General features: G+C 53.6%; 3 protein-coding genes across 3 annotated transcripts; 2 read left to right on the forward strand and 1 right to left on the reverse strand.

The window, feature by feature from the left end:
- The first annotated feature begins 661 nt into the window (after positions 1-661).
- Positions 662-15,717, forward strand: Pla2g5 (phospholipase A2 group V). The gene is made up of 5 exons (XM_026413035.2): positions 662-732; positions 11,707-11,756; positions 12,916-13,060; positions 15,353-15,459; positions 15,590-15,717. The coding sequence occupies exons 2-5, from the start codon at positions 11,717-11,719 to the stop codon at positions 15,712-15,714; spliced, it is 417 nt and encodes a 138-aa protein (XP_026268820.1). The 5' UTR covers positions 662-732; positions 11,707-11,716; the 3' UTR covers positions 15,715-15,717.
- A 16,003-nt stretch (positions 15,718-31,720) lies between these two features.
- Positions 31,721-37,035, reverse strand: Pla2g2d (phospholipase A2 group IID). Its single transcript, XM_026413036.2, has 4 exons — positions 36,996-37,035; positions 33,919-34,063; positions 33,239-33,345; positions 31,721-31,866 (listed from the first exon to the last, which is right to left on the reverse strand). Exons 1-4 carry the CDS (start codon positions 37,033-37,035, stop codon positions 31,721-31,723), a joined length of 438 nt encoding a protein of 145 aa, XP_026268821.1.
- Positions 37,036-50,513: 13,478 nt separating this feature from the next.
- Positions 50,514-56,502, forward strand: Pla2g2f (phospholipase A2 group IIF). The gene is made up of 5 exons (XM_026413012.2): positions 50,514-50,629; positions 51,255-51,304; positions 54,608-54,752; positions 55,565-55,674; positions 56,294-56,502. Exons 1-5 carry the CDS (start codon positions 50,514-50,516, stop codon positions 56,500-56,502), a joined length of 630 nt encoding a protein of 209 aa, XP_026268797.1.
- The last annotated feature ends 4,446 nt before the right edge of the window (positions 56,503-60,948 follow it).

Genomic DNA, 60,948 nt, shown 5'->3' on the forward strand with positions numbered 1-60,948 from the left:
AAGGCAAGGACTTTAACTTATTCGTCACTGATCCCTGGCACACAGCTGGTACTTGGGAAATGGTCTTTGAATGCGTGACCCAGCACGTATCTGGCCAAGGGTCTCTACTCTCAGATCTCACTTCTGGAAGCACCTTTGCTTCCCGGTGGCTCCTGGAACTCCCCTCTGTTTTCCTGCCACCTGGGACATCCCGTCCCCGGGCTCCGTGTTCATGCTCCTGTCCTGGCCAAGACCCAGGAGCCCCAAGGTCCTCATAGTCAAGACATTTAGCAGGCTGTCGGGTCTTTAAGAAAGTTCTGAGCACAGGGCCAAGGAAGGGATTAGCAAGGCTTGTGATGTGGATAAGGCCGTGACCTGGATAATTCAGGGCTCCCCCTGCGTCCCGCCACCCCCCCCCCCACATGCGCTGGAATGCTCTGGGTAGCTGCCCAGGCCCCGTTGGCAGGGAAGCCAGCACACCGGGCTCTTTTTGCTGGACTTCCTGCATCTCTGAGGGCAGCTGGGGCTGAGCAGGGTGACACCCTCCCCAGGTCCGTCTTTAGCACCTGCTCCCCTTCACAGCTTTGGGAGTCTAGAAGCCAGGAGTCTGCCCTCCCAAGATCCCCGGCCTGTGGATCCCAATGTCCTGGCTGGAGGCTGCCAGCCTGAGGGGCCTGGGGGTCCCGGCTCTGCCAGATGAGGCTGCGCCTGGGGACAGGCCCCAGAAGCAGGATCTGAGACCAGGCCAAAGAGGTCAGTTATGGTGGAGGGGCTGTCCGAGCTGGAGGGTGGGGAGGGAGAGCCCTGAAAGGGGCCCCTGGAAGGGGTGGGCAGGCAGAGTCCCTGCCAGAGGATCTCTCTAGGGTGGCTGGGGTCCTTTACCATCATTTGTGAGACCCTGAGGGCTGGGGTAGTTCTTCAAGCCAGGCCACTCTTAAAGGGAAGGCAGAGGCTGCTCAGAAATCATTCCCTAAAGAGGGGCCATGCCAGGGCAGGGTCACAGACAGGGTGAGGGAGGACTGTGTTTATGTTAATCTGAGGCCTGGACTGAATCTCTCTCCAACCCAAACCACAAGAAAACATTCTCCTTTGGGAAAGGAATCGTCAGCGTCTATTTAAATCCCCTTAACTGCTGGGAGCACCCACTGTGTGGCAGCCACTTCCGCCCAAACAAAGGCACCCAGAGGTGGCGTAGTGCCCTCCTGGCCTTTCTTACCCTCCGTCCGGCCCTCCTCTCCCGCGGTTCCCTGACCCCTGTCTCTGGAAGGCTCTTAGTTTGGGGCTAAGTACACGCGGCCTTGGAGTCCAAGGGATCAGGCTCAGCTCAGGAGTCTGCCACTGCCCTGCTGGGTGATGCGGGGAGCCAGTCCTTCTCTGAACCTCTCTGATCCAATCTGCAAGGTGCGTATTATTAAAAGAGAAAATGACCCAAATCTCGTGTTGTCGATCTCGACCGGCATCCGTCGCTGCTGCTGTTGCTGTTTTGATGTTAGGGTGGGCCAGCAGTCCAGAGAGAAAACGGTTCAGAATGCCTCACCCTACTACGTGGGCAGGTTGCATTTACAGCCAGGGAAAAGGAAGGGACCTCAGAGGGGAGGTATCATGGTTTTTTCTTGATTCCGGCTTGGGTCTGGTTTATTTGGCGGAGACTCAGTGTTTATAGGAGTAGGTGACTATCCTTAGTAAGCACCGTCTGTTTGCGGATCAAGTTGGATTTCATCTCAGTACAGACAGAGAAATCTGTGGGCCAAACTGAAAAGTGGTTGGGCAAACTGTTCAATGTAACAATATGATAACAGTACGAATCTCAGGATCTTTTTAAGGATAGAATAAGAGAAGGCATTTAAAGACGTTAGCATTGTATCTGTGCTTAGTAAGCATTGGCTATTTCTATTAGTCATTCAACTTTTTTTCTAGGGCTCAGGCTGTGTCATACAGTGTACCAGGTCCTTCCAGGAATGTAGATGATTGGGACATCCTCAAGGGCTCACGGTCTAGTGCATTCAGACATTGATTAACTTAGGCATCAATAAATGTGTTTTATGCTCCATACTGGATCCTAGAGATATCAAAATAAAAGGCACAATCCCTGTTCTCAAGTTGCACCCAGTCTGTGGAGGACATTGCAGCACAAACTGAATGATGTTTTGATGCGGGAGAATGCAGGGTGCTGGGAGAGCCCAGCTTCCTCATTTCTCCAACTCACAGGCAGGCTCATACCCCAGGGTCTTTGCACTCGCTCTTCCCCTTACCTGGGAAATTCTTCCCTAGGCGATCCTCATAGCCAGCTCTTTCAACAACCTCATGGCTTTGTTTAAGTGTCACCTCCTCTGTAAGGCCTTTAGTGGCCACTGGTGGCTCCTTCCCCCAGCAAAAGCCTTCCCTCCAACTCACACACTCTCTCTCTCTCTCTCTCTCTCTCTCTCTCTCTCTCTTTTCCCCTTGCCCAGCTTTATTTTTCTCCATAGCATTAGCCACACTCTTGTGTATTTCTGTCTTTTCTTGCTAATGTGCAAGGTCTGCTTTGTTCACAGCTGTGTCCCCCCAGTGTCAGAAACACTTGGGCACATGCTGATCCATAATGGGGGTGGGTGATACGGAAGAATGGAGGACCTTTGGATTGGGCAGAGGGGAGGGAGGGGAGGGAAGGGTGTAGGGGTGGGAAAGATGGTGGAATGTATGATTACATGTGTAATTGCACGACCAGTGGAACTCTGCCCCTGTACAGCCAGAGGAATGAGAAGTTGTGCTCCATTTGTGAACAATGTGTCAAAATGCATTCTGCTGTCACTTATAACTAGTTAGAACAAGTAACAATAAAAGCAAAAAAAAAAAATACCCCATCTGGTAAGCATCTTAGGGGGGCCAGCACAGGCAGACCCAGAGTCAAAATGGAACCACCATTTGGAATGTTTGAGAACGGGGCCATCACCCCATCACCGACCTCAGACCCAGTGGGCACCTGTGGTCCATCCCATCCACCTGCCACTTGATAATGCTGCTGGCTCTTTGCAGCATCTCTGAACATGTCTCTGGTGTGAATAAAATGTTGGGAAGTTGGGGTGAGCCCAGAGGGCAGGAGCTCCCTCCAGTCCTTATAATAAATAGTAATTTTTCTTTTTAAATTTTTTTGTAATGTACTTTTTACCATTTTTATAGACCAGCACCCAGACTCCCTGATGGACATGGCTGGTTGCGTGCGATTTGATGTGTGGCTTGTGTTTCTGATTCCTGAATAAAGTTTCTTTCCCTGAGAACCAGAGTCGGGGTCTGCCCTGCCTGCTCAGGCCCCACCTGTCACACCAGTGCCGTCAGGGTACAGGCAACCCAGCGCCCGAGCCAGCTTACTATGTTCCAGGACACAGGAGGTTTGTTGCCTCGGGTCAAAATACTCTCCTTTGAGCACGTGTGCTGGTCTCGGCTCCGTGATCTGGAGCCTCGTGGAGGGACTCACTGTGTCATCATTGGTAAACAATTAGGACAGAGCCTGAGTTCTGTGACGGGCCACTAGAAACCCCTCCATGTAAAGAGCCACCATGATGCAGATTGGGCACAAGACACACAGGTGGTGAGGATTAAGGCGACACTGAACCCGCCTCTCGCATGGGCAAAGCTGCTTCTCGGGGGACCCGGGATGACGTCAGATTGCCAGGTCTTTTAAGGAGAAGCTGGAAATCTGGATTCCTGGCTCAGATCACTTAACCTTTATGTATTGGCAACTAATTATTTTTTTAGCGTGTATTGTGCGCTATAAATATTGATGTGGCTGTGTCCCTGGAGTATGCTGTTTTTAAGTCCTTTGGGTATAGACTGAGGGGTGGGATAGCTGGGTCAAATGGTGGTTCCATTCCCAGATTTCCAAGGATTCTCCATACTGCTTTCCATATTGGCTGCACCAACTTGCAGTCCCAACAGCCACGTATGAGTGTGCCTTTCCCCCACAATCTCGCCAACACTTATTGTTGTTTGTATTCTTGTTAGCTGCCATTCTGACTGGAGTGAGATGAAATTTTAGAGTAGTTTTGATTTGCATTTCTCTAATTGCTAGAGATGTTGATTTTTTTTTCATATATTTGTTGATGGATTGTATATCATCTTCTGAGAGTCTGTTCAGTTCCTCGGGGTGGGAGGGGAAGGGAGGGGGCATAGGAGTAACAGAAGATGGTGGAATGAGATGGACATCACTACCCTAAGTGCATGTATGAAGGCACGAATGGTGAGAATATACTTTGTGTACAACCAGAGATAAGAAAATGTGTGCTCTATATGTGTAATATGAATCGGAATATATTCTGTTGTCATATATAACAAATTAAAATAAAAAAAATTAAAAATAAAAAGCACTGCATAGGTCAAGCCGGGCCTTCCCTAGGAGTGTACAGAGTCCTGGGCAGAATCCAGATCCAGTCCCACTCATCCCGAACTTCCTGGGACCATGAGCTCATTGAACTAACTGGAACTCAGTTTTCACTTCTCCTTTCATCTGGAGGGAAACCACAGGCCCTTGGTCAGATGCCCTGTGATGGTGCCGACTTGGGTAACGGAAAGAAGGCGGACTGCGTGACAGATGGGTGAGGCTCAGTTTCCGAGTCTTTTTCCCATCCATGTGACCTCAGGGAAGCTACCTACCACCCACCCTTTGGATTCCTTACGGACAGCGTGGGAGTGTGTGCCTTGCTGGACTTTGTGAGGACTCAGGAACATGGCAGTGCTGACCTTGAATTTGCCCTTGCACTTGTGCCCTAGAGGATGCTCAATGAATACTGAGTTCTCCTCTCCCAAGCCATCAGCCTCAGAATCCCCTCCATCGGGAAAGGCCGGAGTGGACAGAGTGTGGGAGGAGATCCCCAGAGACAGGCCAGCGCCCTGTGGAAGGAGTCATGGGAAACCACCTGGAGGAGGAGGAGAGCTCCCAGGAGACTTTCCCACAGTGAGCCCTGGCCATCGTCCTGGGTGCCAGGGGCTGCACACCACCACACAGGGCCAGGGGTGTCTCCGCAGCTCAGGTTCTTGGGGCAAGAATGTCCAGCTCCTCGGGGGACTTCAGCCCCTGGATGAGCCAGTACCAGAGAATGAGCATGTGTGTCAGATGCTACTTTCATTCCACAAATTCTTCCTGAGGAGCTATCGTGGGTCAGACCTTCTCCTGCTGGGGTCAGAGACGATCAGAGCAGAATTCTACCCCACTCTGTTGGGACGGAAGTGGTAGAGGGTGTTTTTAATCACCTGGGAGAGCCTGGGCTGGGAGGGAGACAGTGAAGTTAGTTCTGAGGTCCCCAGGGGTCACTGAGCTGGAATATCAGGCAGCCGTATTGTGTTTCTGGGGAGATGAAGTTGGGAGTGTGTGTGGAAGCAGCGGGGTGAGCATGGAACTAGAGCCAGAGGAGCGATGCGTGCACTCAGTACACTTTTCCTGAGCACCTACTATGTGCCTTGTGCTGGGGCACAGAGGAGAAACAGACACAGTGCTTAATTCTTCTGGGGTTCTCAGTCACCTGGGAGGACAGTAACACAAAGGTGCCAGGCACCCTCTGCTGACTCATCTGGCTGGATTATCACAACTACTAACCGGAGCTGGCTCCAGGAATATTCTAGTTTACAACAAGAAAACTGAGACCAGAAGAGGCCAAACAGCTTGCTCAGGGGTCAGGAGGCCAGAGATGAGACAGAGGCTTGAACCCAGGTCAGTGTGCCTGGAAGCGTGGGGTCTTGACCTGGCATGGCATGGCACCTTGTCTTACACTCCTTTTATTAAATGTCACTTGTTGACTCCGAACTAGTGCCAAACACCACTCAGCCCACACCTCCCGGCCCTCACCTCCCAGAGATAAGAGTGAATCCCTGGCACCGATGGGCTCGCCCGGGCGGGGGGAGGAGAGCAAGCAGCCCCAAGGGGCAGCAGGTTGGGGCTGGGTGAGCCCGGGGAGGGCAGCTGGCACCATAGGCCTCGTGGAGACCAGAAGGAAGGCGGCGGAGAGGGAGGAGCTGGACCCGGAGGTGGAGGGGCAATGCCGGGCTTGGAGGTGCCTGCGAGTCCACGTGGCCAAATCCAAGACGCAGAGGGTCGGGAGTGGAGGAGAAGGGGCGGAGGCTTCCCTGGGCAGAGCTGTGGCCTTTAGAGGAAAAGGAAAGCTAGAAAGGGGTCATTCAGGGCAAAGGAATTTGGGGCTTTCTTCTTTTGTCTCAGTTTTTTCTGGTTTAGGATGACGAGATGAGTGTCCTTAAAGGTGGAGAAGGAGAAATGAAAATGCAGAACAGATTTCTCCCCATCGTCATCCCTGGACCCGGGATCTCTCCATTCCCTGCCTTTGCTCTCCGTTTCCCCACCAGAACGCAAGGTCCCTGCCTCATTCACGGCTGGATCCCTGGCAACGCCTGGCATGTAGTAGATGACACGTGTGTGTGTGTATGTAGTAGACGACACATGTATATAGTATGTACATGGCCTTGAATTGAATTCACAGGGCTCCCCAGGGAACGCAGTGGTCAGGTCCTAGGGAGAGAGGTGTTCAGGGGGCCCAGAGGAAGGGCTCCTTCCGATGCTGATGGGCGGGACAGGAGGCGGGCAAGGAGAGGCAACGCTCCCCCCCCAGACATCTCAGAAAAGCGTGCCGTGGGGGTGGGTGGTGCAGGGATTAACAGAAGCCCAGAGTGGCGAATAGTAGGAGCAGTCTGTGCCCTGTGCGACACTCTGGAAGGTTAGCCATCATCACTCATTGGCATTATTCTGTATCTGCCACTGCTCTGGGTGTTGTCCATGCATCAATCTATTGAACCTGACAATTCAACAGAGGCAGGTGAACTCCCACCAGCCCTGAGGCCAGGCAGCCAGGATTCAAATTCAGGATTTGTAGTCGGTGAGCTACTGGCTGAGTCAAGCCCTTCCCTCCCCGGCCTCCTTTTCTAGGTTTTACTTTGTGTTCCTTCTCCACCAGGAGCCTCTGGGGCTGGAGGCAACCACTGTTTTCAAATCTCACTTAAAGAAGCAGAGAAGTGCAGTGACTTGGCCAAGATCACTGTCATGAGCAAGCTATGACATTAACAGACATGTTGTGTCTTTCCACAGTGTCCGAACCTGCTGAATGACAAAATATTTACAGGCCACCGGTGGCAGTTACTTGTGGTAACTTGTGGGCCACCTAGTAGTCATGAGCAGGGAGATGACAGGTTCTTTTATTCCAATCTTAATTTCTTATATCTGTAACACTGAAGGTCCCACATCACACTTTACACAACTCTATATATACACATGTATGTTACAGAAAACCCCGCTCTAACATAGATATAGATATGGATATGGATATAGATATAAATATAGATATGGATATGGATATAGATGATATAGATATGGATATGGATATAGATGATATAGATATGGATATGGATATAAGTTACAGAAAGGCTAAGAAAGGGCTGAGGGTCCCAGAGGCTGGACTGAGAGCTAAGGAAGAGAATTTGAGAATGATCTGATAAGATTAGCAACTAATCCAAGAATTTGTTCGGGGCACAGAGCTGTCAAAGCACAGGGACTCACTGCAGGCCAAAGTCTGCACGAATGGCAGACTCACAGCATCAGCTTGGAGTGGACGCGTGTGGTCATCACGGGCAGGAGAAACCTCTCTACTGAAGCTCGAGATAGAGATCTGGAGGTTCATTGCAGTGGCGATTTTCCTGGGCAAGGCTCGTGATGAGTGACCAGGACATGGGGGTCACCACAGTGCCACCATGTCATCTCAGATTCCTCCTCCTTCAGGGGTCTGAAGTGAGGGGGTTGCATCACCTGGTGGGCTGGTGTGTTCGCTAAGCCACGGGCCTGGATTTTCCAGTTTGAGTCATACACCCATTTATGATCCCATGTATCCGTGTGTTTCTGATTAATTTGGTAAGTTCACACTTGGTCACTCTTGTCTACACGATTAATTTATTTATCGTTTGTGCCTTACGGCTGTGCCGGGCAGACGGTAGTTGTTTTTTCTTGTGTGAACGAGGTGTGGATGGTCCCACCTCAGCACTTCAATGCACAATGGAGCAGCTCATGGCGAACTCTGTTTCACAGAATGGAGACACTCAGGTTTAGGCACAGCCTGGAAGCTGCTGTTCTCTACATCACAGAGTCACCAAGAGCAGGGCCCAGTCTGCTCAGCACAGTCACACAGCTGCCCGGGGCTGAGCTGGGATGCAGCTGGCCTCTCTACCTAGAAGCCTTGTGCTTTCCAAAGGGACAAGATGCAGGAACTCAGTAGACTCAGGTGCCCAGAGGAGGTGACATTCTGTGGCATCTCCAGATTGGGGTATTTGCAGGCTCCAAAGAACGCTGGGGGTTGGCAGGTTGGGAATAACAGGAGTAGGACAGGGGTTGGGGCATGTGCATTTATGGCTTCCAGGGTTGTCCCTGGGTTGAGACAGAGTGCCAGGAGCCACCAGCCGGGCAAACGAGACAAAGGCTGACTGTGGTGGGAGGAAGCGAGATGCATCTGGGAGGGGACCCCAGAGCTCCAGTCCTGGGACCACGGGTGGCCTAAGCCAAATCCTCCTCAATGGGTCTCTTAAATCCAACAGGCTGGTGACGTGCTTCAGGAAATAACTGCTTCTGAATACAGAGAGGGGAAAAATCCCCAGGGGTCTTGAGAAGAGAAATAGGGCTTCTTATGTGAGTTACCGGGAATCTTGGAGCTGGCCCAGGCAGGAGTGTGGGAGGCGGGCAGACGGCCCTTAAAAGCAGGCGGCGGGCTGTCGCCTCTTCTCCAGGCCTGACAGCGAGGGGCTCACTGGTGAGAATCTCCATCTTGGGGCTGCCTTTTCCTGATGGGGGTGTGGGGAGCAGGACTCAGAGGGGGGCTGTGTGAGGAGAGCTCCCCCGGTGAGGGAGCAGGGCCCAGGGAGCGGCTGGCCGCTCTGCCTCCCCTACGGCTCCGGGCTCATCTGTACGAGGGGCCTGCCGCTCGGCCTCCCAGCTGGGAGATGTGAACAGGGGCTCCTGGGACACGGGGTTTCTGCATCTGGGCTTGGAGGGCCTGTCCCTCCAACAATCTGACCACTTCCTGGCCTCCAGTGCCTGCCCTCAGGCCTCCATCCACCTCTCATTACTGCAGCCCTGCAGCTGCGGCTCCACTCTGAAATTATCTGGTGTCTGTGCCCCGCTCTCTGTGGGTCATTGGATAAAAATAGGCAATGCCACATCCTCCCTCAAGGGCCTGCTCCGCGTTGGCTGCATGATCTCTGGCCAGTTCCTAGAGCTTTCTGAGCCTCGGTTTCCCACTGGCACATAGGGACAAGGAAACCTTCAGAGCTGTCACAAGCACCAAGTCCTCTTATTCAGAAGGTACAGAAGGACAGCTGTTTGGAGGCTGCTCTGAGCCTCTGCGAATGAACCTTGTCTGGCTCACACTTGCAGGGGCGCCTGCTGCCCCTCACCCCGGGAGCCTGCAGCCCGCCGAGCTCTAACCCTGCGCGGGTGTTGGTTTCATTCAGATGTGGAAGGCAATGCCATGCAAGAGTGTGTTCTGTACAGTGATCAGGAGGAGAGGGCCTGCAGGGTCACGCAGGGCCACGTGGAGCGGTGCCAGCGTGGGTCCAGATGCACCATTTCACCACGGTTCAGGCTTGTCTTGTTTGAATCATTTCCGCGGCTTCCCCAGCTGTCCAAGACCTGGCCTGGGGGGACATGGGGACATGTGAGCCTTAGGTAAGATAGGTGCTGGGTGCAGGATTTGGGTGGGTGGGTTTGCATGTGAAAGGTATCCCCACCGGGGAGGGGGTTGAGGCCTCTAGGAATTAGCTACCCCAGGAGGGACAGTCCCACCTGGTCAGCAGGGCTCCCAAGATGTCAAAGCGTCGTAAAAGGAGATACAATGCATCTTTAACACACAGGGCTTGCTCAGAGGCAGGGGAGTGGCCAGTCAAAGGAGGAGATGCTCTGTTTGGGCAATTCATTTCACCTGCCTGAGCGTCAGTTTCCAGAATCCATAAAACCAACCCCTGTTATTCATTCATTAAACTATAACTGTTTAAGGGGACGGATGGCCGGTTTAACAATGTCTACCTGCCAAGGCCACTGGTGGGTTCGAGGAGACAGTGGATGGTGCCTGCACATCAGAGGCATCCAGGGGTCCAGTGGTAACTGACCCTGTGCCCTTCCTCGGTTCCAAGAGCAGCAGAGAAGATTGATGGGAAAGGGAGGGTCTAGGGCCATTTCCCTCCGCTGTTTGGAGCCTCGGAGTGGAGGCTAAGGATGGACAGAATGTTCAGGAATGTTCTTGGAGCTCAGAGGAGCTGCTGGACAAATGCCAGCCTGGTAGCCAGGAGCCACCGGGACCTGGAGCTGAGTGTTTGGAGGCTGGGCCTTGGGAGGTGTCAGGGGCTTGGGCAGAACCCTGGCTCAAGGGACCCTTCAACTCGGGGACTTGGAGACAACATGGCAAGTAAGGGGAGTCCCGACCACAGGCCAGGCAAGCAGCTGTGGGTGAACAGGGATGTTGGGGTCCTGGGAGGGGCGAGAAGCAGGCAGCCGCTGTAGGAGATCTCTGTGAGAGGCCCAAGCAGAGGCACGCAGTGGCCGGAGAGGTGGAATTTCCTCCGCCTTTTGGCTGTGACTGCTTTTGGACTCCAGGCCAATGGCGGGTGTTTTTGCCAAAGACGGTTCTAAGGAAATCTTAGGAAGTGCTGGGATGTTGGAGCGTTTGCCCCCTGGAAGGGAGCCCTGCAGCTCAGGGAAGGGCACCGGGCCTGGGCTCGCTTCCTAGCCCCTGCTCCGTGCTGGCTGCATGATCTCTGGCCAGTTCCTAGAGTTTTCTGAGCCTCGGTGTCCCACTGGCACATAGGGACAAGGAAACCTTCAGAGCTGTCACAAGCACCAAGTCCTCTTATTCAGAGGGTAGACAGAGTGCCTGGGCCCAGGGGAAAGTTTTAACTTTAAATTCCTTTAAGATCAGGAGAATAATTAATAAAATAATAATGAACCCAACCTAGTGTATGTTTGTCCGTGAGTGCAGCCGGCAGATACAAATCCCGTGTGGTTGGTTTGTTTAGCTGGAGGAAGGGGCTTGCCTCCAAAAGGCCGGCAGAGTCTCTGTGGGCCACAAAACCACCAGGGGGCCTGGAAAGCCCCTGCGCCTCCTGGGTGCTGGGCTCCGTTCCTGAGCACGCATCCTGGGCCAGGCACTCTTCCCAGGGCTGAGCTACAAGGGTCACTCGTCACCTTCTGCCCTCGGAGAACCAGCAGGAAGAGCCCTGATAACAGGGGACAGAAGCCTGGGGAGATGCCAGGGAACAAGATGTGGACACCAGCTCCCCTGTGCCCTCGGCGCCCACCACTCTGTGTCCAGGGTTCTGTCCTCCTCCTCCATGGCTCTCCAGGTTAAACTAGTCCCTGCCCTTCAACTCGTGCCACCAAACCTCCACTTAAGAGTCCTACCCATTTCTCTGGGTTCTGTTGGACATCTCTGCCATGTGGGCAAGTATGTCCAGTGACTCGTGATGGGAGAGTTCTCTGCCACCTCTGATGGGGACAATGTCCCCACCAATCCTTCCATTAATGGCTCCTGTCTCCAGGACCAACTCCTAAAGTCTTGTCTCGTCCTTTCTGGCTGGAGTGGTCTGCTTATCTGTTTATTGTGCCCCCCAAGGTGGGAGCAGGGGAATGGGTACACCTGGTGGGAGCCAAGAGGGGTCTGCTGGGCCCCAGGGCATTGCCTGCTGCACATGTCGTGGGCTGTGTTTCTTTTCCAGAACCTCAGAGATGAAGGGGCTCCTCACACTGGCTTGGTTCCTGGCTTATGGTAAGTGCTGGCCCCATGTCCTCTGAGTGACTCCCTTGGAGTGAAAGGCCAGTCTTGAGCTTGTAGAGCCTGGCATTTGCATCCAGCTCTGCTTTACCGTGCTGATGTGGATGCAGCGAGCACCTTCACCTCCCTGGGCCTCCGCTTCCTTGTCTCATGGAGGACAATGGTGGGGACAGCCGGGCTGCGAAAGAATGCAGACGTTGAACATATGAGGTTGTGAGCATGAAGATGGGCAGCTTGCAAATATAGGAAGGGAAATTTTCTTTTTCCTGTTATGCAAAATAAAATGAGGCCAAAACAAAGAGACCAAAGTGGAACCCAAGACCCTTATTGAAATAGCCCGTGATTCCCGGGCCATTCTCTGCTCGGCCTGTCCAGGTCCTCTGCATGGAGGGGCCAGTCCCCTCTATTCTGGCTGAGGTGCTCTAGGCGCCCCCTCAACTTGGAGGTGATCACATACCTGGCTTTGGGCTTGGCCACAACCCTGTGACCCCGCACACAGCCCTGACAGGCAGTCCTGCTCTTGGATGTCTTTCCCAATCTCTGGGGACCCCAGGAGGAACCACACTTGGCACAGGGAGGGGAGAGAACCAGGATGCTTTTCCTTCTGGCCTCAGGGGAAACCCCAGGTTCCCAGCTGGTGAGATGAAGGAGCTGGCTTCAGGGACTTCCAAGGGCCCCACCCTCTCTTACGTTCTCCAAGGTGTTACAGAAAGGGGATGAGGAAGAAGGGACATCGCAAGAGGGACAGGAAGCTCATGTCTGCTTGCTTTGCGCAGATACCGTGTGAATTATGCCCAGTATGTCTCAGTCCCTTAGGATGCGTCTGCCACTGGGCTCAGAATTTATACTGTATCTTGCCAACTCCAAGAGGTAGGTGCTAATTTTAGGCCCCCATACATTCCAGATGAGGGAACTGAAGAGAGATGAAGAGGCCTTTTCAATCTTATATTCAAATTAGTGTCAGGGCCAGAATTGGACCCCAAGTCTGCTTATTTTCTAAGCCCAACTCTTCTCTGCCTCTCAGTGCTGCCTGCCCTTCCCCACCTCGCACCCTCCAGCTAATTAGGAGAATAAAAAGAGGGTGGGAGAAAGGGCAAGAGATGCTGGGAACAGGCCGCAGCAGTGTCACCTGGGGACATGGGCTATCTTTCAGGTGTGCCTGCCGTGCCAGGGGGCTTGCTGGACCTGAAGTCCATGATCGAGAAGGTGACCGGCAAGAATGCCCTGAAGAACTACGGCTTCTACGGCTGTTACTGTGGCTGGGGCGGCCGAGGAACTCCCAAGGATGGCACTGACTGGTGAGCTGATTGTCACTAGTGCCACTGAGGCTCTGGGCTCTGCACCCACATCAGCGAATTCAATTCCATGTCTGGCAAGGGCCAGGGCCTCAGTTCCTCCCACTGAGGCCTCTCCCAGCATGCTTGGGCTTCCTCACAGCATGGCGGCTCTTGAGTTCTAAGAAAGAATGATCCCAAACTGCAAAGCAAAATCACAAAAAGGATGGCATATTTACCAACAACCTCAGAAATTACAGTGTCACTTACACTGTCCCTTTGGATGAGGCTGCCACAAAGCTTTTAAGAAGTACAAGTTACAATTAGGCATGAAGAATAAATTCTGATATTCCAAGTGACACAGCAGGTTAACCATGGTTAGTAACGTAGTAGACATTTCAAAATAGCTGGAAGAGGGGGTTCCTAATAGCCTTACCACACAGGAATGCTGGATGTCTTAGGAGAGGGATATGTTACTTACCCTGATTTGATCATTGCATATTATATACATGAATCAAATTACCACATTGTGGGTGCAGTTATTATGTGCCAATCAAAGAGAAAGAAGAAAGCTGGGCACAGTGGTGGATGCCTATGATCCCAGTGACTCGGGAGGCTGAGCAGGAGGATCGCAAGTAGGAGACCAGCCTTAGCAGCTTAGCAAGACCCTGTCTCAAAATAAAAAATTAAAAGGGCTGGAAAGAGGGGAACTAGGGTCCAACTCTTAATTGGGAAGTGTCGATCCTAGAAGAATGTGTGAGAAGGAGAAACTCAACCTATGGAGTTAACAATCCTGATACCCATGAATGGCGGGTGGTGGCTGGAGTCGAACCCCTCGCTATTGGAGTGGAGTTTATAGACAAGACAGAGAGGCGCTAGTATGAGCCGTGTCGTAATGGATTTGAGCTGGAGACGTCAGTGTGGACGCCGTTTACCTTCACATAGACGTGGATGGCTCCATACAGGAATATGGGATGATGTGTGTATCTAGACACGTTCATCTGAACATATATTTTGCTCCGCCACAAGCACACCTCGAGCCTTGATCTGGCTTCTCGTGCCTTTCTTCACTAAGAGGAATCAAAGCTCTGGAACAAGTGGCTAGTCCTATCGGGCAGGAAATGTACAAGATGAGGCTGTAGCTGCTTATAGTGCCAAGAAGAATGAATCAAACAAAACAAAGCCCCACGTCAACAGGAGCATGTCAGAGGAGTTCAGAAGTCATACTAATAGTATGTTAGTAATGGGGGAAACTGGGTGTTTTGCCTGAAAGATCACAATTTTTCTGCAAATCAAAAAAAAATTTTAAATGCAACCTAGCTGTGTTTGACATACTAGAGATTAATTTTTTTTTTTTTTGCTCAGACAGCAGTTGCATGCAAATCATGTGCTGATTGAGGGGACCAGGCCCCTCCCATCTATGGCGTGGCCCTCTTCTGTGGCTGCAGGGTCTTCGGCTGGTTCATCTCCATCCAGTCAAAGGTGGAGAAAGAGAAGAAAGTGGAAGGCAGGTGGGAGGTTCTCCTGGGGTGTGGAAGCCATCTGCAGCACTTCCACCCACATTCTCCAGGCCACACCCACCTGCAAGAGGGCCTGGGAAGTGTCCTCTTACTGTGAGCTCAGTAGGCAAATGCAGGTCAGGAAAATGGCCAGAGGCATCCCTAGTGGAAGAGAGGGAAGTACTCAGCCATGGTACCAAGTCCTGTTACGGTATCCACTTAGGCGACCTCTGCAAAAGGGACATGATCATGCTTGTGCACCAGTTAGGGATGTCAACCGAAGAATAGCAGCATTGATTTGGGAAGAGCAGAGAATTGCAAAGGGAGTTCCTGTGCCCTGGTAAACTATGGGCAGATCTAGAAGGTTGCAGCACAGGAAGCTTTTACTAGCGGAAAAGGGAGAAATTGACATGAGCTGCTTGGATACAAAGCTCACTGGTGTTGGGGGCCCTGGGCAGGAGCTGGCTTCAGCTCGCTGCTGGAGGTGCCTTGCTGAGCACACACTCTGTCCAGAGTGTCTGCTCTGAACTGTCCCAGGCTTAAAGAGTGCTAATCATAAACTTTGTTCCAGTGATCTGCGTGCGTGCAAGCAAGCTGCACCAGGCACGGGGCACGCGAAGGACAGTGGGGACTTCTCGTGGGGTTTCAGAAAGTCCTTAGAACAGACAGACAGGCCGACAGGGGTCCTCCCCACCCCCCCCCCCAGCTCTAATTTTGTCCACACTTGACAAGAACTATTTCTCCTTGGTATCTTTCCCAGGGACGAGGGGTCAGAAGGTTCCCCCTCACTCAGGGTCCGAGTCTCTCGCCTTGGCAGGTGCTGTTGGATGCATGACCGCTGCTATGGGCGGCTGGAGGACGAGGGCTGTGGCATCCGGACACAGTCGTATCAGTACCGATTCACGCGGGGCCTGGTCATCTGTGGTAAGGCTGCGGCTCCCGTTCAAGCCTGGGACTCTCCTGTCTCTGAGTTCAGCTCCCCTTGGAGCAATTCAGTATTTATTGGTAGAGTGGATCCTTCGGTCCTCATGGTGATTTGGCGTGTCTTTTGCAGAACACGGGCCCTTCTGTCAAGTGGGTCTCTGTGCCTGTGACCGGAAGCTTGTCTACTGCCTGAAGAGAAACCTCTGGAGCTACAACCCTCATTACCAGTACTTCCCCAACATCTTCTGCTCCTAGCTGCCCTCGGTGGGCTCCTCCCCAGTGGGGACATTTCTGTCCTCTCCTGCAGCGGAGTGCCCTCTCTGCTGGGTCCTGACAGCTGCTCCCAGGTCTCCTTCTTTCTCCCTGCTCCACTGGGCCTGGAGGAGCCCTAGGTTTCCTGTCCCCCAGAAAGTCCCAAGAGAATGTTCTAGAACTCTCGGCAAGGACCCCAAGGTCCCTGGGCCTCCACTTGTAAGGCCAGCCCCTCTGAGGCTGGGACCTCAGGGAATTTTTGCTCAAGCCAAAGGAAACTTGGTTCCATAAACCTGCTCTCTGGGTGTTAAATAAAATTCATTCTTGAGGATGATAAAAACCACACAGGGAACTCCCTCTGCCTCTTTCTCTACCTTTGGACACTGAGCCCCAAATTACCTGCATTCTCTCAGAGACAGAGGGAGGGGGTGGGACTGGATGAGCTGAGGGACTTCTTTTGGACTCTTTTTTTAAACCTTGGGGGTTCCCCCAGCCAAGCACTGGATCTCACTCTTCCCCAAGGGAGTGGAGGGAAGATAATGGGCGGTTACACCAGCTTAGGCTTCCAGGCTACAGAAAGCAGCATTCAAATCCCAGCTCTCGTTTCTTCCAGCTGTGTGGTTTTCAGCCCATTACTGAACCTCTCTGATATTCAATCTCTGAAAAAGAAACATTCCTTTAGTTGTAAAATGAGGCTTCTAATGCCCTTCTTGATTCAAATACAGGGGATACTGGGATTCTGGGGTTCAGAGAGCAGTTCTTTTTGTTGTTGTTGTTTTTAACTAGGGTTCAGCTATGTGGTTTATTTTTGCCAAGTAACGACACTTACAAACCCAACTCATCTACCAATTTGTAGAAGAAAGGGCATTCACACCAATCCTATAGGAAGAAAGGATGTACTCCAAATTAAAGGAGAGTCCTTTCCAAGACAGGAACTTTTGGCTTCTTTACACTGACATACCCCAAAATAGCCACATGATAAATGGGATCTACATTTAAACACCTTCAGTGTCAAACATTTTCTAAATAAAATTTAATTTTATGAGTTCACTCTCAATGTACTAGTGTTTTGATATAGACGGAGGAGTGTCTGTATTTAACAACGCAACACAGAGTAGGGATTCAGTGCCCAATTTGCTCACTAAGTTTTAAAAGTCAAAGCCATTCCTCAGGTCCAACGTTGAATGTATGTGGGGAGGTAATAGGAAGTTTCCCTCCAGGGCCAGGCAAGGGATGCGGTGAGGTTATAAAAGCACACCACAGGCTGACCTGGGTTTGAGCTGAAGGGACCATGGAGGACCTTCATAGATCTACTAGAAAATCTGGGCTCAGAGAAGTTAGGTGACTTTCCCAAAGTCACAGAGCATATCAACAGCAGAAGTAGGATCCTACCTCAAGTCCTGGCTCTACCAACCCTGGGCTCTGCCCACTCTCCTGCTCTGTCTTCAACTCCTGCTCATAAAGGAAGAAAATGGAACTCAGAGCAATTGAAGGATTCACCTACACTGGGGTTCCCAGGAGACCCCCCTGGATCCCAGCCAAGGCCTGGCTACATTTCTTCTCTTCTTTAACTGCCTCTCTGGTTTCAGAGGCTGCCCTGGGAGGTCAGTCTGTCTGGGGCTCTAGGCTTCATCCTCCATGGAGGAGACCCCAGGGGACCCGCCTTTCCTGCTGTGGACAGCTCTGGGGAAGCAATGAGAGCTAAGTGAGCCCCAAACTGTGACTTGCCTATTCTTTGGCTGGCAGGGGTGTCACCAGAGGTCAGTCAGTGACACTCAGTGGACATGTGGCCTTGTCACAGTAGGTCCTCTGCTGGTGTGTGAAATCGGGCTTTGGATTAAAACACACCCCCCCCCTTGTTGATAACATGGTCTGTTCGCACATGTGTGCCTACGGGGGGTGCTCAGACCGTCCCCCACTGAAAAGCAGTCCAAGGAAGTCCACTGGTGGAGACAGAGTGGGGAGGGCTAAGGCCTGCTGAGTACCTGGAGTCCCGCCAGTCCTGCCTGGGCAGCAGCAGCAGCACCCATGAGCCTGGTGTCCCCGCCCATGGTAGGGGTGGGACGGAAGCTCAGGGAGGCCAAGTGCTCTGCCTGAGGACACACAGGTAGCGAGGAACACGGGAGGGGTGGGGGGAGCAGCGGGGTACCAGATGCCAAAGCTGGGTCCTTTCTTAGCCCGTAAAGCAGACGGCAGCCCCAGGGGAGCCTGGCAGCCGGGCCAGGTCTTTCAACAGACGATGCAAAAAACCCGTGTTGATCTGTCCCAGGCAGGTGTGGTGAATCGGGATGGTGTCACTAAGCCAGAATTCCTGTCCCTGCGGAGTCCTGGGGCAGCAGGGCCCTGGGCGGTGATCTGTGTGAGATGTGGAAGGCGGAAGTGAAGCCAGGTTTCTTTCCCTACTTGGAAGTTGGGAGCCGAGCGCGGGACCTGTGTGCGGCACAGATGCGCTGCCCACGCCTGGCCTCGCTGCTGGCTCTCTCCTGGGCCTTCTCTGACTCCAGCTTCTCACACCCTGGGGCTGGAGGTGTTGAGACCCACGTGGATCTTGTCCACCCGGGGGTCCCACACCTCTTCATGGATTCCGTCTGTCCTTGCTCCCCGCCCTTCACAGTTATCGTCTTTTCTTCCAGACAGTCCGCTGTGCTAACTCCAGGCCGTGCCACCCACAGAGTGCCACGCCAGCTCTCTACCTGCGCGAGGTTAAAATCCCTCCATCAATCTGTCATTGAGAGAGGGCTCCTGCCTCTGCTGAACTCTGATGACATGGAATTTGTTCCCAAGGATCAGGGCCTCAAAGACAGGCTCTCTGAGTGCTTTCAGAGTGTGTTCTTATCTGATTAGAGATAAAGGCCTTGTGGCTGGTGTTTAGTGGTAATGGGGACACTGATTGTCCGTGGCCTCCAGGAATACAATGATCCACGGTGCACAAGCTTTTACACAAGTGTTTTGTCTTCACAAGCTCTGGGTGACCGAGTAGTTGATGCCGTACAGCATTTTAGTGAAAATAAAACATTGTGGAGTTGGAGAACTCGGAAATAGAAAATGATGAACTCAAGGCCTTCGGTTCTCTTCTGACTTTTAAGGTCATTTCCTGGTGGCTACTCCATCTTTCCAGTTTGAGTGACAAAATTATTATGGACCCCCAAAGCCCTCCACTCTCTCTACTTGCGTTTTTCTTTCCAGTCGCAACAACAATAATAAAAGTGACCCTTTGCTCAAGATAAGGGACACCAACGCTTCTTTGCCTGCCTCTGTAGAAGACAGAGACCTGTTCAGAAAAGGCTGGGGGGTGTCCCAAATCAAGGCTGGAGGGGTGCCCTGCCTTGCCACAGCCGTCCCTTTCAACTTGCGGAGCCAACAATAGCAGGTCACTTTCCTGCTGCCTGGCTGTATCAGTTCTCTAGCCATGTGACGATCTGGTCCAGGGGGACCTTCATCATCTCTCCAACTCCAGGACATCGCACTGGTCCACCCCCTTGGTGACATCATGCTGGATGGACCAAGTGATTAGGGAGAGACATTACTTAACACGAATTTGTGCCTTAGGGGGAAAATATATCCCGCAACAATATAGGAGCGTGCTCTCTCAGTGGCAGTCTCTCTCAGGGTCCCCTTGCCCTGTGACATGCGTCTGGCCAGCCTCTGGATTCATTGAGAAGGAAGCACAGTGCCCCGTGGGCCATTTGGACTGGGGAGACATGCAGCTCGTTTGGTTGTCACCTCAACCCATTCCCCAGATGTTCTGAGCAGCTGACAGATGAGTGGACCCCAGAACAAGAGCAGGCTCTGCAACAGGCCATAGGTGGGCAGGCCACTCTGCCACTTGGGCGTGTGACCCAGCAGGTCCAATGGGGCTGGGAATGCGTGAGCTAGAGGCGCAGGAGGAAGCCTCCACAGGCCTCCGGGCAACGCACAGGGCAGGCCCTCAGAGTCTAGGAGCAGAGCCATGCCACCAGCCGAAGGGAGCCCTTCCCCTTTTCAGAGAGGGCACGGGGGCCTGCTGATCGGCCTCTAAAGCCTTCAGTGGCTCCCCACTGCCAAGTTCCTCAACATTACCACTAATAAAAGTGACCGTTTGCAGGGCCAGGGATTTCCATACAGATTATCACATTGAATCCTCCCAACAACAGCAACAAACAGGTGAGTATAATTATCCCACTGAACAGGGAAATCGAGGCTTGGGATGTGCCCAACACTGAGCCATCCTAGAAAGAGAGCAGGGATTTGAACCTGGGTCTGTGCAAATCCAGAAGCTGACCTCCCTAGGCCAGGCCTGTCCTTTCCTGCTCTTGGCCCTTCCTGTCGTGCCTGGCATGGGGCCCACAAGGCAGCGCCCCATAAATGTCCACTGAGTTCAATCCTGTGCACACCCCTGCCTCATGGGCCTCCCTCCGTGGGGTCCAGAGCTGTCTTCTGGAAAATCTCAGCTTGGAGTCACAACTAGGAACTCGGCACAGAAAACCTGGTTTTGGGAGACCTCAGCCACAGGTCAGCTCAGTGAAGACCGAAGGCTACGGTGGTGACCAGGGCATGTCAAGAGCCTTCTGATTCCCTCCCAAGAAGCACAGAATGAGCCCCTGCCTGGCCGGAGGGTTCAGAACTGAGTCCCTAGCCCAAACCCCCTGGGCCCCTCCCTCAGAGGGCCTAACATCCTACGCATCAGCCCTGGGTACCTAGACGTCAGGGAACTAGAAGCCTGGTGCTCGTTGTGACCTTGTACTTGAGTGACTTGGGAAGGCCCCTTACCCTTCCTGGGCCTCAGCATTTCCACTTTAATGAGAGCAGGTTTGATAGATAATTTGGAGTCTGTGAGTGTGCAGCCGTGACCTCCGTGCAGAGCGTGCCCCCGTGCGTGTGTACATGTGCAGACGTGTGTGGCTAGGTCACAGGAGGGAAGTCAGCCTCCGCACACTCTTTCCCTGTGGCTTTGTGTAGGGGTTGGCTGGGTCCACACGGACCTTTTATGACTTTCTGTGGGTCGCCATCAAAAGGTTTGACCTCTCGGGACCCTTCTGGCTCTGAGGCAGCAGGTGTCTGAGTGGCTTCCATGTTTTAGCCTTGATTTTACACAACCCCAAAGATTCCCCTGGGGCTGGAGGTCCCTGGACTCCTTATCCATCTCTTCCAACATTAGATCAGAACAGGGCTGTGGCCTGGGTCCAAGTCCCTGCTGGTACCAGTGCCAAGTGGTTCCGTAAGCACCCAGGAAGGGGACAGGGAGGGCAGAGAGCCAAGCCAATGGGTTCCGGTCATGCCGAGCTTGGGCTACTCAGGCTTTAGGATCCGAGTGGAGTGCAAGTCAGGTGACCTCAGACCTGTGGTCCCAACCCCCTCAGCCTGTGTCCTTGCAGTCAAACAAGCTAATAACACCTTCTTCGCTGGGTCATTGACAGTATTTGCGGAGAGGGTGCACATAAAGCATCCACGACAGTGAAGGGCACACAGCAGGCACTCAATAAATGGCACCTGTCATAAGAGAAAACCCCAGATCCAAGACCCAGGGGTTCGACTTCAAGGATTAGTCCTAAACAAGTCCTGGGATGCTGCAGGCTTCTCGGAACCCGGGCCGAGCGAGCTGGCTGAGCTCCGCTCCTGCCACTGCTGTCGCCGAGCACCGCCTGCCGCACTCCTGCTGGGCGCTTCCCTACTGGGCTGTCAGTGCACGCCGGCTTGCAATCTTGCAACCCGGTTGGGCACAAAAACACAAGCCAGTCAAACTGAAACAAAGTTTTATTTTGTGAGAGGCCGTGTGCGTCCCCTAACAAGTGGGTCCACCACGTGTCTTCTACCTGAGCCGGGGGGGGGGGCTCCACTTCCCCCGGAACACCCTCCTACCATCCTTTCCCAACCAATGGGAACTCTCCCATTACAAGAGTGACATGAGTAACCTGAGTCCCAAAACGGGCCCAGGTAAACAGCAGGAGTCCAATTACCATATGAATGTAACTTAACATAATCATAATCTCAATGGCTGGCTGGCAGTCACTAAACCCAAAGGTGCCTGTATCAATATTTTTGCTGTGGCTCCTAGCACTGGGAGCCAAGGTAGCTGGTGTCAGGTGGAGAAGGGGAAGGCTGGATGTGGCCTTCAGTGACACTGAGATTGTGTCCCATCTGGGAGAGTACTGGTGAGCTCTCAGGAGGGAGGGGCAGCAGTCCTGGGTGAGGCAGCATCTATGGGGGACCCTCACTGGCTCAGGGTGAGTGGTCAGGCTTGTAGCTGGTCACGAGGCTGTGTGGGTCCTCAGCCTCAGTCCCCCCTGAGCCTTGGCCCAGACCTGGGGGCACCTGCCCCACGCTCATCAGCAGAAGCCCTCCTGGCTTCAATGTGCCTCCAGGGCCAGCCTCCCCAGCAGGGGGCCTCCTTCCTCTTCTGGGCTCCCTGTGGTCCTGTTCCTTTATCCACCCAACTCCCAGGGTTAGTCCTGAAACACACATTTATTGAGCATCTATTTGTGCCAGGCCTGGGCGTGGACCTGGGGGCACAGAGGTTCACAAGAAGAGGCTCAGGCTGAGGAAGGGACTGGCTCTCAACAGAGGGGATAAGGAGGGAGGCTGGGGAAGGTTGAGCCCAGAGGCTACTGTCTGGGCAGGGAGATGGTGGCCTGCCAAGGCCTCCTGGACCCCATCTCCAGCAAAACAAGCAGAGTGGCCACTTCTACACGAAGGACCCAGTGCCTGTCACCCAGTGCCATCCTCCGACTTCCCAGTGACACAGCACATCCATGGGGCAGCATGACCCCTGGGGGGCCTGGCAGAAGGGAGAAGCTGTGCCAGGTGCAGCCTGCTGGATTCTGAGGCTGCCCCAGGGACAGGGGGTCATCAGGATGGCCGGATCCCCAAGCTGGTCAGAGCTTGGAAACACGTATCTTCAAGCCAGCTCCCAGCGATGCTCACAGGGGTCAGGTGTGGGGACACTGGGAGACGCAGGTCCGGGGAGGCCATGTGGGTCACATGCTATTTTGTGACTCTGGGGTAACAGGGGAGCAACACCAGCTTAATAGGCTCACGCACACCCACAGGTGTGTCCTGATGACATCCCAGAGTCAGGGACAACCTTCCGTCCTGGTACTAATTTGCCAGATTTCTAAGTTTGAGACAGTGTCCCAGGGGTCAAGGGGTAGGAGGCATGTCCTCCCCAACACACACTGAACTAGCCTGCCATCACCACCCACCAATGCGGGGATTCATCACTTCTTCAAAAATTAAAAGAATTTTTCATATTTTATTATAGAAAAATGTTCTTAAAATGTATTTACTTACCTTCCTTCTGAACCAACTACATCCCTGTAACTTTCTTGCCCTTTCTTCGATGGCCCCAGGTCATTGGGTTAATTCCCCTGTGCTGGTCAACAGCTGCCCCACCCCTGGCCCAGCAAGAAGCTGGCAAGAGAGTGAGATGAATCTTAGAGAAAGAAGAGTCACTTCTCAAAGTCAACTTCTCTGTCAGTTCCAAAATGGCAGAAACTGGGGATCAATAAGCAACTCAATTGTCTGGTCTGAGTGGCCCCGATTCAGAAAATCTGGAAACTGTCTGGTCCCTATATGGAAAATGCTTTGAGTCATCGGTTTTAAATTGCTGATAGTATACATTCAGAATGATGCATAATTGCTTTCCTATAAATCAAAGTGAGCCAGCTGCCAGACGCCCCGATGTTACTCAGGTTTCAAATAAACTTGTGGCGTGTAAACCTTGAACCTGTCATTATCTTCTCTGGGCGCATCTCTTTATCGAGACAGTTGTACTGTCCTGTGGGACATCGAGTCAAGTGTTTCAAACCCCTGATCCAACAACGGGAGCCTCATCACATCCCATTTTAGAGAGCGTGAAATGGAGAGACACAGAAAAGTGTCCTGCTGAAGGTTATATCCAAGCAAGGACTTGAAACAGGACCCTGAGGCTGGGGTCAATCCCAGCTACCGGAGCTGGTGACCTGCAGCAGTGTTACAGAGCTCCCCAGGGGACCAGGACTGTGCCCCTGTGCCTTGCCAGGTACCTGACACGTCCCAGCAGATCCCAGTGCGGGCTGTGTCCCAGGTCCACCCCACACTGACCACTCCAGTGGACCCTGTGATGGAGCTACTGTGAACACCCGTCCGGGGCACAGAGATGTTAAGGAGCCTGCCCTGGAGCCACTGCTGGTGACAGGCATGAGGCCTTGAGCTCCAGAGCCCACCCTCTGAGCCAACCAACCTGAGTGAGTCGGCGTGGCCACGTGTTCAACACTGGCCCGGACAAGGCTTGTGTTTGGACCTGCAGCCTGGCTGCTGGCCAGGAGGGCAGCATGGCCCATCTGTGCATGGTCCCCCAAGCCATGGTGACAGGCATACTGCAGTAGCTGAAGAAGGGCCACGTCCCAGGGCCTTCTGGATCATTCATGAGCTCTAGCCAGCTGCCCCAGGGAGAACGGCCCTGCCCTGTGGGGAAGGAAGGAGAGAAATAAAGTTGTATAAATGCAGCTGCTGCCACCTCTGATGTGGATGATGACATTCAGGACAACCACACAGAGAGGGCCACACTATGGCTTAAGCTCCAAGCGGGTGTTGGCAGGACAGATCTGGTCTGTCATTCAAGCTTTACAAACCCCTGTGGGGACAGTCCTGGGACTCCCTTTTCGTGGGCAAAGAGACTGAAGTTTCAATGACAGGGACCTGAGATTTCACAGCTAGGAGCCAGGAGACTGGATTGGGCCACACTCTACCAAGGTTAGTGTTTCTCCCGCTAACCTTCTGTGTGGCATATTTTCCCCCATGGAATTAAGATGGGCGATGGGCAAGCTGCGGTACGTGTTCTACTTATTTTTCTGTTTAACTGTTTGTTTTTTTTTTTCACTTTAGTCATTTGGGTGTCAATGGGGCCAAAAGTTGGAGAGGAAAACCTTTTTCCTCTTTTAGGTTCATCCCTGGGGGCCTGCAAATTAAAAAAAAAAAAAAAAAAGACAGACTAACAGCAAAGGGGTGGCAGGATTTTATTAACCTGTGTGCACCTGGTAGTTCACAGAAAGAGGAAACCAAGAAGCTGTTTGACGCCAGGGCCTATGTATCCTCTTAGAGGAAAGAGTTTGGCCCCCTAGGGGTAATCGCCTGTGGTGAAAAGGCTAGGAAATAATGTAGGGGAGACCAGGGAAGCGAAAAGGCTTTTCTAGTGAGGTCCGTGTGCAAACTCATCTCGGCCTGAACCCAGGCTCCAGAGAGAGGAGCGCTTCTCCTCCTGCGACTCCTTCCTCCACAGGAGACCTGTGCCCGGCTTCTAGTGGGCTAAGGGCGGGGCGGAGAACTCTCTTCCGGCCTCTGCTCATTCTCAGTTGCCTTCAGCCCAAAACAGTCCTTCTGTCAAAGTGGCACGTTCTGGGGTGACGCCTTCTGCTGCCCTTCCCCAGGAAGGAGGATTATGTACTGGGGGGCAAGGAGCCAAAAGGGACAGGAGCAGCCTAGCGCTGGAGTCTCCGGAATCTGGGGCTCCTCGTAGCTCCCCAAGAGCAGAATGGATGTTCCTGGGGGGGCCTCCTTCACCTTGGCCTCTAGCCCTGCCTGGGCGTGGCTTCCCAGGGCGGAGCCAAAGAGCGCTGGCTGGCACAGGGACCCGTGCTGTGCCCAGACCAAGCCTCTCCAGATCCTTTAACCACGTGGAGATGAAGGTCACTTGGTACTCGGTGTCCTTGACACCTCTGAAATGCCTGCCGGCTCCTCCAGCAACTTCAGATGGTACACCACCTCTACCTGATGAGAGATTTTAATTTAATTTAAATTTGCAGCCCTGGAGACGGAACTGAGGACTCACACCTACTAGGCAAGAGCTCGGCCACTGAGCCACGTCCCTTGCCTCTGATTCTATTTTGTTCTTTTCTTTTCTTTTTTTGGTCCTGGGGATTGAACTCAGGGGCACTTAACCACGGAGCCACATCCCCAGCCCTCTTGTGAATTTTATTAGAGACAAGGTCTCACTGAATTGCATAGGGCCTCACTAAATAGCTGAGGCTGGCTTTGAACTCATGATCCTCCTGCCTCAGCCTCCCAAGCTGCTAGGATTACAGGCGTGGGCCACCGCGCCCGGCTCTATTTGTTCTTAATGGACACCTTTTGTCGGTGCCATTGTTCTTGGTTCTCCCTGGACCAGAGGATATAAATTTCCTTCTTAAATAAATTATTTCAATTAAGTGAAAGAAAGAGAGAGAGAGAGAGACAGGGAGGGAGGAAGGGAGGAAGTACTCAACGTGGCTGGGGGAAGCTCCCCATGACCCACCAGGGCTTGAGCAGCGCCTGCTCAGCCCCTCGCGGGTGGCAGATGAAGCAGTGGCAGCCCATGGCGTAGGGCTGCTGCGGCCTGGGTGTGGGCCCTGCTCCCTTCTGGTACCAGCGACGGGGACGCCTTGCCCCACCATGCCCAGAGACTCGAGAGGCGAATCAGGAGGCTCTAGGGTCTTGTGTGGGCGTTTTTACTTCTTTTCTCCATCTTTTGTGGATCACAAAGACCCTGCACCTGTTCTCAACTCCCACAGACGTTTCCCCACAAAAGAATCATTGCTGCCCCAAAATACCCCGCTGCCTGCTCCCTCGGCCCCCCTCCTCCTCCAAACAGTGACGCGGAGCTCTCTGGATCTGCCTCCCGAATCGCCATTCCTAAGACCCCAAATAAAGTCCTTTTTATTATTCAGGGTCCCAGTTTGCCTTGGACCACAAGGGGTGGGGCCCCATCAAACAGGACCCCACCCCTGGGAGACGACACTTCTCCCTCATTGAGCTGATGACCTTCTGCCTTTGGGGGTCACCCTCTGGGAGGGCAGCGTGGCCCCAGGACCCAGGGGTTAACGTGGCTTTTGCTCACCCTGGCCGGGCCCTTGCCACTTCTGCTGATGGAGTGAGCTCAGGCGAGATGTGTCCCCATCTGTGTCCCCACCCTGCAGGGCCACGCTGAGTCCCCGAGTCCTGGAAACCTGTCTTCCCATCCCCCACTCAGGAAGTGGAGCCACCGAGGTGGGACTGTCACCTCTCCTGCCCTGGGGTGCCTAGGGCCAGGGAAGGGCACCTATGGGGTCCTTCAGCAGAGCCAGGAACACCTGCGGCCTCCTCTCCGCTGACCCTTGATAGGAGGGGACACCTCAGCTTCCCCTTCTCAGCCGCCCACTGGGGTTGAAAGAGGCAGCCCCCCTAAAGATTGCACCTCATTCCAGTGACCCCCAGGGAGTGGGGGGTGTTCTTGGCAGGGGGTGGATTTCTGATCCCTGGAAGGAGGAGGCTGGGAGGTGACATAGGAGCCCCTTTCCATCTGCCCACCTGCCCCTCCACTCTGTCCCAACTCTCACCAGTGGCAGGTGCACATGAGGAAACAGATGAGGGTTGGATGGAAACTTTCCTTCCCTGGGGAGGCATTAGCACCTCCATGTTAGCGATCACAAAACAAGGATCAGAGAAGTAGCCCCACTAGCCCAAGGTCACACAGCTGGGAAGGAGTCCAGTTGAGAGAAATAGGATGGGCTTTCCCATCAGTCCCTACTCATTCATTCATTCATTCATTCTTTCATTCTCTTACTAGAATTTCCTCTCCTCACCTTGTTCTGGATGCTGGAAAGGTTCCTCTCCAGCCCTGTCTTCCAGGTGCTCACATTCTGGTGGAGAGTAGGGGTAAGGGAAACAAATGGCTCAATGAGTACCTGATACAGAACCACCGGAGGGTGGGGAGCAGGGATGTAGAGAGGGCAGGGGGGAGAGTGGAGCGGGTTGGGGGCACAAGCTGAGCCCTGGGTGGGAGGGGCCGGGAAGCATCTCCCACTCAGGTCCCCAAACCACATGCCGTGGCCAGGAACCCAAAGGTGAAAGAAGCCCGGAGGGGCCCTTGGTGGCCTGCTCTGAGCCCCCCTAACTGCCTTCAAGTCTTTTTACATTTTAATCTAAAAACAACTGGAGGCCTCTGTCTGGAGAGCAGGCGGGTCCCCAGCAGAAGAGGAAGACGCAGAGCCGGTCCCTGGCTGCCCTGGGGTCAGGACAGCTCCCACGCTGACCGCAGGCATGAGCGTGAGGGTCAGGGACCCCCCACACACACCGAAGGCAAATGCCCCAGGGCCGGAAGGCAGGAGCCGGGCCAGAGGGCAGGACCTGGGGAGGAAACAGACAGGGACCTGGGAGCCGTGGCCACCACGCTGGCCCCGGTGGGCGGCCAGAGGCAGAACCCTGGGTCATCCAGTGGGCGGAAAGGCCTGGTGTGGGCTAAGGCACTCCAGGTGGGAGGGCTCCATGCCAGGGCCACCATCGTCCTCAGTGATTCTGACCCTCTTCCTGGTCTCCTGCTTTGCCACACCCCACCCCCACCTCATTGTCCCCAGGAGTGGCTAATCCCCCCACTGGGGCACCCGGGCTGAGTCAGTACAGAGTGTGGGAGTTAGGGTGGAACTAAGAGAGACCTGGGTTCGAATTCCAGCCCTGCCACTTATCAGCTGTGACTCAGGGCGGCAGTTTCAGTTTCTGCAGCTGCAAAACCCCAGGTGACTATCCCGGAGCCGGCAGCGGTGGGGGAGGGGGAGGGGCGTCACCGTGTTCCCCGCCAGGTGTTCCCTGTGGGCCCCTCTCCTCCCCCACTGGGTGTCCTCGGGCACTGGGTGACCTGAAGGGAACAGGAAGTAGCGGGGATGTGCCCTCCCGCCTGCTGGTTCACACAGGTGCACGTGAGGGACGTGGGTGGGGATCGGATGTCCCCGGGAGCTGTCCTTCCTTTCAGCTTCTGGTCCAATTTCAATAAATGGGACCTGAGAAGAGCTCAAGGGTTAGGGCCTTCGCTTACCTTGGGACCCACCGTCCCAGCTGCCTGAGGTCCCCCTTCCTGCCCCCTGACCCTAAGTCCCACGTCTCAGCCTGAGAGTCACTCATTCACACCACAAAGACCGACTGATCTCCCACTAGGTGCCAGGCCTGCGCTGGGTGAGGGGAGGTCGCAGGGAGACCCCTGCAGCCAGCCCTACCCCTCAACCATGAGGGTATTTCAGCCCTCAGCCTGGGCAATGCAACGTCCTGATTCTATCAGCTACCTGCCCCTTGGGGACATTGACTCTGTCAGGGACAAATAAATCCTGAAGCCTCTAAACCAACCATTGCCTTGGGCCACCACTGGTTTAGGGGGGGCCTGTCCTCTAGGGAAGTCCAGTGGCTGTGATAGGCTAGACACAGAAGAGTCAGCATCTTCTGGGCTGGATCCTGGTTTGAGGTCTGGAAAGACAGCAGCCATCTTGGAGCCACGAGTGGCCCCCTAAGGGCAAAGCCAGCCCAGTCAGGGTGGCCCACCCAGGAGCAGGAGAGAAACCAGGCTTTGATGACATCGTCAAGTTGCCAAAGAGCCAAACTTGGAACCCCCCTGCCTGTCAACTTCTTGTTCCATGACATCATCGACGCCCTCAGCGTGGAAATCCACGGAGCCAGTTATCAGCTGGAAGCTCCTCATCTTCTGCTTTTGTCAGGGTGGGGGCTTCTGGGGATGGAGCCCAGGGCCTCGTGTTCTCTAGCAAGCCCTCTACCACTAGGCTACCCAGCCTCGCTGGAACCTTCTGGATGGTACAAACAGGACACAGAGCAGCCCCTGTGCCTCTGCCTTTTGCAGAGGCAAAAGAAGCCCCGAAATTTAGTATAAATGAGGAGCCAATGAACAGACACTCAGCCAGCCGACACGGATGCGCTCATGCCAGAGAGCCTGGTGAGGATCTGGGCTGACACCCCAGCTCTTCTCCTTGTTTGCTGATCCTCTGCATCTTCCTCACCGCTCTCAAACTCTCCAGCCACATCTTGACCCTGGTGAGAGCCACAGCTTCCCACGACGACCCTCTCCTCAACCAGCCCTCAGCTCCACCCCAGGAGAAGGCTGCCTTGGTTCCTGACCCGATCACCGGGTCTGAGTGAATGGGCATCTGCTGGACTTAGAGCCCAAGGCTGGAGACTTTAGATCTGACACTTGAGCTTAGCTCGCAGAGGGAACGTCTGTCATGAGCCTGCCATGATGAAGTGTGTTTGCAGGGCCTAGAATTCATCTAGAATTGTTTGCTGTGGATTGATTCTGTCTTTTGCAGTGCCTAGCATTAAGGATGGTTATTTTCTTGAGTAAGAACCTATAAAGTGAAACTGTATTGAGTGACTTAAGAATTGAAAAGGGCAGAAGTGCATGGACATTCTTTATTTCTCCCCCTCGACTGCGTAAGTGGCACCTTTTGCCCATGGCAACAAGTACTCACATATAATAACTCTTCTTGTTTTTCATGTCTACTTTACACACAAGGAAACCGAGATCCCTCAAGTAGGGCCCATGGATAGTCAGAGACAGCACTGGAATGTTTTAAAATAGAATTTTTGGGGGGTTCACAGCAAATTTGGGTGGGAAAGAATGGAGATTTAGCAACCCCCTGTCCCCTCTACCATCACTGTCCCTCACAGGAGTGGGCGTAGAATGACAATTTGGACCCAGAGCCCATAGTTCTTAATTCCCCTCACACGGCCTCGCTCGAGCTACGGAGTTTCGGGAAACCCGTACCACAGGTCATTGCAGGGTGTGCGACACGGGCCACAGTGTGGGGAGCCCCAGGTGCCGCAGCTGGCCCCGTGGCTGGACACACAGCTCATCATACACGAAGGACAGATTGTGGATCCTTATAAGAAAAAGCCATCTGCCTAAATGTGTGTTTCCGCAGAAGCAGAGCCCACACGAGGATCCTGTTTAAGTTTCTCACCGAGGGCTGACTCTGGAGAAAGCCGCAGGGAACCAGGAGAACAGGCCGGGCCAGCGGAAGAGGCAGGGAGGGGAGGTGGTTCCAGAAGTCTCTGGGGCTTCCTACCACCCTGATCCCCAGAGGAACTCCGGGCACTGACCCAGATGGTCCTGCATGGAGGCAGGGGGCCAGGCAGCTGTGCCCTCCAGGGTGTTGAACTCTCTGGTCAGTCACGGGTGGCCTCCTTGGGTGTGTGTATGGGGGGTGCAGGGCCAGGAAACTCCCAGAAAAGAGAAAGAGGGCAGATGTGGGGGCTTTGGAGCCAATACCTGGCTGGGTTGGGAATGGTCCTGAGTCCGGGAGGGATCTGGATGGGACACCGACATCCTCTCCAGCCCCTGCGGGTTCATGATTAGCTCATCTGATCCCCGACAGTAACCGAGCACCGAGCACGTGGGAAGCCGAGGAAGCACAGATGACGTGGTCTGTGTCCCCGAGGTGCTCCTGTCTGGCTGGGGTCGGGGAGGATCCCATTCACCCCTCATGGGAAGCCCCAGCCAGGGCCAGGGGAGCCAGGAGGTGCAGGGAGGAGAGATGAGCCAGGAAGACTCTCCTAGGAAGCAGCCCTTTCTCCCTGAGAGGCCCGGGAGGCCATCCAGGAGGAGGGGGCCACAGGCCACATTTCTGCAGAAGGACCCTGAGCAAGTGCCAGAGGCAGGACAGCAGGCCAGGAGGGAGCTTGGAGCTACAAGAGCCGCGGCCTCCTCCCATCATGGCCTCCTCCCATCCTGGCCTCAGAGTTTGTGGAGGCCTGCTCTGTTCTGAGGCTGCTCTGGGGTGCAGCTTGGGGAGAGGGGCTGGACTCTATGGGGCCCAGTTGGGAAGAGGGACATGGGACCAGACGGCTGAGCTCTGAGGGGCTGTATGCTGGGGCCGTGGAGGACCTGGGGGTTTCAAGAGTCACTGGGACAGGATGCTCAGCATTGTGCTTTACAGCAGCCACTCAGGCTGAGGCTTGGAGTTGGTGAGGGGGACCAGCAGGGGTGGCGGTGGCAGGGAGCCAGGCCCACACAGCTGCCACGACCCCCAGCACCCCTCCGCTGAGTGCTTTGGCCCAACCTCATGGTCCTGGGTGCTCCCTGGCCTCCGCCCACCCTCAGGGGAGCCGGCCCTGCCTGGGGTGGGCGAGTCCAGAGGTCGGGCCCAGCAAGGGCGAGGGGCCCTTCCCCCTGGACTGCTTTCAAATCCAGGGGGCTAGATGCCGGGGCGGGACCACGGCCATGTCCCGAGATGGGGAAGGAGGGCAGGGGCAGCCAGTCGGGCTTCTAGCATGAAGGAGTGGGGTCCCGGCAGCGGGGCCTCCAGTAGAATCGCAGGAGCTTGTTGTAGGAGTCGAGGTTGCTCTTCAGGCAGAAGGCCACCTCCTTGTCACAGGCACACAGCTGCTGCTCGCACCAGCTCCCCCTGTGGGCTGCGGGTGGAGGAGGGGGCCGTGAGCCGCTGCCGGGGAGCCCAGACAAGACCTGGTCCAGGGGCCCGGGAAGGCCACCTCAGCCTGGAGGTGCCCCCAAAGCCATGGGACTCCCTGCGTGTCTTGGTCCTTGCCTACTGTCACCCACCCACTACCCAAGGATGGAGCACCCCACACCCACACGGCTGGTCCTGGAGGGAGAGCACGGAACAGAACGGGTGGCCGGGGTTGGGGGGACAGGGATGAGGCGGCTGCAGAATGAGTGCACACGCAGGGCTAGAGAGGACGGGTGGGACGGTGGTGAGGGGCCACGGGAGCCGCAGGCTGGCTGCAGCGTCTCCTCCTTCCAGGGGGAGCGGGGGAGGGCAGGGAGGGAGGGGCCAGGAGGGAGGAGAACGTGCAGACTCCAGGCCCCAGGGACCACCTGCCTCCGTTTCGGTATCTGGAAAGTGGGGTTAATGACGGGGGCTGCTCAGAAGGCCATGGTGGGAATTAAAGAGTACAAAGTGCTTAGCCTGGAGTGGGTATGGTTATTATTCAGCCCTTAGTGAGCCGGGCATGGCGGTGCACACCTATAGACCTAGTGAGTCGGGAGGCTGAGGCAGGAGGGTTCACATGTTGGAGGCCAGTCTCAGCAACTCAGAGAGACTCTGTCTCAAAACAAAAAAATAAATAAATAAAGGGCTCAGTGGCAGAGCACCCCTGGGTTCAATCCTCAGTACAAAAACAAAACAAAAATAAATGAAGCCTTCAGTCACCAACTTCTGCTATAAAAAAGACCTTTAGATTCTCAGCCCGAGGGCCAGCTACCATTCTCCATGTTGGGGACACTGTGACCTAGGGCCTAGGTGACCTGTCAAAGGAACTCTGTGACCCAGGGAAACGCTTCCCTGCTCTAGTTTGAGTGTCCTCCTCTGTGCAACGGAGATCGGGGTCTTGCTGCCCCCTTCTGGGCTGTTATGAGGATCAATAATGGTGAAAGTAATAGCAATGCCAAGGGCAGCCCTGTGGTTTTCTGAGCGTGTGAGGCTCATTCTGTTGGTTTCATTTGAGTTCTTGCAATAACTATATGGAGTAGATTACAGATAAGGATACTGAGGTTCAGAGAGGTTAAACAGCGGGCTTGTGGTCACAGAACTGATCAGTGCTAGGCCTGGCTTCCAGATGCCAAAAGAATCAGACCTCCCCTTGGACCTCTCCTTACCCCGCACCCATGCCTGCTTCTCCTCCACAGCCCAGCTGCTGCCACCAGACACGCAAGAAGAACAGAGAGGTCAAGTAGCTTACGCATGGCCACTCAGCCTTCAAAGGCAGTGAGGGCCAGAACTCCCCTCCTGAGCCTCAGCTCTAACCCCAATACCCAGGTACTCACGGCACTGGACGTCCCCCTGGGAAAAGGTGTAATTATAATGGTCCCTCTTGGGTCTGCATTGGTAGGTCCTCAGGTGTTTGTAGCAACAATCATGTTTCTGGCAGCACCTGGTGGAACAGGCAGGGCGCCCAGCGGCACGGGTCACTAGCTCGCCCAGGTCTCTGGCTCTTCCCACCCATGAGCCCACCTGGGAAGAGTCAAGGATCATAGTAGCTAACATTGATGCCTCTGGTGCCCTAGGCACCTGCCGAGACTGAACAATCTCTCTTCATCCTCGAGACCACCCAAGGCTCGAGGAAGTCAGCCTGTAAGTGGTGGCTCAGGGACATGCCCCCAGCCCTGGCGGGCCTCACCCCTCCTCTGGCCAATTCCCAGGGTGGTTGAGAGGATCAAATGGGACTCAGCAAAAAGAGGCGGGGGCTTTGAAACACATCGTACAGTGGCATTAGGGAGTGTGTGGCGGGGGAGGTGTCATCACTAGATTAGGGGACAGGAGTGCAAGAGGGTCAGACCTGCAGAGACCTGGCCTACCACCTAGAAGGCCAACTCCAGCAGGGTGGGGATTCAGGAGAGGCTGTAACATAGTAGGTGCTCAGCAAAATGAATTCATTAAATGAATCCATGAATGGAGAAGAAAGGAGCGTCTCAGGCTAGGACTAGGGGCCTGGGAAGGGGGTTACCAGTCGGTGGCATCTTTGGGCTGGCCTCTGCCACCAAGTCCGCAGTAACAACCATAGGGCCAGTAGTTGAAGAGGGGAATCTTCTTGGTCACTTGCCGGACCATCTTGTTCAGATTCAGGAGGCCTCCCTGGGCTGGAGTCAGACCTGGCAAAGAGTCCAGCAATGAGGAGAGGGGACGGACGTCCCGGGGACACCGTGGGCCCCAGGGTGGCACCTCTGCTGGATGAGGGGATGGTGAACTTCGAAGGATAATGAGGATAAAATAACAACTACATCCATGACCAAAAATACAGTGCTGTCTGGGAGCGCTGAGCACTTACCACGCCCTGGGTTCAAAGCCCAGAACCAAAAAGTAAGATAAAATAAAAATATCATGACAGTTATATTTTTATATATTAAGGGCAGGTCTTTTTCTGTATTGATTTATCTCCATCCCATGTGACACGTGCTAATTTTTTAAACAAATAGACTTTTTATTTTGGAATAACCCTAGACGTACAGGAAAGTGGTGGAAATAACACAGAGGCCCCCGCGTCCCCCCATCCACTTTACACAGTCACGGTGCATTTGTGAAAACCAACCTGGGAACAACAGACGCCTTTTTTGTTTTTTTTTTAGGTGTGGCTGAAGGTACCATGTTTGATCCCTGGTTTCAGATGAGCGGACTGAGGCTCAGCGACTTGCTCAAGGTCACGGGGGAGGTGGCAAATGGAATCAGAATGGGAACCAAGGCAGCCTGGAACCTTCTCTGTCTCTGGCCTTGATTCCCTTTCTCAAGGGGAAGAAGTCCAATGCTACCCCCTCCACCCACCCCCCAGGGCCGTTCCAGTGTGAAAGAGCCCGTGTGGCTCTCCCGGAAGCAGCGTGACCTAGGAATCGAGGGTTTTCACTTCAGTCACAATAGCTGCGGGCTAGAATCCACCACGAGGGGAAATCCATTTCACTGGGGGAGAGGAACGTGTCAGGCTGAGTTGGGAGAAATAAAGTACATTAAGTCAGGGAACTCGGGGAGGACCACGGGAGGAACAGGCAACACAAGACGGTGACAGAATTGGACTGTGGCCCTGAGCAATTGTTCAAGATCATGGGGCCTGTGTGTCCAGGTGGAGCCCAGGGTCTCACAGGGAGACAGAGCCAGGGGGCCCCTCCAGGTGACCTTAGCCATGGTACCCCACCCTCAGGGAACAAGGCTGCAGTGAAACTCCTTAGGACACAGGGGTTCAAGTGAGGGGTTGGGAGGGACTCGTGTAGGGGACAAAGGCTGAGATCACAAGCAGGTGGCCTTGGGCTGCAACTAGAAGTGAGTGGACTGTTGTGTCCCCTTGACATGTGGGAGCCCACACTGCCACTCCCGTTTGACCCCGTGGCTCTAGCTGAATGGGATGCTAAGCTTTGACTGTTGATGAAGGGTCCCAGGCCCTCTGGAATCATCTGGGATTCCCATCAGGGATTCAGGGATTCCCAGATTCTGTGATGAGGAACCCCAGGGCAACCACCTTGTAGATCAGCCAAAGACCTGAATCAGATCCTTGCCCTTCTTCGTGGCCTCTGCCCTCTTTTCCTTTCCCTCCCCCTCCTCTCTTCTTCTCTCCCCTCCTCCCCCTCTCTCTCTTTATCATAATTTTTGGGGGGTACCAGGGATTGAACTCAGGGGCACTCGACCACCAGGGATGAGCCACATCCTTTTATGTATATTATTTAGAGACGGGGTCTCACCGAGTGGCTTAGCAGCTCATTTTTGCTGAGGCTGGCTTGGAACTTGAGATCCTCCTACCTCAGCCTCCAGAGCCACTGGGATTACAGGTGTGTGCCACTGTGCCCAGCTGTTTACCAAAAATCTCAGTGAGGACAAGTCCAGCCTGAGAAATTGAGCACATGCCACGCATACAGGGGCTTTGGTGACCTGGCTTAGCCTGCTAGCAACTGCTGTCCTGATAGCCTTTCCTGGCCTCAACTGCCCCCAAGAAGGTGGCGGGGCAGAAGGAGATGCTGCATCTCTGTGCACGAGCCACGTGTTATTACTTAGCACTGCTCACACCTGCTCCAGACGTGGCATCAGTGTTCTGTGTAGGGGATGCTTTGTACCCATTTAACAGATGAGGCTGTGGCGAGGTTGGGGGACTGGGCCAAGGAGATGGTGAGGTCCTGCTTGAATGCAGGTTCGTCTCTACACTGTGTTGCCTCTTTACATCTGAGAGACGAATTTTTGTAGCTTGTTTGCAAATTTTATAACAATTTTCACTGTAACCTCAGAGGACTGTGGCTCTTCAGTTGCGAAGAGTCCCAAGACAGCATAAAATTTCTTTTTTAAAAAAAACACAAGACCACGCTGGGCGTGATGGGGCAAGCCCATAGTCATAGCGATGCAGGAAGCCAAAGCAGGAGGCCCTCAAGGTTGAGGCCAGCCTCAGCAATTTAGCAGGACTCTGTCTCAAAATAATAAAGAATAAATAAAAGGGCTGGGAATGTATCTCAGTGATAGAGTGCCACGGGGTTCAATCCTCGGGGCCAACAAGAGAAAACGACAACAACAGAAACCAAGACCTTTGTAAAGTCACTTATTTTGAGATGGAGCATGAAAACCAAAGCAGGAAGTAATTTGCTCGTGATCTTCACATTTGGTCTGTTGAAGACTTGGCGGAAGCTGCCCCAGTCCCCCTTCCCACCAATGGTCAATGGAACACCTTCCCTTGTCCAGTGGTAATGGACATGAAAGGGCTGTCTCTCTAAGCAGAGTGCTCTGTGTGTACAGAAGATGGCTAAGGCTCCATCAAAGGATCAGGGTGAGCAAGTGGGAGGGTCCCCTTCCTGTAACTTGTGTCCAAACCGCCACAGGGGTCAGCCCAGCAGGCCCTGGGGCTCGGCACACCACCCAGTGTGGCCACCTGTGGCTCTCTGACTGAAGTCACCCTCCTAGGGGACTGGCAGCCACTGGTGGCTCCTTGTAGGGGGTGGAAGGGTTGGAGGACCGGGTGCAGGCAGGGGTCAGAGCAGCTGCCGCCCAGTCCACAGAGGAGCGTGGAGGGCCCGTCCGCATCCCGCCTTCCTCCCCAGCACGGGTCCCGTCCCCACTCACCAGCCGCCACCAGCAGCCCACACAGCAGGGCAAGTCTCATGACGCCAGCTCAGAGCAGCGCAGGCCACTTCCAGAAGCGCCCGCATGCAGGCTGGGCAGGGGCACGGGCACTTATACCAGATGCACCCGCCCGGCCTCGCCCCCACCAGCTCCAGCCCCAGCTCCAGGGGAAATGACCACTGCTCCTTCGGCTTCCTCTTTTCTGGGGTTGAGAAATTGTAATTTTGTTTTTAATATCCCCCTTTTTCTCTTTTTTTCCGTGCAGCACTGGGAATCAAACCCAGGACCCCATGCACTCTAGGCAAGGCTCTCCCACGGAGCCTCATCCCAGCCCCACTTTCCCTATTTAATAAAAGAAACATAAATTCAATTTGAAAGATTTAGAATACAGCAAGAAGTTTGGAATCACCTGCAAATCCATGAAATATTGATATTTTGGTGTGTGTGCTGCGGGCCCCATTATTGTCCGTCTGTCCATCATCTACCTACCCATCCATTATCTATCTTTATAACTACATACTTTCCCCCAACCAAACTAGGAAAGAGTTACGTGTAGTACTTTGTAGTCGGTCCTTTTCACTCACTGATGTGATTTGAGTGTGTCATTTGAGCTGCGTTGTTGAATATTCTCTTGCAGTAACATTTTGAGAGCTGCCCTCCGATTCCACTATACGACTCTACCATTTATTTGATGACTCCCTTATTGACGGACACGTGGGTTGTTCCCAATTTTTTCCTGTTCTAGTGAAGCGAAAGAACTACCACGCATCCCGGTTCATGTCCAGAATCCTTTCCTGATGTGGACTTGCTGAGCCAAAGCCCGGCACAATTTCAAGACGACTGGGTATTGTCAACGAAGCCCCAGCTTCTGTGTGAGAATCTAATGAGACAAATGGTGTGTGGCCCCAGCCCAGCAAGGGCAGGCACGGCTGGCAGGATGCGCTGGGCATTGCACAGGGACATCAGCCTTGAGAGTTCCAAGGAACTGTAGAAAGTGGTTTTTTGGTGGCTGGGGACGGTTACCCTGTTTTGGACATCATACTCAGGCCTATCTCCTCGCTGCTGGCTAATTAGTTCACACCCAAAATTGTGCTGGCAACAGTCTCTGCTGCAAGGTTCACTGTTTCTCAGGTCCTCTCTCTCTCTCTCTCTCTCCCCTCTCTCTTTTAAATCCGATTTTGTCTTTCCTCCTTAACTCAGTAACCAACTGGCCACCTCATAAATGAGAAAACAACCTACATGCAAAGTAATTAAATAGCATGCAAACCAGATGTCTCTGACATATTCTTTTTCAAGAAAACACTCAGGGGGGTCTGATTGGCATGCAATTAACAACAAGCATTCAACGTACCCAGCTCGATGAGTTTGGGGACGGATGTGCACCTGTGGAGGCATCACCACCAAGAAGACCACGGACAAGACCTCACCTCCAAGGCTTCCTCCCATCTGGCATGGTCTTTGATACGCCTCATCCCCTGGGCATGCTCAACACTCCTTCCTTTCCACTGTCCACGGGGCGCTTTACACTAAAAATAAATAAGTAAAGCTCACCAGGGCAGAGGCTATGTCTCCCTCCCTGGTACTCTTGGGGCAAAAGCAGAAGTAGCAGAATCCCAGCTCTGCGCTGCTTCCAGGGAACCCTTCCCCACCGAGCGAGAAAGCAAACACCGATCCGCAAAGAGCCTTAACTGCTCCACTTCCCGGCACCTCCAGGGCCCCACAGCGCTTCCTCAGGAGGAGTTCGCAGCCAGAGAGGCCTGGTTCAAACGGTGGGCCCTTCTCTTGCCAGCTGTGGGACCCTGGGCAAATCACGTCACCTCCACGGGCTTTGATTTCCTGATTTGCACAACGGGGCCAGGGGCTCCTCCCTTCTCTGACTGCTGTGAGGTCTCAAGGTACTGGGCACAAGGCACACTGCACCCACCTCGCTCCTTGAAAGGTGCCATGAGGCCAACACGACTCCGGGGCTGTTGTTACGTGGAGGTCAGGAGGCCCAGGGAGAAGGCCTGGCCTCCCCAACACCCTAGCCGCTCAACATGAAGCAAGTTGTTTAGCTCCATGTTTTCTATCCCCCCCCCACACCCCGTGTAAAATAGGTGGGGACAGTACCCACTCCATAGGACTGCTGTGAGGGTTTATGGAGATGGTATATGCCATGGTTTGGAAATGGTTGGCGGGAGCTGGGTCCCCAGTATGACAATGTTAACAGGTGGTGAGACCTTGAAGAGACGGGGCTTAGCAGGAGGTCATTACTGACTCTCCCTGTCTCTCTCGGACTTCCTGCCTGGACATGTGATCTCTCCCTCTTACATGTGCTCCTGCCATGATGCCATTCATTGCAATGTGACACAGTCAAAGAGGCCCTCACCGGAGACAAAAGCCATATGGTTGCCCAATCTAGGTAAGCTTCTAAAATTGTGAGCTTAATAAACCTTTTTTTTCTTTCTAAGATAGAAGACCTCATGTATTTTTTTATAGTAACTGAGACTGGGCTCATACAACTCGTGAAAAGGGCTTGGTCCATAGCTGGAGACCAATAAATGTGGTCTGTGGTTACTCCCATCAGCAGCATCAGTATCATCAACCCTTCTTTATCCTCATCACTACTGTTTATCTAAATAGAATAAATAGCTATCCTTTTCTTTTGTGTTGTCTAACCTGCTCTTCATCCTATGCCTCATCTCAGTGTGTTTTTTTCCCTCTATAAATTTGAGCTGGGTCTTATTTTTATCTTCGATGCTTCTCAATGTATTCACGCTTTCCTTTATCTTCTTAAACATATAGATGTTGTTATAACTTTCAACCTTCCTAATTCTATCACTGGGGTCATTTCTGGGTCTTCTACTATTGTTTATTGGCTTCTTTAGATTTCCAGAAGTGAATTTGCTGTGGCCCAAGGTGGGGAGATGTTAGACTTCTCCATTCTCTGAAAGTTCACATGGACTTAGAACCCCCGGCTTCTGCTGCAGCTGCAGTGTCTCGGAGCCTTTCAGCCCTGAGTATCTCAAGACTTGCCAGAAAGTCTGTGCTTTGGGGTCACTGGTCACAGCTGGAAAAACCCTGCTGACCCTGCTGGGCCAGAGTCAGCAACTCTCCAGGTGGGGGGGGAGGGCGCAGGAGGGAGCTTGGAGGCTGGAGAGAAGTCTCTAATATTAACAGTCACCACTGTGCGGGTCTTGCCAGGTGCCAGGCCCTGGGCTGTTACCTTGTTTGTATCCACAACCACCTTAGGAAGGAGAGGCAGCTATTCCCCTACTATAGGTGAGGAAACTGGGGCTCAGGGAGGTTATAAACTTAGGGTCACCGAGCAGGTACATGGCGGAGCTGGGGTCAGCACAGGTGCCTGCCAGAGGCCACCCTTACTAGGCCACACTTCACATATGTGGGATGTAATCAGGCACTGCCCTCGTCCCTGTTTCACAGAAGAGTCTGTATACAGGTGTTCCCCCAGGGTGCTTCCTCACACTCCCAGCCCAGACAGGTGTGGAAGGGAGAGCATCCGGGGGAACCTGCAGCCTCAACCGCACTGCAGGAAGGAGAGGAGCCTCCTCCTCCAGAGATCTCCCATGAGTAACAGCATGATCTTCCAATCAGTGTCCAGAGACCTCCCCTCCCTGCAAAGCCCCTGTTACCAGAACAGACGCCTGCCTGGATGCCACCCAGGAGGGTGCAGCTCAGAAGCACAGCAACTGTGCAGGAGCAGGGACCTGGACCTCTGGTCCTGCCAGGGGGGCGGATGCTAGGGGAGACACTTGAACTTGGCCTTGGAAAGAGGGTGACCACTCTTTCCATTCTGCACCAGGCAGAAGACCACTGAGACCTCTCAGATGTCCGTCAACCACAGAATGGATGAACCACGGTGATCGGGATGAATCTCTTACACATGGCAGGATAGAGGGCGGGCTGCCAGGGATTCCATCTTAATGATGTCCCAAAGTCAGAACAGTGGTTGCCCACAGACATGCATGGTGACTGCAAGGGTCCTTAGAGGTCTTTGAGGTGCTGCTGATGTTCTGTCTCTGGGTGTTGGTTGCATGGACACGTTCAACTGTGAAAATTCATCTAGTAGCCGGGTCACGGTCTGTGCATTTTCCTGTCTCTGTTATCCTTCAGTACATTTCCACCATAACAATGAGGATGATGATAATTAAAAATCACCTGGGCTCAAACCTCAGCAAGGAAGTCCTTCAGTGGGGTCTTCCAGATGAGGGGGTGTCCTAGACTGTGAACAGCTGAGGTCACAGAGTGAAAGGAAAGCCACCGAAGTGATATCACACAGCTCTGGCTTCAAATTCTGGCTCAGTAAAAGTGTTGCTTGGGTCATGTCACTTGATCTCTTGAAGTCCCATTTCCCGTCTGGAAAATGGGGCCCATGGGACCCTGCAGCTTTGTCATGATTATAGGTAGGATGATTGGCACACAACAGAGGGTCAATAAAGGCATGACCCCTGGTGACCCCTTCCTTCCAGGAGGAAAGAGGCTGACAGACAGAAGGGACCAGAATGTGGACTTCCCTCTGCGGGCAGGCTGGGAGAGCCTTGTTTCCAAATGACAGAGCTGGTCACACGCCTGGGGGATTTCCACGGCAACCTCTCAGTTTACTCAGGGTGATTGAGGAAGGCACCTTCAAACTCCCTTAAAGTCCCTCACCAGCAGCTTTGAGATGGCCACTGCCCGGAAGGTTCTTGCTTGTTTTCAAGCCAGCCCAGTCCCCGCTGCCTTTCCCAGGACAACAGAGCCTGGCATTCGGAAAGAGGCTTGGGGTCACACAGACCTGCCTTGGATCCTGACCCCCCTCTATTTCGTCATCTGCTAAATCGGTGGGAGGAATGGGACAGTGTCAGCGGCTCGGGCTGCCACAGGGACTCCAAGACAGGACCCAGGGCAAGCAGGGCACTTGGCCGTGTGCCTTGTTTACAGTCAGTGGCCACTAATTGTTGTTGGTGGTGTTATTAGTATTGGTTTAGGGGAGTCGGAGCACACTGCTGGGACATCTCACAGGAGGATATGAAACACTGCACCATCCAAATAAGGAACCTGAGCACCCTTGGATCTTGGTCACTGAGAAGGGGACCTGGAACGACCCTCCACACACCCTGAAGGATGACTGTATTTAAACCGTACAAGTTGATTGTGTGACTCACAAGAGAGTGAGCATGTCCAGCACCTCCCAAAGTTGCCTTGTTCCTCCACTTGGGTCCCAGGCAACCACTGATTTGCTTTCTGCCACTGTAGATCAATTTGCATTTTCTGGAATTTTCTATGAAGGGAACCATACAGTATGTCCATGTTTTGCCTGGTTTCACTCTGCATAATTATTTTGAGACTCATCTTTGCAATTGCATCAATCAATAGGTTGTTTCTTTTTTTTTTTTTTTTTTGCTGAGTAACATTTTATCATACAGCTAGGCACATCCAGTTGATGGATATTCAGTTGTTTCCAGTTTTTGTCTATTATAAATAAAGCTACTATGAACATTTGAGAACAGTCTTTGTGTGGACATATGTTTTCATTTCTCTTGGGAAAATAGGAATGGAATGGCTGGGTCATCTCACGGGTGCATTTTATCTTTTTAAGAAAACACCTGGGGCCAGGGGTGGCTCTGAACACCTGTGATCCCAGCTACTTAGGAGGCTGCAACAGGAGATGGCAAGTTTGAGGCCAGCCTCTGCAACTGAGTGGGACTCTGTCTATAAATAAATAAACAGGCCTGGGGGACGTAGCTCAGTGATAGAGTTCCCCTGAGTTCAACCCCCAACACTGGGAAAAAAAGTACCTGGGCTGGGGATGTAACTCATTTGCATACTGTGCCCCACGTTCAATCCCCAACACCAAACGCACACACAAACAGTGTCCAACTGTGCTGAACACATTTTCTCTGTGCTTATTTGTCAATCTGCTGTCCATATAGCATCTTTGGTGAAGTGTCTATTCAGATCTTTTGCTCATTTTTAAAATTGGGTTGTTTCTTTTCTCTCTTTTTATTTTTTTATTTGCAGTGCTAGGGATGGAATCTAGGGCCTTGAGCATGTCAGACAAATGTCCTACCACTGAGCCATGCTCCCAGCCCTTCCATTACTCACTGAAGGAGCAGAAGTAAAGTTTCAGGAAGTCCAATTTATTGACATTTTTCTCAGTCTTGTGATTTTTCTATTATATTAAGAAATCTGACTAATCCAAGATCGCAAAGATTTTCTTCTTCTATGTTTTCTTCTAGAAATTGCTTAGATTTTACAATGGGATCTATAATCCACTTTAAAAAAATATTTTTCTTTAGGGGCTGGGGTTGTGGCCCAGAGGTAGAATGCTCGCCTCCTGTGCATGAGACACTGTTTTCGATCCTCAGCACTACATAAATATAAAATATTGTGTCCACTTAAAACTAAAACAAATAAATTAATTAATTAAAAAATATATTTTTCTTTAAATTATGCAAAAGCATATAACAAAATTTACCAGCGTCACCATTGGTAAGTGCACAATTCAGTGACATGAAGGACACACTCTCATGGTACAACTGTCTCCACCCTCCATCCACAGGACCCTTCATCTCGTAAAACTGAAACTCTGGCCCCGTCAAGGACCAAGTTCCCATCCCCACCTTGGCCCCTGGAAACCACCATTCTCCTTTGAATTTCTATGAATTTGACTACTATGGACACCTCATATGAATGGAAGCATGCAATATTTGTCTTTTTATGACTTATTTCACTTGTCACATTAAAAGCATAATCTTCTTAAGGTTCATCCATATTGTCAGATGTGCCCAAATCTCCTTCCTTCTCAAGGTCACATAACATGATCCATGTTCAAAGATAGATTTATTGAATTGATAGGTTTATCATACCATTCATCCAAGTGTATGATTCAATTTTTTTGGATTCAATTGCGCAACCATTACTGCACTTTTATTGAGAATGTTCTACATACCCTGAGAAAGAAACCCTACTAATTAGCAGTCACTCCCTAATCCCCTCCACCTCCCACTCCCTCCCCTTGGCCCAAGGAAGTTCCTCCTCTACTCTCTGCCTCTACAGACAGGCCTGTTCCAGAGATTTCATACAAATGAAGTCATGCCCTAGATGGCCTTTGGTGATGGGCTTCTTCCATTTGGGCATGTTTCATCCATTAGAGCATGAATCAAAATCCCACGGTGCAGACAGCCCACATTTTACATAGCCATTCACCAATTATGGACTCTGTTTTTTTTCCCCTCTTTTGGTTATAAAGAATACTGCTGCTGTGAACATTCACACACACACATTTCACACGGGGAGGCCACTTTCCTATCTCTGGGGTGTATACAGGGGCGTAGAATTGCTGGTTGACATGGAAACTCCATGCTGGACTGTTTCACATTCCCGGTGAGTAGGGAGAGGTTTCTAATCTCACCAACACCCCTTATCACTTGCTTTTTCTATTGGAATCCTCCTGATGGGTGTGATGTGGTTTCTTGCTGTGGTTTGATTTGCATTTCCCTTATGACTAAGGAGATTGAGCATCCTTTCAAGAGATTATCTGTCATGAATCTGTCTTCTCTGGAACAGTGGTGATTCAAATCTTGTGTCAATTTGATTTTTAAAATTTCATTTATTTGGGGTTGGAGTGTGGCTCAGTGACAGAGCACTTGCCTACCATGTGCAAGGCCCTGGGTTCAATCCTCAGCACCACATATAAATAAAGGTACTGTGTGCAACTATAACTAAAAAATAAATATTTTTTTAAAAATATTGTTTATTTTCATGTTGCCTGGGATCAAACCCACAGTCCCACGCATGCTAGTCATGCCACTGAGCCCCAACCCCAGCCCCTTTTATTTGAGACAGGGTTTCCCTGAGTGGCCTAGGCTGGCCTTGAACTTCAATCCTCCTGCCTCCGCCTCCCAAGTAGCTGGGTTTACAGGTGTGCTCCACTGCACCTGGCTATTCCTGTTTTCTTCTGAGTTTTATAGTTTACATTTAGGTCTCTGGTCCATGCTGAGGTCACTTTTCTGTGTGGTGTAAGAAAGGGGTTTGACTTCACCCTTTTGCATATTGACATCTGGCTACCTCGAAACATTTGTTGAAAGGGACCATTTTTTTCCTTATTTGTCTTAATACCTTGTTGAACTATGATCCAGTCTATTTAACTCTCCTGTATGGTGGCAGAAATGGATGGAAATTATTATGGTTTCACTTTCTCTTACCCCTCCCGCCTTCTATCCTTCTTCCACAATGAGAAGCAACCTGCCCAGCCCTATTGAAAAAAAGAAAACCATTCTTCATGCATGGGCTTGCCGGTGCCGTCTTTATCAAGAATAGAATTTCCATACTATGTAGGTCTAATTCTGGATCATCTCTTCCGTCCCACTGACCTAATTGGCTATCTTCATGCCGACTCCACACTGCCTCCATTAGCAGAACTTTGTAATTCTTAAAATCAGATAGTATAAGCCCTGCAACTTTCTTTTTCTTGTTTACCTGGTATTCTAGATCTTTTAAATTTCTGTATGAATTTTGGGATCAGCTTGTCACTTTCTAAGCAAAGTCCATTATGATTTTGACTGAGAGTTCATGGACTCCATAGAGTCAATGGGAGACTTGATATCCTAAGGATATCTCGATCCATGAGCATGGTATATCACTTGACTTATTTTGGTCTTTCTTGATTTTTCTCCAAGCATTGTTTTATTGTTTTCGGTGTTCAAGTATTCTGTATTTTTTTGGTCAACTTTATTCCTAAATATTTCACGGTATTCAATATTGCTATAAATGAATTTGAAAAATTCATTTATATAAAATGAATAAATATATAAAATAAATAGTAATTGCACATATTAATAATTAATATGTGCAATTACTATTTATTTTATATTTTTCATTTCATTTCCTGGGACCTTGCTCAAATCAGTTAATAGTCTCAGTAGCATTTTTGTAAATTCTGAAGGACTTTTTTTTTTTTCTTAAACAATGATTTTATTGCTTGAGTACAAGAACACAATTATGCAACTAGGGCAGAGGTTGTAGGTGACTCATGTTCCCAACTGAGTGGGAGGACTCACTTGGCCTCGTCCTGTGGAGTTAATTGGTGGATTCAACTCTCTATCAGAACCAGGCAGACGTTAGTATCTTTATCCTTTCTATTTCTCTCAAGATGCTTCTAACTAGCAACTGCTCTCTTAGTTGGGAGGTGGAGGTCCTCAGGAGCATGCCCTCTGGACTTGGGGAATCTCCAGCTCTTATGGCCCATCCCAAGACACATTCATGCAGTGCCCTGTGAGTCCTTCCAGATCACACTGCTTTGGGATGGACTCAGCCCTTCTTGCCCTGTTCATAAATCTGTTCCTTCATATCATCAGATGTCAGCTTTAGCCAGGAGGGGACACTGCCATGAGAGATCAGAGACAATCAGGACTGGGCCCTTTCCAGGAGCATGTGCGTGACTCAGGATGACAGCAAAGACCTTGACCAAGCATCAAAGAGCTGATGGGATTTTTTCCATGGGCTCTTACATCGATGCCCATAGAGAAGATCCTGCTTCTTCCTTTCCAACCTGAATGCCTTTTATTTATTTATCTATTTATGTTTTGTGCTTCATTTCTTCTCCTGCTTGCTTCACTAACTATAACTACCAGTGTCATGTTGAATGGAAGGATGGGGTGGACGACCTTAGCAATTCCTGGTCTTGTGGGGGTAAGGATGGGATTTCATCATCATCAAGCACCACGTTAGCTGTAGGTTTTTTATGGTAGATGCCCGCTTCAAGCTGAAGAAGCTCCCTTCTCTCTCAGTTCGCTGACAACTTTTTATCAGGAGTGAATGTTGAATTTCGTCCAATGGCGTTTGTTGCCGATTGGCTTTGCTGTGTTTTGTGTGTGTATTAGATATCATATTTTTTTTCTTCTTTAGTTTATTAATATGGTGTATTACAATCACTGACTCTTTTTTCTGCAGTTCTGGGAATTGAATCCAGGGGCATCTGAGCTACATCTTCAAACCTTTTCATTTTATTTCGAGACAGGGTTCTTAGTAAGTTGCCAAGGTTAGCCTCAAATTTGTGATCCTCCTGCCCCAGCCTCCTCAGTATCTGGGATTACAAATGTGCACCAAAACATGCAGATTGACTGAATTTTAACATAAAAATCAACTTTTCCTTTCTGGGATAAGTCCAACTTGATCATGATATAGTAGCATTTTTGTATTTGTCAACAATTTGTGAAGAACTTTTGTATCTATGTTCATGGGAGAAATTAGTCTGTAGTTTTCTTGTGATATCTATCTGACTTTGGTTATCACAGTGGCGATGACTAGGAATTTGTGTATAATTGATTTTATGGGCTAAATTGTATCCCATCAAAACTCCTGTGTTGAGACTCTTATGCCCAGTACCATAGAATGTGGCTACATCTGGAGACAGGACCTTTGAAGAGGCAAAAGGAAGGAAAGACCATGTGGGGACCCACTGAGAAGGCAGCCATCTGCAAGCTGAGGACAGAGGTCTCAGAATGAGATCATTCCTTCCTACACCTTGATCTTGGGACTCCAGAACAGCCTGCAGTTCCTGGCTATGGCAGCCCAGCAAACCAATTCAATTGGTATGATTTCTTCCTTATGTATTTGGTCAAATTCACCAGTGAAGTCACCTGAATCTGGAGTTTGTTGGTGGGAATTAAAATACAGGTTCAGTTTCTGTTCTAGCTCTATGCTATTTCCAGTTGAATGAGTTTATGTCTTTCAAGGACATTGACCATTTTTGTTCGTTGTTGAATATTTCTTTCTGTTCACACTAAAATAACAACCCAAAATAAAAGCCCAAAATCAATCTGCTGTCTAGAGATGACGGTTACTAATGTTTGACATTTATCTCTCCAGATGAATTTTACATATGTGCAACCAATCCCTTCCCTTTTCTTGTTCTTTGGTGGGGGTGGGGGTGGGGATGGGGATTGAACTCAAGGGCACTCAGCCACACCCCCACCCCCTAGTTTTATACTTTATCTAGAGACAGGGTCTCACTGAGTTGCTTAGCACCTCACTTTCGCTGAGGCTGGCTTTGAACTCACAATCCCCCTGCCTCAGCCTCCAGGGCTGTTGGGATTACAAGTACGTGCTACCGCGCCCGGTGATCCTTCCCTTTTCTAAAGAGAAAAATTGACATTGCCCTGTGTATACAGGTATGGGTTGTTTTTTTTAATCATCCAATATTTTTTTAAAAAACATGATTATGGATGAATCGTTAATAATTTGCTCACCTAATCCCCTCTCTTAGCTTGTTTCTGATTTTTGGAGGGGGTGCTTCTGAAAGCACCTCAGTCAGCGTCCTTTTTCATCTGTCTCTGGGAACAATTCGGGTTTGTATCTTAGTTTGCAATCCCAGAAGTGGAATTTCTGGGTGGACCAGTTTATTATTTCATTATTGAGCACAACGTGCTTGGGGGGGGGGGAGGGTGGGGAGCCCATCCTTCCCCTGGAGGATGGGGCCTCTCTGAGGACCAGCCCGTCCAGCACCTCCGGTGGGAATCCCACATGATGACGGGGCGGCGGTGCTGTGCACAGGCTCTCAGGGGTCCCTGGCTTTGAGGTTGGCCTCCTTAACAAGGATCTCGATGGCTCCCAGTGACATGCAGGTTGGAGGCTGGACCTTAGTGTGGGGACTCTACCGGGGCTTCCTTCCTGCTTCTTCCTTCTTCAGAGCAAGACCATCTCATTAAGAGGTGTGCGCAAACACAGAAGCTCAGCTTTGGGCAGACAGAGGAGCAATGGCAGAGACCAGCCCTGCCACTCCCAGCCCTGGGGCCAGGGGAACCTCTGGGCATTTGGAGGAAATAGGGGCCCCTGTGTTCTCCAGGATCCTGGTCTAAGGGAAGTGTGCAGATCCACAAACCCAAACATACACGCGTATCTGCAAAGGAACGCGCCCGCAGGTGCCAATTAACAGCTTCCCTGATGCTGATTGGAAGGGGGTTGGGGAGGGTTCCTCCAGGAGAACTTCCTGGGGACGGAGAGGGTCCTCCATCACAGAGGCATTCGGGTGGAGGAAAGGCGGGAGCCGGGTGAGGGGGAATGAGTGACACCTGAGGTGGGTTAATTGGATCAGGACAGTTGGCAAAGCTGGAGGTGGGAAAGGTCCCCTGTCAGCAGTCTGAGAACCTGCCCAGCGCCCCACAGCACAGGACACCCGGCGTGCCAGGGCCATCCTTACTCACGATGGCTTGTCAAGCAGTGGGGGATTCCTGCCAAGGTCTCAGACAGGAAGTGGGGTGCTGGGGTTGGAGCCCCATCAGTGTGACTATGCAGTCTGAATGGGGACCCCCTGGAGCCCCGGGCTCTCCCCTCTTCTCTCCTGCCCCTCCCTCCCATGCACACCACACTCCAAACAAGGAGCAATTGGTGATGACTCCTGGGCCAACTGAACCCTCGATCAGAGGCCCTGGTGCCCCCCAGGGCACATTTAGCAATGTTCAGAGACATTTTTAGTTGTGACAACTCGGAGATCAGGGCAACTTCTGGAGGCCAGAGGTGCTGCTCCACCTCCCAGGATGCGCTGGGTTGCCCCTCGGCAAGGCGGTCTCCACCCCCAGGGTCAGCTGTGCCCAGGTTGAGGGGCCCTGGTGCAGCCAAGCAAGCTCACCCCTCCAGATGTGAGCTGGGGGGACTTCCTGCCAGATGCATGTGCCTGGGCCCCTCCAATCATAGCCCACTTCCAGAGCAGTGGAGCCCCCTTCTCGATGTGAACGGGGAGTCCTCTGCAGATTCCGGATTAAGTGCACTCCAGATGGACAGGGTACAGACATGACGTGTGCACGGGAGGCCTCCCTGACAAAAGTCTCTCCTGGTCACACTCCACTCAGGTCCCCTCTTCCCGGGCACCCTATCTTAGAGAGTCCTGCCCCGTCTGTTGGGCTGGAATCTCTCTAATCTGTACCTGATCACTCTCCACACCTGGTGAGTTCCTCAGCTTCCACCATCACCTGGTGAGGTCTGGTCGCCCAGCAAGAAGCCCATCAGGTCATTTTCCAGAACCTTCTGACCCTGGTATTTCCTTTTGGTAATTTTCCACCCACCCATTCATTGGCTAGAAACCCTCACTTTTCCTTTGAAGCTCCCTGCAAAACCCTGGGGCAGTGGTCCCTCCACCTGTCACCATGGCTGCCCTTGAACAAAGTGCACCTTTGACAAAAATCATGCAAGACTTTCGCATCTTCCCATGGGGATAGGGAGGCCTCTGGACTCATTTCCTTTCGGATCCCTGGGGAGGGGCCAACTCTTGGTCAGGTGCAGGAACCCCCCAGAGGGGCAGGCCAGACAGAGATCGCCGGAGGTGGGACTTCACCAGGCAGCACGGGGCAGGGCTGTGGCAGGAGGAGGAGGAGGTGGAGCCTCCGTTTTCTAGGGCATCTGCCACTTGCCCAGGGCATCGCCCTGGCTCTACCCTGTCAGTGTGCGAGGAGCCTGAAGCTGGGGCCTGTTCCCTGGAATCTGAGGGATGCATCAGGGACCTCTCAATACTTATGCTGCTGGTCCCCCAGAACCCAGAGCATGGCAGATGGGGCGCAGGCCAACCCCGGAGGGTTCAGGAAGAAGATGCTGGTTAGATGCCGCTCTGTGTGGAGGGGTCCAAGCTGCAAGGCCTCTGCCCCTTCCAGAACCTTCAGGTGGGTGCTTCCTGCCCTGGGATGGAACTCTCCACAGAGGGGTGCTGGGATGGGTGAGGGATGGCTCCTAGAATCCCCTTCTCCCCAAACGGGAGCTCTGAGCTTTTGAGTGCAGAGCTGAGCTCCGTCCCTGTAGTTTCAGCACTAGAAGGGCCTTTGGGACCACTTGGCCACCCCTCACAGGGCACTTGAGGCCCAGAGAAGCCAAGGGATCAGCCTGCGGTCAGGGCTGGAACCATCCAGGGACCACCATGTCTGCTGGCTGTGGGTTTCAGCTGCCCAGTGACCCACCAGGCTGGGTCAGTGACCCACCAGGCTGGGTCACTGACTCTGGGTCCCAGGCCTCTCTGGAGTGTGGAAGGCGGGGGTGGCTCTGGTCTGAGACTGTGGCTTCCTGCTTTGGAAGCGGAGGCGTGGAGGGAAGTTGCTTCCGGTGCATCCTGGCTCTGCCACCCTGGGTGTGCTCCTCCAGGAGGCACAGGGCGGCGGGTGTGGGATGCTGTCACAGGGCTGGGGTGGCAGTAACTGGGGCATCGAGGGACAGCATGGGTGGCTCCTGGGCTGAGGCCCAGAACTGCGGGAAGGTGGGGAGATGAACCGAGGCTCAGGGTGTCCTCTCTCTCAGGTCCAGCCTGGGCGTGAAGCTCCTCGTCATCGCCGTCCTGGCCGGTGGTGGTGAGCACAGGCCCTGGGAGACCCCTCCTTGATGGCTCCCCGTCTTTCTCCTGTGACCCTGGGCACCTGTTGTTCCACTGGCCTGAGTCACCTTCCTCTCTCTGGGCTTCCGGTCAGGCTTCCCCCTCTCCCCTGGGGCTGTTTACTCCTTGGGCATCCTACACACGCCAGGCCCTTCAGCATTTATGAGCCAGAGGGAGGCAGGCACAGGGCTGAGCCAGGTCGTAAGACACAGTGTTCACTGGGCGATCTGTACCTCGGTGTGCGTAGGAGTGAGCGTGCCGCCAGACGCACGTCTGTCTGTGTGTGTGTGGGGGGGGGTCTGAGCACAGGGGGGTGTCTCTGTGTGCCACACATGACAGAGTGTGTCGGGGCTGGCACCTGAGCCTCTTGTGTCTCGAGGGTGGGTTCCCTGTGGTGTGTCCCCAGAGTCTGCGCCTGGCCGGTGGGGGTTCTCTCACAGGCCGGTACTCCAGGCACCACGGACTGGGGGCAGCCACCCTGCAGGACTGTCATAGGCAAATCAGACCCCATCACACATACAGGGATCCCCGTGGCAGGTGCCCCGGATGCATGGGAGGTCAGCAGAACTATCTTTCTGGCTTTTCACACCCCTGGACACAGCCTGGTTTGAGGAAAAGAAAGAAATTCCAGAAACAAAGATGAGGTTCAAGGTGGCCAGACATGAGGAAGGACTAGCGGCTCATGGGAAAACGGCCTGTCATTAGAAAACTCCCACTCGCGCTCACCCACACCACGGGGATTGGCTGGTCGTGGCTTCGTGTGTGTGAGCCCAGTCGTGATGCGTTAGAGTGTGGTTGTGTGCAGGTGTGTGCGGGTGAGGTGCCGGTAGCAGGCATGTGTGTGTGCACAAGAGTCGGTGTAAGAGGTGTAAGCTGAGTGGGTGAGGCGCCTGGATGTGTATTTGTGAGTGTGTAAGCAGAGTGTGTGAGCGTAGAGGCTGCGTGAGGGAGTCCACCCTGTGTGTGACCGGTAAGTGCCTCACTCCTCTCTCGCCCTGTGTGGCGGGTGGTCGGGGCCTGGAGCCTGGTGCTGACCCCCAGGGAATATCTGGGCAGCAGGTGGGGACGGGGGCAGCCAGGAACCCAAGGCAGCCAGGTCCTTTCTTGAGGCACTTCCTGGGCCAGGTGCTCTGTACACATATTCAAGGTGGCACCTGAACCTCCAAGGGACCCATGAGGGAGGTGTCATTGTCCCCAGTTCTCAGATTTGGGAAGGGAGGTTCAAGGAGGTTGTGAGTTGTCTGGGGGTGGGGGGCAGGACTGATGGAGAAACCCCAGCCGGCCTGGTGGCTCCCGGCCGCTTTGCACACACTTATCCTGCAAGGCTCAGCAGAGAGGGGGAGGGGGCAGGGAGGGGCCAGCACCAGCCCCCGTCATGCTGTCCTCAACAGCACCTTCAGGCCAGCGCCCGGTCTGCAGCTCAGGACGGGCTCAGCCCACTGGACACAGGGCCTCTTCTGCCCCCCGCCCCCCCCGCCAGTCCTGGCTAGATAGTCCCCTGGTGCCACACAGTTCTCTTCAAAGCCATCTTTCATTTCTTCCTGGTCTTCCCTCTTTTCTTTGCTCCCTGTTCTCTATAATGATGGTGACCTAAGAACTGAGACCCAGGAAGACTCAGGAGGAACAGGATTCCCAGCCTCTACCCTCTGAGAGTTGAGCAGGCCTGACTGGGGGCCACCAAGCCCCAAGAGGGGGGCACGGAGAGTAGCCAGGGTGTACCAGCACTAGCTGGGCACTGACCTGTAGATCTCTCATGGTCAGGATTGTTATTCCCATTTCACAGATGGGAACATGGAGCTCCAGGGAGCTTTAGTGATTGGCTTAGGTCTGTCTGACTCTAGAGTCTGAGCTTTTCCCGCTAAGGCACATCTGTAGTGAGTTCTCCTCATTAGAGATACAGAACAACCTTGTCTCAAGAAGCAAGCAAGAGTGGGCTGGGGACTCGTCGAGCCTCCAGTGTCTGAAATCCCTGGCTTCCTTGATATCCCAGAACACCTTGTTCATGCAGCAGGGCAGGGTGGGTGGGAATGCCTGGTGAGAGCAGGGGACGGGGCACTCAGCCGAGCAGCTGACCCTGGTGCAGCTGAAGGAGCCTGGGGCTGGGGGTGCAGATAGGCTCTATACTGTGTGCTGGTTGGCCTCCCAGCTGCGGTTCTGTCTCTTCCAGCCTGCAACACCTGGGCAAGCTTTAGTTTTCTGATCCATAAAATGGGGACAGAGTGGCTCTCCTGATGCTGTGTGGGGAGGCTTCACCCAGGTAAGAACTGTAGGTGGAGCCCAGGAAGACATGTGGAAGCCGCCCATGTGGCTCAGAGCCCAACACCAGCGAGGACCACAAGAGAGAAGGGAAGCAGTGGTCAGCAAGGAGAACGCATATGGGCAGGTGCAAGAAGTGCCCCTGCACTAGCGCTTTCTCCATGCATGCGTAATCCTCAGATGCTCCAACCCCAGGACTGTGGTGGGGGCCTGACAAGGAATACCAGGAAGAGGCCAGGGAGCAGAAATGAACCCCTGGGGTTTACAACAGCATGTGGCATTTGCAAAGCCCCTTCCAGGGAACCAGGCGCTGGGCAGCCCTTTGAGGACCGTGTTCAGATGCTCCCCGACCATCGATGGCTTGACTTAATTTTTCGGCCCTACAATGGCGCAAAAACAACATGAACTCAGGAGAAACCATACTTCAGATTTTGAATTTGGATCTCTTCCTAGATTAGTGACACACATTGCAATCCTCTGTCACATGCTGGACAGCACTGTGCCTCCTAGTCAGCCCCCAACCTCGAGGGGAAGCACCCGCCCTGCAGTGGACTCCGTTGCTAAGCCGGGGTGTTTGGTAGGATAGGCGACTGAAAGGAATTTTTGACTTATGATACTTCCAACCTGCGAAGGACTTATCAGGACTTATGACGCATCTGCATAGCCAGGTGGCAGGGATGTGGGTGAGGAACCCTCATCCCCTGGGAACAGACTTGTCTCCACCGCCTTCTCACACAAGCCTGGGCAAGTGACTCAGTGCTCCAGCCTCAGTCTCCTTATCCATACCATGGGATAATAACACAGAGGATTGCAGGGAGTGGAGCGGTTTAGGATTTTGTACGTCTGGTTTCTCAGGCTATAGAGCTTTGGTAAGGCCAGGACTTTGTAGGTTTCTCTCTCCTCCAATTCCCTGCTCGCCTCTCCTCTTCTTCTGCTTCTTCCTGCTTCCTTTGTCCTCTCCCTGGCCCTGGGGTGGGGGGCAGTCACGGGGCAGGGACTCACGCAGCCCCTGGTTCTCTTATAGTTCTGTCCATAGCCCAGGGCAGCCTGCTCAACCTCAAGTCCATGGTGGAGACCGCCACAGGCAGAAGCGCGATCCTGTCCTTCGTGGGCTACGGCTGCTACTGCGGGCTGGGGGGGCGCGGCCTGCCCATGGACGAGGTAGACTGGTAGGTGCCGGAGACCGGGGCTTCCGATGGGACCAGGTGGGGCAGCTGAGGTCACTCCATCTCTGTGAGGAGGAAGAGGGGCCTCTCCCCAAGGAAAGAACTTTTGCTATGACCCCAAACACCCATGGGAGGTAAGAGGTGTGTCACTCAGCTCCATCAGACTGGGTGCTGTCCTGAGGGCTGGACTGTGCTTCTGCCATCAGACTTGGGGCTCCCAAAAGTCACGGCTTCTGCTCCTATCTCCCCAACAGCAGCCCGCACCAAATCTAGTATCACGGGGAGCTTAATAAATGCATACTGGCAATGACTTCAGTCCTATAAGAAGGTGGGGACAGCCACTCTGCGTTTGCTTCCTGTCCTCGATATTCCAATGCCCATTGACTTTCCAGACCACGCCCCTCCCTGGCCATCAGGCCCAGCCAGGCCTAGCCTCGGAGTCCAGTCAGAGCTCCTCGGCACGCACTAGAGCCCAGGCCTCTCCCTCCACCCTGACCACGCTGCTGGACCACCCGATCCACCCCACCCCCGCCACACACGCCCTGCAGTACTTCCTGGGCTTTCGTTCGGGAAGCCCTGGGGATAGGACAAAGAGGCAGAATCCAGGACAAGAGCCCTGGCACCAGCCCCAGCTCTGGCCGGCTGTGTAAGCTGAGGCAAATAACTACCACTCTGGGCAGCAGTCGGCAAAGGTCGGACTCAGGAAGGGCCGACAGATGAGTTTGGGGCCAGGAGCCTACAGATGACCCAAGGTCTCTGCTGGGGGGAGACAGACGGGCCGGCAGCACCTGCCTGCTCACCTCTGCCGCCTCCAGGTGCTGCCATGCTCATGACTGCTGCTACCAGAAACTCTTTGACCAGGGCTGCCGCCCCTACGTGGACCACTACGACTTCACGATGGAGAACGACACCGTGATTGTGTGCAGTGAGTCCCTTCCCTGACACACACACACACACACACACACACACACACACACCCGGGATGCATGGACACCAAAAAGTAAATGTTCATAGAATATTAATATTAGCATAGAATTAAAAATTAGCATAAGCACTCACTAGGTGTGAGTACTACGGAGCTCCAGTATGAACCAGAGGAAGTGCTACTTTGTACCCTACAGTCCTTGCTGATCACTCCCTCTAGGGTGTGGGTCCTGGCCCTGGGACTGGAGGGAGGAGGTCTGGAGCGTGGCGATGACCTGCAGGGTGAGCCTTTGCTTCTTCGGGTGACTTAGGGAAACCCAACTCCATTTCTGGGCCTCAGTTTCCCCAACTATTCGATGCTGGACTTCAACTATACGAGCTGAACTTCAGTGGTTCCCCAATTTCAGCCTGCACCAGAGTCACCCGAAGGGCTTGTGACAACATGGACGGCTAGGCCCCGGTCCAGAGCAGCTGACCTGCAGGCTGGGGCATGGCCCGCGGGTGGTGCTGGTGCTACTGTCCCCAGAACACATTCCGAAGGCCACTGGGCTCTCAGAGTTGTGCTCCAGGTGCCCGTGTCCCAGGCCTCCACCCACAGCCTTCACCCCCCCCCCCCCCAGGCGAGCTCAACAAGACAGACTGTGACAAGCAGACGTGCGAATGTGACAAGAGCGTGGCGCTGTGTCTCAGGAACCAGACGTACCGGGAGCAGTACCGCAGCTACCTCAACATTTACTGCCAGGGCCCCACGCCCAACTGCAGCATCTATGACCCGCCCCCAGAGTTCATCTGCGGACACCACTTCCCAGTGACCCCTGCCCCTCCCTAGCACTCCTGAGGTCTGAGCGAAGTGGGTAGAGGCTCTGTCTTGGGGACCAGACAGATGGAGCAGACAGGGATGGGACCAGGGCAGGAGCCCAGGGGCCCTGCAGCAAGTCTGGCCTCAGAAGACCGGGAGACCGGGCCCTGCCTGTGGCCACCGGCTCTTCCAGCCCAGCTCTGGACATGACTTTGTCCTGGTGCTGGTTCTGGACTTGGTGGGAAGCGTGTGGCTTGTTGGGGTCTCTCCTGATGTGGAAGGCAAGAGCTGGGAGGTGAGAGTGAGTCCTCTCTGTCAGCCCAGCTTGATTCTCTGAGCCTCCAAGACCTGGCCCCCAGGCCTCCAGCACCTGCTGGGCTGTGTCCCGGGACCCAGCTCCCAGGCATGGACAGGGCTGTGAGGTGGGGCTTCTGGGGTCCCTGGCCAGCCCCGCAGGATGATCAGGACGATTCTTCTCTGCTCTGGGGGCCTGTGGCTCTCTAGAGCCCATTAACACGGCAGGTGGCCCACCCCACATCCATCGAGGTGACACAGGGGTGCAGGTCCACAGGACAGGTCCCAGCCCCCAAACCCCTGTCGCTCAGAGTGCCTCCGAGCAGACTCCTGAGCCCACATGCAGCCAGGCGTCAGGTGCAGGATGGCACTCCCTTGAGCACACAGAGACAGGATGGGGACGCCCAGGTACGCCCGCAACACTTACAGCTCCTCTCCTTGCCTCTCTGACCCATGCACATAAAATCCCCAGCCCTCACTGCAGGACACCACTCACCTGAGGAGGACCTCTGAGCGCCCGACAGGGAGCACGCAGGGCCCGGCCTCCAGGCCCTCACTTGCAGCCACCAGAGGCAGGAGGTCAGGGACCCCATCGCCCTGTGCAAGGGGAGCCAGGTGTCCGGAGTCCTGTCCATGGGGAAGGAGCTCACCTGACCCACCTCAGTAAAGAGGGACACAAAGGTGGAAAGGAAGGGCACTGGGAAGAAAATTCCAGAAGGCAACGGGGTGGGGGGAGTAGGCAGGGGGATGGGAGCCAGGAGAGAAGGCAAGAGCCAGCTCTGTAGAAGGGGTGGTATCTGGAGAAGGGACGGGAATGAGAGAGGCACTGGGGTGGGGACACCCGTGGACCTGGGGACTTGCAGGCTGAGGTGAGGCTTCTCTGCTGTGCCTAGCACTGCTGTCCCCTCAGGTGCACCTTCCTGTGGTCACTTATTCCCTCAGCTCCACCTCAAGGTCAGCAGCCTCCATCCACCTTCATACCATGTCCACCCCAAGGACCGCCTGCCTGGACACTGGGAACAACCCTCAGAAAGTTCAGCCTGCCCTGGCAGTGCCCACAGGGCAGTGCCCACTGTCACTAAGGAGGGAAAGCCAAGCCAGGGGGAGGAGGCCCGGAGAGATGTCTGGAAGAGATGGCAGGAGGGGCCAGAAGCCTCACCGAGCAGCAGCTTCTAGAATAGCAGCCTTGGGACTAAGGGGGAGGCTGCAATGGGGTCACTCAGTGTGGGGGGGCTCTTCCCAGGCTCACCTCAGGACATGATGGTCAGCTGCATGTGCTGCCAGACCTGCCTAGTCACGTGTATCTCCCTTGTCTACTCTCCAGGAGCCCAGCCAACAAGCTGCCCTGCTCCACCCCTCTTCCGCTGGCCCCCAAGGCCCTGGGTCAAGGCTCCCACCAGGCCAGGGGCAGAGCAAGGACAGGGTACCTGGAGCCTCCTTCATGGTCTTGACCCCTGACCTGCGGGCCCCTCCTCACAAGCACACACCCTCCCCTCTGGATGCTGGGCCAATGTGCAGGAGGAGAGTGTGCTGCTACGGGTCCACCCATCCCTACCTCACCCCAGACTCCAGGAGGCCACAGCCCCCAGAGCACCCCAGGACTCCGCATCCCCCCTGCAAATTAATAAAGACCCCACTCTGGATCCTGAGTGTCTGACTTCCCTTCCTACTGTGGGGTCCTCCTTGGCCAGGCAGTGAGAGGGGGACACAGGGACCCCTCCCGGGTCTTCATCCCTTGGAAGACAGATTCCCCCAAACCCAGTAGCTGACATGGCCTGTCCCCCGCCCAGGGCTGAAGTGCTCCAGCACAGAGAGGCAGAGGGTGGGAACGTTGGAAAGCAGTGTCAAGGCCGTGCCTGTGGTCCTGCCCTGGGGCAGTGATAGCAAGACGGGGCCAAGGCTTTCCAGTTTCAGCCGTCCTCACCCCCTCCTCTGAGCCACCAAGGCCCACAGAGGGAAAGCAACCTGCCAGAGTCACACGGGCCATAAACCAGGCTGGGAATCCTGAGCGTCTGGCTGGCACCTCTTTAACGACGGGCAGCCTGGCAGGGAGGAGGAGTGAGGAGGTCCTGGGTACTGGCCAACCTTGTTCTCTTTCCAGCTCTGCTGTCTCGGTTATGCCATCTGTGAAATGGGACCACACCTCTGGCCTGAAGGGTCACAGGCGTGTTGTGCCAGCCACGGAGACAGCTGGAGGCGGGGCTTTGTGTGCCCAGTGGGGGAGGGGTCAGGGAGGGCAGGAGATGGTGTCCCTCATCAGCTCCAAGGTCAAACACTTCTTAGAAGGGAAGTGGGTCAGTGACAGGGAAGCCACACGAGAAGGCGCAGGACAGCAGGTCCTGAGTCCCAGCTGGGTCCCCTCCCTACTCAGGTTCTTGTCATCTGGGTGTGAGTATCCTCGGGTATGGTGGCCAGAAGGGCTGCTTCCGATGTTCTCCAGGTCCATGGGTTTCCCTGGGGACCTGTGGGGGTGATCCCTGGGGAGACACAGGCTGAACAAATGGGCTCCCCACACCCCCACGGCTTTCAGCAGAGCAGCCTGGGTATCCTGCCGTGTAGACAGAGCTTTTCTGAGACACTGCAAGAAGGAGGGACTCCTGGGCTGAATTCCTTAAAGGTGGAAAGCCCTGGCCCGGGCCACCCATTGGTTTGTCCACTCGGGGGCCAGGCAGTACCAATAGCCCACTCAGCCATTCAAGACTGAGCCTTGAGCCTCGGCCCTGGGGAGCCCAGGGCCAGAAGGGGAGCAGAAGTGGGAGCTCATGACCTTTGTATCTGGTGCCAGGTGGTGTGGGGAGCAGATGAGCCCCTAACTGTGGCAGTCCTGAGGTGCCCCAAAGGCCCTTAGGGTGGAACCCGGCAGACATCTGGCTGCCCCTGGGGGTGACGGTGCCAGGGAGGGGCACAGGTCCCACTGTTGAAGGGACGCTCCCTGCTTTACACCCTGGGCCTCTCCCACCCTGGGGACATCCTGCCACACTTTCCAGGTTGGTGAGTCTTCCTCGCTGAGGCTTGAGGAGAGGGCTGGTTGCTGACCTGGGGGCTGCCATCTCCACCCAGAGCCAGGTCTGTCTGCTCCCTTCTGCGGAGACTCCTCCCTTCCCTTCCCCTTTCCCCTATCGGCAGCTTGGAGACCTTCCTTTAGAACCAACTGTTTCCTAGGACTTGGGCGACACCTCGTGGACATTATTGGTCACCACCGGTGCTGTCCACACTTCCTGCCCCTCTGCCCTGGACCTGCAGTGAAGGGGGACCCAGGGGAAGACAAGGCCCAGCAGAGCCCAAGAAGATCTTCACCATCGCCTCCGCCATCTTGTCATCATCAAGGCCACCTGTCACAAAGCATCAATTGGGTGGCACTCAGCTCTGACTCTCCCAGGCCATGTGACCTTGGGAGGGTTTTGTCACCCCACCAGAGCTTCAATATTCTCCCTTTGGTACAGTGTGGTTAATAATGAAGCCACATCAGAGGGTTGGGGACAGAATACCATCAGGAAAGGGAGCACCCGGCATGGGGTCTGGCACGTAGGACATGTCAGAGCTGATGAGTGGTGGCCTTCAGTCGTGTGATGGACAGACGGTCCTCAGGTCAGACTGGGAAACAGGAACAAGTGGGGAAGGGGTTGCAGGAGGTGGATTGCCTGTCATCTCCTGGATGACAAATCGGAAACCTGGTAGAACCAAAGCTGTGGCTTAGCAAGAAAACCTGGCTCCCTCTATGTGGGGGGGAGGGGAGAGGGGAGAGGGGACAGAGAAGGGGGAGGGGGAGGGGAGGGGGAGAGGAGGGAGGCAGAGAGGAAGGTTCCAAGGACCCCACTGCCCTCAACCACATCAGGCCCCTGGAGCCTCACCTGACTCTGGTCACAGCTGGGCCTGGAGCCACCGCTCCCTGGGCCTGGCCTTGACCGTGAATTCCTCCTGGAGGCTGGCACAGCAACACCGGCTGTCAGCTTCCCCAGTTGTGGCTTCCTAACAAGCAGCTGATGCCACCAACTGTGACAACAAGCAAAGTCTGGAGAGAAATACCAAGGCTTCCAGCCTCTGGAGGCAGAACACACAGCAGAACAAAACCAAAATATGTCACCCTGCCAAGGGCAGCCCTGCTGGGCCGGCCTGGCCGGCAGGGGGTCCAGGGCCCAGGAGGAAGACAGACCAGCCAGAGCTTACTGCCCTCCAGCTCTG

This window comes from Urocitellus parryii, chromosome 11 (genome assembly GCF_045843805.1).
Source record: "Urocitellus parryii isolate mUroPar1 chromosome 11, mUroPar1.hap1, whole genome shotgun sequence".
NCBI lineage: Eukaryota > Metazoa > Chordata > Mammalia > Rodentia > Sciuridae > Urocitellus > Urocitellus parryii.

Excerpts from the sequence above, each read along its gene's own strand:
- Pla2g2f (XM_026413012.2), top strand. The coding sequence starts at position 50,514 with ATGGCAGATGGGGCGCAGGCCAACCCCGGAGGGTTCAGGAAGAAGATG. Across the intron at positions 50,630-51,254 it reads GCCCCTTCCAGAACCTTCAG|GTCCAGCCTGGGCGTGAAGC; the intron begins GTGGGTGCTTCC and ends CCTCTCTCTCAG. Across the intron at positions 54,753-55,564 it reads CCCATGGACGAGGTAGACTG|GTGCTGCCATGCTCATGACT; the intron begins GTAGGTGCCGGA and ends TGCCGCCTCCAG.
- Pla2g5 (XM_026413035.2), top strand. The coding sequence starts at position 11,717 with ATGAAGGGGCTCCTCACACTGGCTTGGTTCCTGGCTTATG. Across the intron at positions 11,757-12,915 it reads GGCTTGGTTCCTGGCTTATG|GTGTGCCTGCCGTGCCAGGG; the intron begins GTAAGTGCTGGC and ends GCTATCTTTCAG. Across the intron at positions 15,460-15,589 it reads GCGGGGCCTGGTCATCTGTG|AACACGGGCCCTTCTGTCAA; the intron begins GTAAGGCTGCGG and ends TGTCTTTTGCAG.
- Pla2g2d (XM_026413036.2), bottom strand. The coding sequence starts at position 37,035 with ATGAGACTTGCCCTGCTGTGTGGGCTGCTGGTGGCGGCTG. Across the intron at positions 33,346-33,918 it reads CCCAAAGATGCCACCGACTG|GTGCTGCCAGAAACATGATT; the intron begins GTAACCCCCTTC and ends CTGTTCCACCAG. Across the intron at positions 31,867-33,238 it reads CCAGGGGGACGTCCAGTGCC|CCCACAGGGGGAGCTGGTGC; the intron begins GTGAGTACCTGG and ends CTCCACCCGCAG.